A 72,089-nucleotide genomic window follows, 5' to 3' on the forward strand; every position below is an offset into this window, starting at 1 on the left:
GAACTTTACTTTGTGCACTTCCTCTGTAATCCCTCCTGGAAATGTAAGAACGTTGTGCATTTCCTCTGTAATTCCTCCTGGAAATGTAAGAATTTTACATTATGCACTTCCTCTGTAATCCCCCCTGGAAATGTAAGAACTTTACTTTATGCACTTCCTCTCTAATCCCTCCTGGAAATGTAAGAACTTTACTTTTTGCACTTCCTCTGTAAATACTCCTGGAAATGTAAGGACTCTACTTTGTGCACTTCCTCTTTAATTCCTCATGGAAATGTAAGAACTTTACTATACGCACTTCCTCTGTAATCCCTCCTGGAAATGTAAGGACTCTACTTTCTGCACTTCCTCTTTAATTCCTCATGGAAATGTAAGAACTTTACTATATGCACTTCCTCTGTAAATCCTCCTCGAAATGTAAGAACTTTACTTTATGCACTTCCTCTGTAATCCCTCCTGGAAATGTAAGAACTTTACTTTGTGCACTTCCTCTGTAAATCCTCCTGGAAATGTAAGGACTCTACTTTGTGCACTTCCCCTTTAATTACTCCTGGAAATGTAAGAACTTTACTTTATGCACTTCCTCTGTAATTCCTCCTGGAAATGTAAGAACTTTACTTTATGGACATCCTCTGTAATTCCTCCTGGAAATGTAAGAACTTTACTTTTTGCACTTCCTCTGTTAATCCTCCTGGAAATGTAAGAACTCTACTTTGTGCACATCCCCTGTAATACCTCCTGGAAATGTAAGGACTCTACTTTCTGCACTTCCTCTTTAATTCCCCCTGGAAATGTAAGAACTTTACTTTATGCACTTCCTCTGTAATCCCTCCTGGAAATGTAAGAACTTTACTTTTTGCACTTCCACTGTAAATACTCCTGCAAATGTAAGAACTCTACTTTGTGCACATCCCCTGTAATCCCTCCTGGAAATGTAAGAACTCTACTTTGTACACTTCCTCTGTAATCCCTCCTGGAAATGTAAGGACTCTACTTTCTGCACTTCCTTTTTAATTCCTCATGGAAATGTAAGAACTTTACTATATGCACTTCCTCTGTAATCCCTCCTGGAAATGTAAGAACTTTACTTTGTGCACTTCCTCTGTAAATCCTCCTGGAAATGTAAGGACTCTACTTTGTGCACTTCCTCTTTAATTACTCCTGGAAATGTAAGAACTTTACTTTACGCACTTCCTCTGTAATCCCTCCTGGAAATGTAAGAACTTTACTTTATGCACTTCCTCTGTAATCCCTCCTGGAATGTAAGAACTTTACTTTATGCACTTCCACTGTAATCCCTCCTGGAAATGTAAGAAATCTACTTTGTGCACTTCCTCTGTAATCCCTCCTGGAAATGTAAGAACTTTACTTTATGCACTTCCTCTGTAATCCCTCCTGGAAATGTAAGAACTTTACTTTATGCACTTCCTCTGTAATCCCTCCTGGAAATGTAAGAAATCTACTTTGTGCACTTTCTCTGTAATCCCTCCTGGAAATGTAAGAACGTTGTGCATTTCCTCTGTAATTCCTCCTGGAAATGTAAGAATTTTACATTATGCACTTCCTCTGTAATCCCTCCTGGAAATGTAAGAACTTTACTTTATGCACTTCCTCTCTAATCCCTCCTGGAAATGTAAGAACTTTACTTTTTGCACTTCCTCTGTAAATACTCCTGGAAATGTAAGGACTCTACTTTGTGCACTTCCTCTTTAATTCCTCATGGAAATGTAAGAACTTTACTATACGCACTTCCTCTGTAATCCCTCCTGGAAATGTAAGGACTCTACTTTCTGCACTTCCTCTTTAATTCCTCATGGAAATGTAAGAACTTTACTATATGCACTTCCTCTGTAAATCCTCCTCGAAATGTAAGAACTTTACTTTATGCACTTCCTCTGTAATCCCTCCTGGAAATGTAAGAACTTTACTTTATGCACTTCCTCTCTAATCCCTCCTGGAAATGTAAGAACTTTACGTTTTGCACTTCCTCTGTAAATACTCCTGGAAATGTAAGGACTCTACTTTGTGCACTTCCTCTTTAATTCCTCATGGAAATGTAAGAACTTTACTATACGCACTTCCTCTGTAATCCCTCCTGGAAATGTAAGGACTCTACTTTCTGCACTTCCTCTTTAATTCCTCATGGAAATGTAAGAACTTTACTATATGCACTTCCTCTGTAAATCCTCCTCGAAATGTAAGAACTTTACTTTATGCACTTCCTCTGTAATCCCTCCTGGAAATGTAAGAACTTTACTTTGTGCACTTCCTCTGTAAATCCTCCTGGAAATGTAAGGACTCTACATTGTGCACTTCCCCTTTAATTACTCCTGGAAATGTAAGAACTTTACTTTATGCACTTCCTCTGTAATCCCTCCTGGAAATGTAAGAACTTTACTTTATGCACTTCCTCTGTAATCCCTCCTGGAAATGTAAGAACTTTACTTTATGCACTTCCTCTGTAATCCCTCCTGGAAATGTAAGAACTTTACTTTATGCACTTCCTCTGTAATCCCTCCAGGAAATGCAAGAACTTTACTTCACTTCCTCCGTAATCCCTCATGGAAATGTAAGAAATCTACTTTGTGCACTTCCTCTGTAATTCCTCCTGGAAATGTAAGAATGTTGTGCATTTCCTCTGTAATTCCTCCTGGAAATGTAAGAACTTTACTTCATGTACTTCCTCTGTAATCCCTCCTGGAAATGTAAGAACTTTACTTTTTGCACTTCGCCTGTAATCCCTCCTGGAAATGTAAGAACTTTACTTTATGGACTTCCTCTGTAATTCCTCCTGGAAATGTAAGAACTTTACTTTATGCACTTCCTCTGTAATCCCTCCTGGAAATGTAAGAACTTTGCTTTATGCACTTCCTCTGTAATCCCTCCTGGAAATGTATGAACTTTACTTTATGCACTTCCTCTGTAATCTCTCCTGGAAATGTAAGAACTTTACTTTATGCACTTCCTCTGTAATCCCTCCTGGAAACGTAAGAAATCTACTTTGTGCACTTCCTCTGTAATCCCTCCTGGAAATGTAAGAACGTTGTGCATTTCCTCTGTAATTCCTCCTGGAAATGTAAGAACGTTACTTTCTGCACTTCGCCTGTAATCCCTCCTGGAAATGTAAGAACTTTACTTTATGGACTTCCTCTGTAATTCCTCCTGGAAATGTAAGAACTTTACTTTATGCAGTTCCTCTGTAATCCCTCCTGGAAATGTAAGAACTTTACTTTATGCACTTCCTCTGTAATCCCTCCTGGAAATGTAAGAAATCTACTTTGTGCACTTCCTCTGTAATCCCTCCTGGAAATGTAAGAATTCTACTTTGTGCACTTCCTCTGTAATCCCTCCTGGAAATGTAAGAACGTTGTGGATTTCCTCTGTAATTCCTCCTGGAAATGTAAGAACTTTACTTTCTGCACTTCCCCTGTAATCCCTCCTGGAAATGTAAGGACTCTACTTTGTGCACTTCCTCTGTAATCCCTCCTGGAAATGTAAGAACTTTACTTTGTGCACTTCCTCTGTAAATCCTCCTGGAAATGTAAGGACTCTACTTTTTGCACTTCCTCTTTAATTACTCCTGGAAATGTAAGAACTTTACTTCATGCACTTCCTCTATAATCCCTCCTGGAAATGTAAGAACTTTACTTTATGCACTTCCTCTGTAATCCCACCTGGAAATGTAAGAACTTTACTTTACGCACTTCCTCTGTAATCCCTTCTGGAAATGTAAGAACTTTACTTTATGCAGTTCCTCTGTAATCCCTCCTGGAAATGCAAGAACTTTAATTCACTTCCTCCGTAATCCCTCCTGGAAATGTAAGAAATCGACTTTGTGCGCTTCCTCTGTAATCCCTCCTGGAAATTTAAGAACGTTGTGCATTTCCTCTGTAATTCCTCCTGGAAATGTAAGAACTTTACTTTATGGAATTCCTCTGTAATCCCTCCTGGAAATGTAAGAACTTTACTTTTTGCACTTCCTCTGTAATTCCTCCTGGAAATGTAAGAACTTTACTTTATGGACTTCCTCTGTAATTACTCCTGGAAATGTAAGAACTTTACTTTTTGCACTTCCTCTGTTAATCCTCCTGGAAATGTAAGAACTCTACTTTGTGCACATCCCCTGTAATACCTCCTGGAAATGTAAGGACTCTACTTTCTGCACTTCCTCTTTAATTCCCCCTGGAAATGTAAGAACTTTACTTTATGCACTTCCTCTGTAATCCCTCCTGGAAATGTAAGAACTTTACTTTTTGCACTTCCACTGTAAATACTCCTGCAAATGTAAGAACTCTACTTTGTGCACATCCCCTGCAATCCCTCCTGGAAATGTAAGAACTCTACTTTGTACACTTCCTCTGTAATCCCTCCTGGAAATGTAAGGACTCTACTTTCTGCACTTCCTTTTTAATTCATCATGGAAATGTAAGAACTTTACTATATGCACTTCCTCTGTAATCCCTCCTGGAAATGTAAGAACTTTACTTTGTGCACTTCCTCTGTAAATCCTCCTGGAAATGTAAGGACTCTGCTTTGTGCACTTCCTCTTTAATTACTCCTGGAAATGTAAGAACTTTACTTTACGCACTTCCTCTGTAATCCCTCCTGGAAATGTAAGAACTTTACTTTATGCACTTCCTCTGTAATCCCTCCTGGAAATGTAAGAACTTTACTTTATGCACTTCCACTGTAATCCCTCCTGGAAATGTAAGAAATCTACTTTGTGCACTTCCTCTGTAATCCCTCCTGGAAATGTAAGAACTTTACTTTATGCACTTCCTCTGTAATCCCTCCTGGAAATGTAAGAACTTTACTTTATGCACTTCCTCTGTAATCCCTCCTGGAAATGTAAGAAATCTACTTTGTGCACTTTCTCTGTAATCCCTCCTGGAAATGTAAGGACTCTACTTTCTGCACTTCCTTTTTAATTCCTCATGGAAATGTAAGAACTTTACTATATGCACTTCCTCTGTAATCCCTCCTGGAAATGTAAGAACTTTACTTTATGCACTTCCTCTGTAAATCCTCCTGGAAATGTAAGGACTCTACTTTGTGCACTTCCTCTTTAATTACTCCTGGAAATGTAAGAACTTTACTTTACGCACTTCCTCTGTAATCCCTCCTGGAAATGTAAGAACTTTACTTTATGCACTTCCTCTGTAATCCCTCCTGGAAATGTAAGAACTTTACTTTATGCACTTCCACTGTAATCCCTCCTGGAAATGTAAGAAATCTACTTTGTGCACTTCCTCTGTAATCCCTCCTGGAAATGTAAGAACTTTACTTTATGCACTTCCTCTGTAATCCCTCCTGGAAATGTAAGAACTTTACTTTATGCACTTCCTCTGTAATCCCTCCTGGAAATGTAAGAAATCTACTTTGTGCACTTTCTCTGTAATCCCTCCTGGAAATGTAAGAACGTTGTGCATTTCCTCTGTAATTCCTCCTGGAAATGTAAGAATTTTACATTATGCACTTCCTCTGTAATCCCTCCTGGAAATGTAAGAACTTTACTTTATGCACTTCCTCTGTAATCCCTCCTGGAAATGTAAGAACTTTACTTTTTGCACTTCCTCTGTAAATACTCCTGGAAATGTAAGGACTCTACTTTGTGCACTTCCTCTTTAATTCCTCATGGAAATGTAAGAACTTTACTATACGCACTTCCTCTGTAATCCCTCCTGGAAATGTAAGGACTCTACTTTCTGCACTTCCTCTTTAATTCCTCATGGAAATGTAAGAACTTTACTATATGCACTTCCCCTGTAAATACTCCTGGAAATGTAAGAACTTTACTTTATGCACTTCCTCTGTAATCCCTCCTGGAAATGTAAGAACTTTACTTTGTGCACTTCCTCTGTAAATCATCCTGGAAATGTAAGGACTCTACTTTGTGCACTTCCCCTTTAATTACTCCTGGAAATGTAAGAACTTTACTTTATGCACTTCCTCTGTAATCCCTCCTGGAAATGTAAGAACTTTACTTTATGCACTTCCTCTGTAATTCCTCCTGGAAATGTAAGAACTTTACTTTATGCACTTCCTCTGTAATCCCTCCTGGAAATGTAAGAACTTTACTTTGTGCACTTCCTCTGTAATCCCTCCTGGAAATGCAAGAACTTTACTTCACTTCCTCCGTAAACCCTCCTGGAAATGTAAGAAATCTACTTTGTGCACTTCCTCTGTAATTCCTTCTGGAAATGTAAGAACGTTGTGCATTTCCTCTGTAATTCCTCCTGGAAATGTAAGAACTTTACTTTATGGAATTCCTCTGTAATCCCTCCTGGAAATGTAAGAACTTTACTTTTTGCACTTCCTCTGTAATTCCTCCTGGAAATGTAAGAACTTTACTTTATGGACTTCCTCTGTAATTACTCCTGGAAATGTAAGAACTTTACTTTTTGCACTTCCTCTGTTAATCCTCCTGGAAATGTAAGAACTCTACTTTGTGCACATCCCCTGTAATACCTCCTGGAAATGTAAGGACTCTACTTTCTGCACTTCCTCTTTAATTCCCCCTGGAAATGTAAGAACTTTACTTTATGCACTTCCTCTGTAATCCCTCCTGGAAATGTAAGAACTTTACTTTTTGCACTTCCACTGTAAATACTCCTGCAAATGTAAGAACTCTACTTTGTGCACATCCCCTGCAATCCCTCCTGGAAATGTAAGAACTCTACTTTGTACACTTCCTCTGTAATCCCTCCTGGAAATGTAAGGACTCTACTTTCTGCACTTCCTTTTTAATTCATCATGGAAATGTAAGAACTTTACTATATGCACTTCCTCTGTAATCCCTCCTGGAAATGTAAGAACTTTACTTTGTGCACTTCCTCTGTAAATCCTCCTGGAAATGTAAGGACTCTGCTTTGTGCACTTCCTCTTTAATTACTCCTGGAAATGTAAGAACTTTACTTTACGCACTTCCTCTGTAATCCCTCCTGGAAATGTAAGAACTTTACTTTATGCACTTCCTCTGTAATCCCTCCTGGAAATGTAAGAACTTTACTTTATGCACTTCCACTGTAATCCCTCCTGGAAATGTAAGAAATCTACTTTGTGCACTTCCTCTGTAATCCCTCCTGGAAATGTAAGAACTTTACTTTATGCACTTCCTCTGTAATCCCTCCTGGAAATGTAAGAACTTTACTTTATGCACTTCCTCTGTAATCCCTCCTGGAAATGTAAGAAATCTACTTTGTGCACTTTCTCTGTAATCCCTCCTGGAAATGTAAGGACTCTACTTTCTGCACTTCCTTTTTAATTCCTCATGGAAATGTAAGAACTTTACTATATGCACTTCCTCTGTAATCCCTCCTGGAAATGTAAGAACTTTAATTTATGCACTTCCTCTGTAAATCCTCCTGGAAATGTAAGGGCTCTACTTTGTGCACTTCCTCTTTAATTACTCCTGGAAATGTAAGAACTTTACTTTACGCACTTCCTCTGTAATCCCTCCTGGAAATGTAAGAACTTTACTTTATGCACTTCCTCTGTAATCCCTCCTGGAAATGTAAGAAATTTACTTTATGCACTTCCACTGTAATCCCTCCTGGAAATGTAAGAAATCTACTTTGTGCACTTCCTCTGTAATCCCTCCTGGAAATGTAAGAACTTTACTTTATGCACTTCCTCTGTAATCCCTCCTGGAAATGTAAGAACTTTACTTTATGCACTTCCTCTGTAATCCCTCCTGGAAATGTAAGAAATCTACTTTGTGCACTTTCTCTGTAATCCCTCCTGGAAATGTAAGAACGTTGTGCATTTCCTCTGTAATTCCTCCTGGAAATGTAAGAATTTTACATTATGCACTTCCTCTGTAATCCCTCCTGGAAATGTAAGAACTTTACTTTATGCACTTCCTCTGTAATCCCTCCTGGAAATGTAAGAACTTTACTTTTTGCACTTCCTCTGTAAATACTCCTGGAAATGTAAGGACTCTACTTTGTGCACTTCCTCTTTAATTCCTCATGGAAATGTAAGAACTTTACTATACGCACTTCCTCTGTAATCCCTCCTGGAAATGTAAGGACTCTACTTTCTGCACTTCCTCTTTAATTCCTCATGGAAATGTAAGAACTTTACTATATGCACTTCCCCTGTAAATACTCCTGGAAATGTAAGAACTTTACTTTATGCACTTCCTCTGTAATCCCTCCTGGAAATGTAAGAACTTTACTTTGTGCACTTCCTCTGTAAATCATCCTGGAAATGTAAGGACTCTACTTTGTGCACTTCCCCTTTAATTACTCCTGGAAATGTAAGAACTTTACTTTATGCACTTCCTCTGTAATCCCTCCTGGAAATGTAAGAACTTTACTTTATGCACTTCCTCTGTAATTCCTCCTGGAAATGTAAGAACTTTACTTTATGCACTTCCTCTGTAATCCCTCCTGGAAATGTAAGAACTTTACTTTGTGCACTTCCTCTGTAATCCCTCCTGGAAATGCAAGAACTTTACTTCACTTCCTCCGTAAACCCTCCTGGAAATGTAAGAAATCTACTTTGTGCACTTCCTCTGTAATTCCTTCTGGAAATGTAAGAACGTTGTGCATTTCCTCTGTAATTCCTCCTGGAAATGTAAGAACTTTACTTTATGGAATTCCTCTGTAATCCCTCCTGGAAATGTAAGAACTTTACTTTTTGCACTTCCTCTGTAATTCCTCCTGGAAATGTAAGAACTTTACTTTATGGACTTCCTCTGTAATTACTCCTGGAAATGTAAGAACTTTACTTTTTGCACTTCCTCTGTTAATCCTCCTGGAAATGTAAGAACTCTACTTTGTGCACATCCCCTGTAATACCTCCTGGAAATGTAAGGACTCTACTTTCTGCACTTCCTCTTTAATTCCCCCTGGAAATGTAAGAACTTTACTTTATGCACTTCCTCTGTAATCCCTCCTGGAAATGTAAGAACTTTACTTTTTGCACTTCCACTGTAAATACTCCTGCAAATGTAAGAACTCTACTTTGTGCACATCCCCTGCAATCCCTCCTGGAAATGTAAGAACTCTACTTTGTACACTTCCTCTGTAATCCCTCCTGGAAATGTAAGGACTCTACTTTCTGCACTTCCTTTTTAATTCATCATGGAAATGTAAGAACTTTACTATATGCACTTCCTCTGTAATCCCTCCTGGAAATGTAAGAACTTTACTTTGTGCACTTCCTCTGTAAATCCTCCTGGAAATGTAAGGACTCTGCTTTGTGCACTTCCTCTTTAATTACTCCTGGAAATGTAAGAACTTTACTTTACGCACTTCCTCTGTAATCCCTCCTGGAAATGTAAGAACTTTACTTTATGCACTTCCTCTGTAATCCCTCCTGGAAATGTAAGAACTTTACTTTATGCACTTCCACTGTAATCCCTCCTGGAAATGTAAGAAATCTACTTTGTGCACTTCCTCTGTAATCCCTCCTGGAAATGTAAGAACTTTACTTTATGCACTTCCTCTGTAATCCCTCCTGGAAATGTAAGAACTTTACTTTATGCACTTCCTCTGTAATCCCTCCTGGAAATGTAAGAAATCTACTTTGTGCACTTTCTCTGTAATCCCTCCTGGAAATGTAAGGACTCTACTTTCTGCACTTCCTTTTTAATTCCTCATGGAAATGTAAGAACTTTACTATATGCACTTCCTCTGTAATCCCTCCTGGAAATGTAAGAACTTTACTTTATGCACTTCCTCTGTAAATCCTCCTGGAAATGTAAGGGCTCTACTTTGTGCACTTCCTCTTTAATTACTCCTGGAAATGTAAGAACTTTACTTTACGCACTTCCTCTGTAATCCCTCCTGGAAATGTAAGAACTTTACTTTATGCACTTCCTCTGTAATCCCTCCTGGAAATGTAAGAACTTTACTTTATGCACTTCCACTGTAATCCCTCCTGGAAATGTAAGAAATCTACTTTGTGCACTTCCTCTGTAATCCCTCCTGGAAATGTAAGAACTTTACTTTATGCACTTCCTCTGTAATCCCTCCTGGAAATGTAAGAACTTTACTTTATGCACTTCCTCTGTAATCCCTCCTGGAAATGTAAGAAATCTACTTTGTGCACTTTCTCTGTAATCCCTCCTGGAAATGTAAGAACGTTGTGCATTTCCTCTGTAATTCCTCCTGGAAATGTAAGAATTTTACATTATGCACTTCCTCTGTAATTCCTCCTGGAAATGTAAGAACTTTACTTTATGCACTTCCTCTGTAATCCCTCCTGGAAATGTAAGAACTTTACTTTTTGCACTTCCTCTGTAAATACTCCTGGAAATGTAAGGACTCTACTTTGTGCACTTCCTCTTTAATTCCTCATGGAAATGTAAGAACTTTACTATACGCACTTCCTCTGTAATCCCTCCTGGAAATGTAAGGACTCTACTTTCTGCACTTCCTCTTTAATTCCTCATGGAAATGTAAGAACTTTACTATATGCACTTCCCCTGTAAATACTCCTGGAAATGTAAGAACTTTACTTTATGCACTTCCTCTGTAATCCCTCCTGGAAATGTAAGAACTTTACTTTGTGCACTTCCTCTGTAAATCATCCTGGAAATGTAAGGACTCTACTTTGTGCACTTCCCCTTTAATTACTCCTGGAAATGTAGGAACTTTACTTTATGCACTTCCTCTGTAATCCCTCCTGGAAATGTAAGAACTTTACTTTATGCACTTCCTCTGTAATTCCTCCTGGAAATGTAAGAACTTTACTTTATGCACTTCCTCTGTAATCCCTCCTGGAAATGTAAGAACTTTACTTTGTGCACTTCCTCTGTAATCCCTCCTGGAAATGCAAGAACTTTACTTCACTTCCTCCGTAAACCCTCCTGGAAATGTAAGAAATCTACTTTGTGCACTTCCTCAGTAATTCCTTCTGGAAATGTAAGAACGTTGTGCATTTCCTCTGTAATTCCTCCTGGAAATGTAAGAACTTTACTTTATGGACTTCCTCTGTAATCACTCCTGGAAATGTAAGAACTTTCCTTTTTGCACTTCCTCTGTAATTCCTCCTAGAAATGTAAGAACTTTACTTTATGGACTTCCTCTGTAAGTCCTCCTGGAAATGTAAGAACTTTACTTTATGCACTTCCTCTGTAATCCCTCCTGGAAATGTAAGAACTTTGCTTTATGCACTTCCTCTGTAATCCCTCCTGGAAATGTAAGAACTTTACTTTATGCACTTCCTCTGTAATCCCTCCTGGAAATGTAAGAACTTTACTTTATGCACTTCCTCTGTAATCCCTCGTGGAAATTTAAGAACGTTGTGCATTTCCTCTGTAATTCCTCCTGGAAATGTAAGAACTTTACTTTATGGACTTCCTCTGTAATCCCTCCTGGAAATGTAAGAACTTTACTTTTTGCACTTCCTCTGTAATTCCTCCTGGAAATGTAAGAACTTTACTTTATGGACTTCCTCTGTAATTCCTCCTGGATATGTAAGAACTTTACTTTTTGCACTTCCTCTGTTAATCCTCCTAGAAATGTAAGAACTCTACTTTGTGCACATCCCCTGTAATACCTCCTGGAAATGTAAGGATTCTACTTTCTGCACTTCCTCTTTAATTCCCCCTGGAAATGTAAGAACTTTACTTTATGCACTTCCTCTGTAATCCCTCCTGGAAATGTAAGAACTTTACTTTTTGCACTTCCACTGTAAATACTCCTGCAAATGTAAGAACTCTACTTTGTGCACATCCCCTGTAATCCCTCCTGGAAATGTAAGAACTCTACTTTGTACACTTCCTCTGTAATCCCTCCTGGAAATGTAAGGACTCTACTTTCTGCACTTCCTTTTTAATTCCTCATGGAAATGTAAGAACTTTACTATATGCACTTCCTCTGTAATCCCTCCTGGAAATGTAAGAACTTTACTTTGTGCACTTCCTCTGTAAATCCTCCTGGAAATGTAAGGACTCTACTTTGTGCACTTCCTCTTTAATTACTCCTGGAAATGTAAGAACTTTACTTTACGCACTTCCTCTGTAATCCCTCCTGGAAATGTAAGAACTTTACTTTATGCACTTCCTCTGTAATCCCTCCTGGAAATGTAAGAACTTTACTTTATGCACTTCCACTGTAATCCCTCCTGGAAATGTAAGAAATCTACTTTGTGCACTTCCTCTGTAATCCCTCCTGGAAATGTAAGAACTTTACTTTATGCACTTCCTCTGTAATCCCTCCTGGAAATGTAAGAACTTTACTTTATGCACTTCCTCTGTAATCCCTCCTGGAAATGTAAGAAATCTACTTTGTGCACTTTCTCTGTAATCCCTCCTGGAAATGTAAGAACATTGTGCATTTCCTCTGTAATTCCTCCTGGAAATGTAAGAATTTTACATTATGCACTTCCTCTGTAATCCCTCCTGGAAATGTAAGAACTTTACCTTATGCACTTCCTCTCTAATCCCTCCTGGAAATGTAAGAACTTTACTTTTTGCACTTCATCTGTAAATACTCCTGGAAATGTAAGGACTCTACTTTGTGCACTTCCTCTTTAATTCCTCATGGAAATTTAAGAACTTTACTATACGCACTTCCTCTGTAATCCCTCCTGGAAATGTAAGGACTCTACTTTCTGCACTTCCTCTTTAATTCCTCATGGAAATGTAAGAACTTTACTATATGCACTTCCTCTGTAAATCCTCCTGGAAATGTAAGAACTTTACTTTATGCACTTCCTCTGTAATCCCTCCTGGAAATGTAAGAACTTTACTATATGCACTTCCTCTGTAAATACTCCTGGAAATGTAAGAACTTTACTTTATGCACTTCCTCTGTAATCCCTCCTGGAAATGTAAGAACTTTACTTTGTGCACTTCCTCTGTAAATCATCCTGGAAATGTAAGGACTCTACTTTGTGCACTTCCCCTTTAATTACTCCTGGAAATGTAAGAACTTTACTTTATGCACTTCCTCTGTAATCCCTCCTGGAAATGTAAGAACTTTACTTTATGCACTTCCTCTGTAATTCCTCCTGGAAATGTAAGAACTTTACTTTATGCACTTCCTCTGTAATCCCTCCTGGAAATGTAAGAACTTTACTTTGTGCACTTCCTCTGTAATCCCTCCTGGAAATGCAAGAACTTTACTTCACTTCCTCCGTAAACCCTCCTGGAAATGTAAGAAATCTACTTTGTGCACTTCCTCTGTAATTCCTTCTGGAGATGTAAGAACGTTGTGCATTTCCTCTGTAATTCCTCCTGGAAATGTAAGAACTTTACTTTATGGACTTCCTCTGTAAGTCCTCCTGGAAATGTAAAAACTTTACTTTATGCACTTCCTCTGTAATCCCTCCTGGAAATGTAAGAACTTTGCTTTATGCACTTCCTCTGTAATCCCTCCTGGAAATGTAAGAACTTTACTTTATGCACTTCCTCTATAATCCCTCCTGGAAATGTAAGAACTTTACTTTATGCACTTCCTCTGTAATCCCTCCTGGAAATTTAAGAACGTTGTGCATTTCCTCTGTAATTCCTCCTGGAAATGTAAGAACTTTACTTTATGGACTTCCTCTGTAATCCCTCCTGGAAATGTAAGAACTTTACTTTTTGCACTTCCTCTGTAATTCCTCCTGGAAATGTAAGAACTTTACTTTATGGACTTCCTCTGTAATTCCTCCTGGAAATGTAAGAACTTTACTTTTTGCACTTCCTCTGTTAATCCTCCTGGAAATGTAAGAACTCTACTTTGTGCACATCCCCTGTAATACCTCCTGGAAATGTAAGGACTCTACTTTCTGCACTTCCTCTTTAATTCCCCCTGGAAATGTAAGAACTTTACTTTATGCACTTCCTCTGTAATCCCTCCTGGAAATGTAAGAACTTTACTTTATGCACTTCCTCTGTAATCCCTCCTGGAAATGTAAGAACTTTACTTTATGCACTTCCTCTGTAATCCCTCCTGGAAATGTAAGAAATCTACTTTGTGCACTTTCTCTGTAATCCCTCCTGGAAATGTAAGAACGTTGTGCATTTCCTCTGTAATTCCTCCTGGAAATGTAAGAATTTTACATTATGCACTTCCTCTGTAATCCCTCCTGGAAATGTAAGAACTTTACTTTATGCACTTCCTCTCTAATCCCTCCTGGAAATGTAAGAACTTTACTTTTTGCACTTCCTCTGTAAATACTCCTGGAAATGTAAGGACTCTACTTTGTGCACTTCCTCTTTAATTCCTCATGGAAATGTAAGAACTTTACTATACGCACTTCCTCTGTAATCCCTCCTGGAAATGTAAGGACTCTACTTTCTGCACTTCCTCTTTAATTCCTCATGGAAATGTAAGAACTTTACTATATGCACTTCCTCTGTAAATCCTCCTCGAAATGTAAGAACTTTACTTTATGCACTTCCTCTGTAATCCCTCCTGGAAATGTAAGAACTTTACTTTGTGCACTTCCTCTGTAAATCCTCCTGGAAATGTAAGGACTCTACTTTGTGCACTTCCCCTTTAATTACTCCTGGAAATGTAAGAACTTTACTTTATGCACTTCCTCTGTAATTCCTCCTGGAAATGTAAGAACTTTACTTTATGGACATCCTCTGTAATTCCTCCTGGAAATGTAAGAACTTTACTTTTTGCACTTCCTCTGTTAATCCTCCTGGAAATGTAAGAACTCTACCTTGTGCACATCCCCTGTAATACCTCCTGGAAATGTAAGGACTCTACTTTCTGCACTTCCTCTTTAATTCCCCCTGGAAATGTAAGAACTTTACTTTATGCACTTCCTCTGTAATCCCTCCTGGAAATGTAAGAACTTTACTTTTTGCACTTCCACTGTAAATACTCCTGCAAATGTAAGAACTCTACTTTGTGCACATCCCCTGTAATCCCTCCTGGAAATGTAAGAACTCTACTTTGTACACTTCCTCTGTAATCCCTCCTGGAAATGTAAGGACTCTACTTTCTGCACTTCCTTTTTAATTCCTCATGGAAATGTAAGAACTTTACTATATGCACTTCCTCTGTAATCCCTCCTGGAAATGTAAGAACTTTACTTTGTGCACTTCCTCTGTAAATTCTCCTGGAAATGTAAGGACTCTGCTTTGTGCACTTCCTCTTTAATTACTCCTGGAAATGTAAGAACTTTACTTTACGCACTTCCTCTGTAATCTCTCCTGGAAATGTAAGAACTTTACTTTATGCACTTCCTCTGTAATCCCTCCTGGAATGTAAGAACTTTACTTTATGCACTTCCACTGTAATCCCTCCTGGAAATGTAAGAAATCTACTTTGTGCACTTCCTCTGTAATCCCTCCTGGAAATGTAAGAACTTTACTTTATGCACTTCCTCTGTAATCCCTCCTGGAAATGTAAGAACTTTACTTTATGCACTTCCTCTGTAATCCCTCCTGGAAATGTAAGAAATCTACTTTGTGCACTTTCTCTGTAATCCCTCCTGGAAATGTAAGAACGTTGTGCATTTCCTCTGTAATTCCTCCTGGAAATGTAAGAATTTTACATTATGCACTTCCTCTGTAATCCCTCCTGGAAATGTAAGAACTTTACTTTATGCACTTCCTCTCTAATCCCTCCTGGAAATGTAAGAACTTTACTTTTTGCACTTCCTCTGTAAATACTCCTGGAAATGTAAGGACTCTACTTTGTGCACTTCCTCTTTAATTCCTCATGGAAATGTAAGAACTTTACTATACGCACTTCCTCTGTAATCCCTCCTGGAAATGTAAGGACTCTACTTTCTGCACTTCCTCTTTAATTCCTCATGGAAATGTAAGAACTTTACTATATGCACTTCCTCTGTAAATCCTCCTCGAAATGTAAGAACTTTACTTTGTGCACTTCCTCTGTAAATCCTCCTGGAAATGTAAAGACTCTACTTTGTGCACTTCCCCTTTAATTACTCCTGGAAATGTAAGAACTTTACTTTATGCACTTCCTCTGTAATCCCTCCTGGAAATGTAAGAACTTTACTTTATGCACTTCCTCTGTAATCCCTCCTGGAAATGTAAGAACTTTACTTTATGCACTTCCTCTGTAATCCCTCCTGGAAATGTAAGATCTTTACTTTATGCACTTCCTCTGTAATCCCTCCTGGAGATGCAAGAACTTTACTTCACTTCCTCCGTAATCCCTCCTGGAAATGTAAGAAATCTACTTTGTGCACTTCCTCTGTAATTCCTCCTGGAAATGTAAGAACGTTGTGCATTTCCTCTGTAATTCCTCCTGGAAATGTAAGAACTTTACTTTATGTACTTCCTCTGTAATCCCTCCTGGAAATGTAAGAACTTTACTTTTTGCACTTCGCCTGTAATCCCTCCTGGAAATGTAAGAACTTTACTTTATGGACTTCCTCTGTAATTCCTCCTGGAAATGTAAGAACTTTACTTTATGCACTTCCTCTGTAATCCCTCCTGGAAATGTAAGAACTTTGCTTTATGCACTTCCTCTGTAATCCCTCCTGGAAATGTATGAACTTTACTTTATGCACTTCCTCTGTAATCTCTCCTGGAAATGTAAGAACTTTACTTTATGCACTTCCTCTGTAATCCCTCCTGGAAACGTAAGAAATCTACTTTGTGCACTTCCTCTGTAATCCCTCCTGGAAATGTAAGAACGTTGTGCATTTCCGCTGTAATTCCTCCTGGAAATATAAGAACGTTACTTTCTGCACTTCGCCTGTAATCCCTCCTGGAAATGTAAGAACTTTACTTTATGGACTTCCTCTGTAATTCCTCCTGGAAATGTAAGAACTTTACTTTATGCACTTCCTCTGTAATCCCTCCTGGAAATGTAAGAACTTTACTTTATGCACTTCCTCTGTAATCCCTCCTGGAAATGTAAGAAATCTACTTTGTGCACTTCCTCTGTAATCCCTCCTGGAAATGTAAGAATTCTACTTTGTGCACTTCCTCTGTAATCCCTCCTGGAAACGTAAGAACGTTGTGGATTTCCTCTGTAATTCCTCCTGGAAATGTAAGAACTTTACTTTCTGCACTTCCCCTGTAATCCCTCCTGGAAATGTAAGGACTCTACTTTGTGCACTTCCTCTGTAATCCCTCCTGGAAATGTAAGAACTTTACTTTGTGCACTTCCTCTGTAAATCCTCCTGGAAATGTAAGGACTCTACTTTTTGCACTTCCTCTTTAATTACTCCTGGAAATGTAAGAACTTTACTTCATGCACTTCCTCTGTAATCCCTCCTGGAAATGTAAGAACTTTACTTTATGCACTTCCTCTGTAATCCCACCTGGAAATGTAAGAACTTTACTTTACGCACTTCCTCTGTAATCCCTCCTGGAAATGTAAGAACTTTAGTTTATGCACTTCCTCTGTAATCCCTCCTGGAAATGCAAGAACTTTAATTCACTTCCTCCGTAATCCCTCCTGGAAATGTAAGAAATCTACTTTGTGCGCTTCCTCTGTAATCCCTCCTGGAAATTTAAGAACGTTGTGCATTTCCTCTGTAATTCCTCCTGGAAATGTAAGAACTTTACTTTATGGAATTCCTCTGTAATCCCTCCTGGAAATGTAAGAACTTTACTTTTTGCACTTCCTCTGTAATTCCTCCTGGAAATGTAAGAACTTTACTTTATGGACTTCCTCTGTAATTACTCCTGGAAATGTAAGAACTTTACTTTTTGCACTTCCTCTGTTAATCCTCCTGGAAATGTAAGAACTCTACTTTGTGCACATCCCCTGTAATACCTCCTGGAAATGTAAGGACTCTACTTTCTGCACGTCCTCTTTAATTCCCCCTGGAAATGTAAGAACTTTACTTTATGCACTTCCTCTCTAATCCCTCCTGGAAATGTAAGAACTTTACTTTTTGCACTTCCACTGTAAATACTCCTGCAAATGTAAGAACTCTACTTTGTGCACATCCCCTGCAATCCCTCCTGAAAATGTAAGAACTCTACTTTGTACACTTCCTCTGTAATCCCTCCTGCAAATGTAAGGACTCTACTTTCTGCACTTCCTTTTTAATTCATCATGGAAATGTAAGAACTTTACTATATGCACTTCCTCTGTAATCCCTCCTGGAAATGTAAGAACTTTACTTTGTGCACTTCCTCTGTAAATCCTCCTGGAAATGTAAGGACTCTACTTTGTGCACTTCCTCTTTAATTACTCCTGGAAATGTAAGAATTTTACTTTACGCACTTCCTCTGTAATCCCTCCTGGAAATGTAAGAACTTTACTTTATGCACTTCCTCTGTAATCCCTCCTGGAAATGTAAGAACTTTACTTTATGCACTTCCACTGTAATCCCTCCTGGAAATGTAAGAAATCTACTTTGTGCACTTCCTCTGTAATCCCTCCTGGAAATGTAAGAACTTTACTTTATGCACTTCCTCTGTAATCCCTCCTGGAAATGTAAGAACTTTACTTTATGCACTTCCTCTGTAATCCCTCCTGGAAATGTAAGAAATCTACTTTGTGCACTTTCTCTGTAATCCCTCCTGGAAATGTAAGGACTCTACTTTCTGCACTTCCTTTTTAATTCCTCATGGAAATGTAAGAACTTTACTATATGCACTTCCTCTGTAATCCCTCCTGGAAATGTAAGAACTTTACTTTATGCACTTCCTCTGTAAATCCTCCTGGAAATGTAAGGACTCTACTTTGTGCACTTCCTCTTTAATTACTCCTGGAAATGTAAGAACTTTACTTTACGCACTTCCTCTGTAATCCCTCCTGGAAATGTAAGAACTTTACTTTATGCACTTCCTCTGTAATCCCTCCTGGAAATGTAAGAACTTTACTTTATGCACTTCCACTGTAATCCCTCCTGGAAATGTAAGAAATCTACTTTGTGCACTTCCTCTGTAATCCCTCCTGGAAATGTAAGAACTTTACTTTATGCACTTCCTCTGTAATCCCTCCTGGAAATGTAAGAACTTTACTTTATGCACTTCCTCTGTAATCCCTCCTGGAAATGTAAGAAATCTACTTTGTGCACTTTCTCTGTAATCCCTCCTGGAAATGTAAGAACGTTGTGCATTTCCTCTGTAATTCCTCCTGGAAATGTAAGAATTTTACATTATGCACTTCCTCTGTAATCCCTCCTGGAAATGTAAGAACTTTACTTTATGCACTTCCTCTGTAATCCCTCCTGGAAATGTAAGAACTTTACTTTTTGCACTTCCTCTGTAAATACTCCTGGAAATGTAAGGACTCTACTTTGTGCACTTCCTCTTTAATTCCTCATGGAAATGTAAGAACTTTACTATATGCACTTCCCCTGTAAATACTCCTGGAAATGTAAGAACTTTACTTTATGCACTTCCTCTGTAATCCCTCCTGGAAATGTAAGAACTTTACTTTGTGCACTTCCTCTGTAAATCATCCTGGAAATGTAAGGACTCTACTTTGTGCACTTCCCCTTTAATTACTCCTGGAAATGTAAGAACTTTACTTTATGCACTTCCTCTGTAATCCCTCCTGGAAATGTAAGAACTTTACTTTATGCACTTCCTCTGTAATTCCTCCTGGAAATGTAAGAACTTTACTTTGTGCACTTCCTCTGTAATCCCTCCTGGAAATGCAAGAACTTTACTTCACTTCCTCCGTAAACCCTCCTGGAAATGTAAGAAATCTACTTTGTGCACTTCCTCTGTAATTCCTTCTGGAAATGTAAGAACGTTGTGCATTTCCTCTGTAATTCCTCCTGGAAATGTAAGAACTTTACTTTATGGACTTCCTCTGTAATCACTCCTGGAAATGTAAGAACTTTCCTTTTTGCACTTCCTCTGTAATTCCTCCTGGAAATGTAAGAACTTTACTTTATGGACTTCCTCTGTAAGTCCTCCTGGAAATGTAAGAACTTTACTTTATGCACTTCCTCTGTAATCCCTCCTGGAAATGTAAGAACTTTGCTTTATGCACTTCCTCTGTAATCCCTCCTGGAAATGTAAGAACTTTACTTTATGCACTTCCTCTGTAATCCCTCCTGGAAATGTAAGAACTTTACTTTATGCACTTCCTCTGTAATCCCTCCTGGAAATTTAAGAACGTTGTGCATTTCCTCTGTAATTCCTCCTGGAAATGTAAGAACTTTACTTTATGGACTTCCTCTGTAATCCCTCCTGGAAATGTAAGAACTTTACTTTTTGCACTTCCTCTGTAATTCCTCCTGGAAATGTAAGAACTTTACTTTATGGACTTCCTCTGTAATTCCTCCTGGAAATGTAAGAACTTTACTTTTTGCACTTCCTCTGTTAATCCTCCTGGAAATGTAAGAACTCTACTTTGTGCACATCCCCTGTAATACCTCCTGGAAATGTAAGGACTCTACTTTCTGCACTTCCTCTTTAATTCCCCCTGGAAATGTAAGAACTTTACTTTATGCACTTCCTCTGTAATCCCTCCTGGAAATGTAATAACTTTACTTTTTGCACTTCCACTGTAAATACTCCTGCAAATGTAAGAACTCTACTTTGTGCACATCCCCTGTAATCCCTCCTGGAAATGTAAGAACTCTACTTTGTACACTTTCTCTGTAATCCCTCCTGGAAATGTAAGAAATCTACTTTGTGCACTTTCTCTGTAATCCCTCCTGGAAATGTAAGGACTCTACTTTGTGCACTTCCTCTTTAATTCCTCATGGAAATGTAAGAACTTTACTATACGCACTTCCTCTGTAATCCCTCCTGGAAATGTAAGGACTCTACTTTCTGCACTTCCTCTTTAATTCCTCATGGAAATGTAAGAACTTTACTATATGCACTTCCTCTGTAAATCCTCCTGGAAATGTAAGAACTTTACTTTATGCACTTCCTCTGTAATCCCTCCTGGAAATGTAAGAACTTTACTTTGTGCACTTCCTCTGTAAATCCTCCTGGAAATATAAGGACTCTACTTTGTGCACTTCCCCTTTAATTACTCCTGGAAATGTAAGAACTTTACTTTATGCACTTCCTCTGTAATCCCTCCTGGAAATGTAAGAACTTTACTTTATGCACTTCCTCTGTAATCCCTCCTGGAAATGTAAGAACTTTACTTTATGCACTTCCTCTGTAATCCCTCCTGGAAATGTAAGAACTTTACTATATGCACTTCCTCTGTAATCCCTCCTGGAAATGCAAGAACTTTACTTCACTTCCTCCGTAATCCCTCCTGGAAATGTAAGAAATCTACTTTGTGCACTTCCTCTGTAATTCCTCCTGGAAATGTAAGAACGTTGTGCATTTCCTCTGTAATTCCTCCTGGAAATGTAAGAACTTTACTTTATGGACTTCCTCTGTAATCCCTCCTGGAAATGTAAGAACTTTACTTTTTGCACTTCTTCTGTAATTCCTCCTGGAAATGTAAGATCTTTACTTTATGGACTTCCTCTGTAATTCCTCCTGGAAATGTAAGAACTTTACTTTATGCACTTCCTCTGTAATCCCTCCTTGAAATGTAAAAACTTTGCTTTATGCACTTCCTCTGTAATCCCTCCTGGAAATGTATGAACTTTACTTTATGCACTTCCTCTGTAATCCCTCCTGGAAATGTAAGAACTTTACTTTATGCACTTCCTCTGTAATCCCTCCTGGAAACGTAAGAAATCTACTTTGTGCACTTCCTCTGTAATCCCTCCTGGAAATGTAAGAACGTTGTGCATTTCCTCTGTAATTCCTCCTGGAAATGTAAGAAAGTTACTTTCTGCACTTCGCCTGTAATCCCTCCTGGAAATGTAAGAACTTTACTTTATGGACTTCCTCTGTAATTCCTCCTGGAAATGTAAGAACTTTACTTTATGCACTTCCTCTGTAATCCCTCCTGGAAATGTAAGAACTTTACTTTATGCACTTCCTCTGTAATCCCTCCTGGAAATGTAAGAAATCTACTTTGTGCACTTCCTCTGTACTCCCTCCTGGAAATGTAAGAATTCTACTTTGTGCACTTCCTCTGTAATCCCTCCTGGAAATGTAAGAACGTTGTGGATTTCCTCTGTAATTCCTCCTGGAAATGTAAGAACTTTACTTTCTGCACTTCCCCTGTAATCCCTCCTGGAAATGTAAGGACTCTACTTTGTGCACTTCCTCTGTAATCCCTCCTGGAAATGTAAGAACTTTACTTTGTGCACTTCCTCTGTAAATCCTCCTGGAAATGTAAGGACTCTACTTTTTGCACTTCCTCTTTAATTACTCCTGGAAATGTAAGAACTTTACTTCATGCACTTCCTCTGTAATCCCTCCTGGAAATGTAAGAACTTTACTTTATGCACTTCCTCTGTAATCCCACCTGGAAATGTAAGAACTTTACTTTACGCACTTCCTCTGTAATCCCTCCTGGAAATGAAAGAACTTTACTTTATGCACTTCCTCTGTAATCCCTCCTGGAAATGCAAGAAATCTACTTTGTGCGCTTCCTCTGTAATCCCTCCTGGAAATTTAAGAACGTTGTGCATTTCCTCTGTAATTCCTCCTGGAAATGTAAGAACTTTACTTTATGGAATTCTTCTGTAATCCCTCCTGGAAATGTAAGAACTTTACTTTTTGCATTTCCTCTGTAATTCCTCCTGGAAATGTAAGAACTTTACTTTATGGACTTCCTCTGTAATTACTCCTGGAAATGTAAGAACTTTACTTTTTGCACTTCCTCTGTTAATCCTCCTGGAAATGTAAGAACTCTACTTTGTGCACATCCCCTGTAATACCTCCTGGAAATGTAAGGACTCTACTTTCTGCACTTCCTCTTTAATTCCCCCTGGAAATGTAAGAACTTTACTTTATGCACTTCCTCTGTAATCCCTCCTGGAAATGTAAGAACTTTACTTTTTGCACTTCCACTGTAAATACTCCTGCAAATGTAAGAACTCTACTTTGTGCACATCCCCTGCAATCCCTCCTGGAAATGTAAGAACTTTACTTTATGCACTTCCTCTGTAATTCCTCCTGGAAATGTAAGAACTTTACTTTATGCACTTCCTCTGTAATCCCTCCTGGAAATGTAAGAACTTTACTTTGTGCACTTCCTCTGTAATCCCTCCTGGAAATGCAAGAACTTTACTTCACTTCCTCCATAATCCCTCCTGGAAATGTAAGAAATCTACTTTGTGCACTTCCTCTGTAATCACTCCTGGAAATGTAAGAACGTTGTGCATTTCCTCTGTAATTCCTCCTGGAAATGTAAGAACTTTACTTTATGGACTTCCTCTGTAATCCCCCCTGGAAATGTAAGAACTTTACTTTTTGCACTTCCTCTGTAATTCCTCCTGGAAATGTAAGAACTTTACTTTATGGACTTCCTCTGTAATTCCTCCTGGAAATGTAAGAACTTTACTTTATGCACTTCCTCTGTAATCCCTCCTGGAAATGTATGAACTTTACTTTATGCACTTCCTCTGTAATCTCTCCTGGAAATGTAAGAACTTTACTTCATGCACTTCCTCTGTAATCCCTCCTGGAAACGTAAGAAATCTACTTTGTGCACTTCCTCTGTAATCCCTCCTGGAAATGTAAGAACGTTGTGCATTTCCTCTGTAATTCCTCCTGGAAATGTAAGAACGTTACTTTCTGCACTTCGCCTGTAATCCCTCCTGGAAATGTAAGAACTTTACTTTATGGACTTCCTCTGTAATTCCTCCTGGAAATGTAAGAACTTTACTTTATGCACTTCCTCTGTAATCCCTCCTGGAAATGTAAGAACTTTACTTTATGCACTTCCTCTGTAATCCCTCCTGGAAATGTAAGAAATCTACTTTGTGCACTTCCTCTGTAATCCCTCCTGGAAATGTAAGAATTCTACTTTGTGCACTTCCTCTGTAATCCCTCCTGGAAATGTAAGAACGTTGTGCATTTCCTCTGTAATTCCTCCTGGAAATGTAAGAACTTTACTTTCTGCACTTCCCCTGTAATCCCTCCTGGAAATGTAAGGACTCTACTTTGTGCACTTCCTCTGTAATCCCTCCTGGAAATGTAAGAACTTTACTTTGTGCACTTCCTCTGTAAATCCTCCTGGAAATGTAAGGACTCTACTTTTTGCACTTCCTCTTTAATTACTCCTGGAAATGTAAGAACTTTACTTTATGCACTTCCTCTGTAATCCCTCCTGGAAATGTAAGAACTTTACTTTATGCACTTCCTCTGTAATCACACCTGGAAATGTAAGAACTTTACTTTATGCACTTCCTCTGTAATCCCTCCTGGAAATGTAAGAACTTTACTTTATGCACTTCCTCTGTAATCCCTCCTGGAAATGTAAGAAATCTACTTTGTGCGCTTCCTCTGTAATCCCTCCTGGAAATTTAAGAACGTTGTGCATTTCCTCTGTAATTCCTCCTGGAAATGTAAGAACTTTACTTTATGGACTTCCTCTGTAATCCCTCCTGGAAATGCAAGAACTTTAATTCACTTCCTCCGTAATCCCTCCTGGAAATGTAAGAAATCTACTTTGTGCGCTTCCTCTGTAATCCCTCCTGGAAATTTAAGAACGTTGTGCATTTCCTCTGTAATTCCTCCTGGAAATGTAAGAACTTTACTTTATGGACTTCCTCTGTAATCCCTCCTGGAAATGTAAGAACTTTACTTTTTGCACTTCCTCTGTAATTCCTCCTGGAAATGTAAGAACTTTACTTTATGGACTTCCTCTGTAATTCCTCCTGGAAATGTAAGAACTTTACTTTTTGCACTTCCTCTGTTAATCCTCCTGGAAATGTAAGAACTCTAATTTGTGCACATCCCCTGTAATACCTCCTGGAAATGTAAGGACTCTACTTTCTGCACTTCCTCTTTAATTCCCCCTGGAAATGTAAGAACTTTACTTTATGCACTTCCTCTGTAATCCCTCCTGGAAATGTAAGAACTTTACTTTTTGCACTTCCACTGTAAATACTCCTGCAAATGTAAGAACTCTACTTTGTGCACATCCCCTGTAATCCCTCCTGGAAATGTAAGAACTCTACTTTGTGCACTTCCTATGTAATCCCTCCTGGAAATGTAAGGACTCTACTTTCTGCACTTCCTTTTTAATTCCTCATGGAAATGTAAGAACTTTACTATATGCACTTCCTCTGTAATCCCTCCTGGAAATGTAAGTACTTTACTTTGTGCACTTCCTCTGTAAATCCTCCTGGAAATGTAAGGACTCTACTTTGTGCACTTCCTCTTTAATTACTCCTGGAAATGTAAGAACTTTACTTTACGCACTTCCTCTGTAATCCCTCCTGGAAATGTAAGAACTTTACTTTATGCACTTCCTCTGTAATCCCTCCTGGAAATGTAAGAACTTTATTTTATGCACTTCCACTGTAATCCCTCCTGGAAATGTAAGAAATCTACTTTGTGCACTTCCTCTGTAATCCCTCCTGGAAATGTAAGAACTTTACTTTATGCACTTCCTCTGTAATCCCTCCTGGAAATGTAAGAACTTTACTTTATGCACTTCCTCTGTAATCCCTCCTGGAAATGTAAGAAATCTACTTTGTGCACTTACTCTGTAATCCCTCCTGGAAATGTAAGAACGTTGTGCATTTCCTCTGTAATTCCTCCTGGAAATGTAAGAATTTTACATTATGCACTTCCTCTGTAATCCCTCCTGGAAATATAAGAACTTTACTTTATGCTCTTCCTCTGTAATCCCTCCTGGAAATGTAAGAAATCTACTTTGTGCACTTTCTCTGTAATCCCTCCTGGAAATGTAAGAATGTTGTGCATTTCCTCTGTAATTCCTCCTGGAAATGTAAGAATTTTACATTATGCACTTCCTCTGTAATCCCTCCTGGAAATGTAAGAACTTTACTTTATGCACTTCCTCTCTAATCCCTCCTGGAAATGTAAGAACTTTACTTTTTGCACTTCCTCTGTAAATACTCCTGGAAATGTAAGGACTCTACTTTGTGCACTTCCTCTTTAATTCCTCATGGAAATGTAAGAACTTTACTATACGCACTTCCTCTGTAATCCCTCCTGGAAATGTAAGGACTCTACTTTCTGCACTTCCTCTTTAATTCCTCATGGAAATGTAAGAACTTTACTATATGCACTTCCTCTGTAAATACTCCTGGAAATGTAAGAACTTTACTTAATGCACTTCCTCTGTAATCCCTCCTGGAAATGTAAGAACTTTATTTTGTGCACTTCCTCTGTAAATCCTCCTGGAAATGTAAGGACTCTACTTTGTGCACTTCCCCTTTAATTACTCCTGGAAATGTAAGAACTTTACTTTATGCACTTCCTCTGTAATCCCTCCTGGAAATGTAAGAACTTTACTTTATGCACTTCCTCTGTAACCCTCCTGGAAATGTAAGAACTTTACTTTATGCACTTCCTCTGTAATCCCTCCTGGAAATGTAAGAACTTTACTTTGTGCACTTCCTCTGTAATCCCTCCTGGAAATGCAAGAACTTTACTTCACTTCCTCCGTAAACCCTCCTGGAAATGTAAGAAATCTACTTTGTGCACATCCTCTGTAATTCCTCCTGGAAATGTAAGAACGTTGTGCATTTCCTCTGTAATTCCTCCTGGAAATGTAAGAACTTTACTTTATGGACTTCCTCTGTAATCCCTCCTGGAAATGTAAGAACTTTACTTTTTGAACTTCCTCTGTAATTCCTCCTGGAAATGTAAGAACTTTACTTTATGGACTTCCTCTGTAATTCCTCCTGGAAATGTAAGAACTTTACTTTATGCACTTCCTCTGTAATCCCTCCTGGAAATGTAAGAACTTTGCTTTATGCACTTCCTCTGTAATCCCTCCTGGAAATGTAAGAACTTTACTTTATGCACTTCCTCTGTAATCCCTCGTGGAAATGTAAGAACTTTACTTTATGCACTTCCTCTGTAATCCCTCCTGGAAATGTAAGAAATATACTTTGTGCACTTCCTCTGTAATCCCTCCTGGAAATGTAAGAACGTTGTGCATTTCCTCTGTAATTCCTCCTGGAAATGTAAGAACTTTACTTTCTGCACTTCCGCTGTAATCCCTCCTGGAAATGTAAGGACTCTACTTTCTGCATTTCCTCTGTAATCCCTCCTGGAAATGTAAGAACTTTACTTTGTGCACTTCCTCTGTAAATCCTCCTGGAAATGTAAGGACTCTACTTTGTGCACTTCTTCTTTAATTACTCCTGGAAATGTAAGAACTTTACTTTATGCACTTCCTCTGTAATCCCTCCTGGAAATGTATGAACTTTACTTTATGCACTTCCTCTGTAATCCCTCCTGGAAATGTAAGAACTTTACTTTATGCACTTCCTCTCTAATCCCTCCTGGAAATGTAAGAACTTTACTTTATGCACTTCCTCTTTAATCCCTCCTGGAAATGCAAGAACTTTACTTCACTTCCTCCGTAATCCCTCCTGGAAATGTAAGAAATCTACTTTGTGCACTTCCTCTGTAATCCCTCCTGGAAATGTAAGAACGTTGTGCATTTCCTCTGTAATTCCTCCTGGAAATGTAAGAACTTTACTTTATGGACTTCCTCTGTAATCCCTCCTGGAAATGTAAGAACTTTACTTTTTGCACTTCCTCTGTAATTCCTCCTGGAAATGTAAGAACTTTACTTTATGGACTTCCTCTGTAATTCCTCCTGGAAATGTAAGAACTTTACTTTATGCACTTCCTCTGTAATCCCTCCTGGAAATGTAAGAACTTTGCTTTATGGACTTCTTCTGTAATCCCTCCTGGAAATGTATGAACTTTACTTTATGCACTTCCTCTGTAATCCCTCCTGGAAATGTAAGAACTTTACTTTTCGCACTTCCTCTGTAATCCCTCCTGGAAACGTAAGAAATCTACTTTGTGCACTTCCTCTGTAATCCCTCCTGGAAATGTAAGAACGTTGTGCATTTCCTCTGTAATTCCTCCTGGAAATATAAGAACTTTACTTTCTGCACTTCCCCTGTAATCCCTCCTGGAAATGTAAGAACTTTACTTTATGGACTTCCTCTGTAATTCCTCCTGGAAATGTAAGAACTTTACTTTATGCACTTCCTCTGTAATCCCTCCTGGAAATGTAAGAACTTTACTTTATGCACTTCCTCTGTAATCCCTCCTGGAAATGTAAGAACTTTACTTTATGCACTTCCTCTGTAATCCCTCCTGGAAATGTAAGAAATCTACTTTGTGCACTTCCTCTGTAATCCCTCCTGGAAATGTAAGAACGTTGTGCATTTCCTCTGAAATTCCTCCTGGAAATGTAAGAACTTTACTTTCTGCACTTCCCCTGTAATCCCTCCTGGAAATGTAAGGACTCTACTTTGTGCACTTCCTCTGTAATCCCTCCTGGAAATGTCAGAAATTTACTTTGTGCACTTCCTCTGTAAATCCTCCTGGAAATGTAAGGACTCTACTTTGTGCACTTCCTCTTTTATTACTCCTGGAAATGTAAGAACTTTACTTTATGCACTTCCTCTGTAATCCCTCCTGGAAATGTAAGAACTTTACTTTAAGCACTTCCTCTGTAATCCCTCCTGGAAATGTAAGAACTTTACTTTATGCACTTCCTCTCTAATCCCTCCTGGAAATGTAAGAACTTTACTTTTTGCACTTCCTCTGTAAATACTCCTGGAAATGTAAGGACTCTACTTTGTGCACTTCCTCTTTAATTCCTCATGGAAATGTAAGAACTTTACTATACGCACTTCCTCTGTAATCCCTCCTGGAAATGTAAGGACTCTACTTTCTGCACTTCCTCTTTAATTCCTCATGGAAATGTAAGAACTTTACTATATGCACTTCCTCTGTAAATACTCCTGGAAATGTAAGAACTTTACTTAATGCACTTCCTCTGTAATCCCTCCTGGAAATGTAAGAACTTTATTTTGTGCACTTCCTCTGTAAATCCTCCTGGAAATGTAAGGACTCTACTTTGTGCACTTCCCCTTTAATTACTCCTGGAAATGTAAGAACTTTACTTTATGCACTTCCTCTGTAATCCCTCCTGGAAATGTAAGAACTTTACTTTATGCACTTCCTCTGTAACCCTCCTGGAAATGTAAGAACTTTACTTTATGCACTTCCTCTGTAATCCCTCCTGGAAATGTAAGAACTTTACTTTGTGCACTTCCTCTGTAATCCCTCCTGGAAATGCAAGAACTTTACTTCACTTCCTCCGTAAACCCTCCTGGAAATGTAAGAAATCTACTTTGTGCACATCCTCTGTAATTCCTCCTGGAAATGTAAGAACGTTGTGCATTTCCTCTGTAATTCCTCCTGGAAATGTAAGAACTTTACTTTATGGACTTCCTCTGTAATCCCTCCTGGAAATGTAAGAACTTTACTTTTTGAACTTCCTCTGTAATTCCTCCTGGAAATGTAAGAACTTTACTTTATGGACTTCCTCTGTAATTCCTCCTGGAAATGTAAGAACTTTACTTTATGCACTTCCTCTGTAATCCCTCCTGGAAATGTAAGAACTTTGCTTTATGCACTTCCTCTGTAATCCCTCCTGGAAATGTAAGAACTTTACTTTATGCACTTCCTCTGTAATCCCTCGTGGAAATGTAAGAACTTTACTTTATGCACTTCCTCTGTAATCCCTCCTGGAAATGTAAGAAATATACTTTGTGCACTTCCTCTGTAATCCCTCCTGGAAATGTAAGAACGTTGTGCATTTCCTCTGTAATTCCTCCTGGAAATGTAAGAACTTTACTTTCTGCACTTCCGCTGTAATCCCTCCTGGAAATGTAAGGACTCTACTTTCTGCATTTCCTCTGTAATCCCTCCTGGAAATGTAAGAACTTTACTTTGTGCACTTCCTCTGTAAATCCTCCTGGAAATGTAAGGACTCTACTTTGTGCACTTCTTCTTTAATTACTCCTGGAAATGTAAGAACTTTACTTTATGCACTTCCTCTGTAATCCCTCCTGGAAATGTATGAACTTTACTTTATGCACTTCCTCTGTAATCCCTCCTGGAAATGTAAGAACTTTACTTTATGCACTTCCTCTCTAATCCCTCCTGGAAATGTAAGAACTTTACTTTATGCACTTCCTCTTTAATCCCTCCTGGAAATGCAAGAACTTTACTTCACTTCCTCCGTAATCCCTCCTGGAAATGTAAGAAATCTACTTTGTGCACTTCCTCTGTAATCCCTCCTGGAAATGTAAGAACGTTGTGCATTTCCTCTGTAATTCCTCCTGGAAATGTAAGAACTTTACTTTATGGACTTCCTCTGTAATCCCTCCTGGAAATGTAAGAACTTTACTTTTTGCACTTCCTCTGTAATTCCTCCTGGAAATGTAAGAACTTTACTTTATGGACTTCCTCTGTAATTCCTCCTGGAAATGTAAGAACTTTACTTTATGCACTTCCTCTGTAATCCCTCCTGGAAATGTAAGAACTTTGCTTTATGGACTTCTTCTGTAATCCCTCCTGGAAATGTATGAACTTTACTTTATGCACTTCCTCTGTAATCCCTCCTGGAAATGTAAGAACTTTACTTTTCGCACTTCCTCTGTAATCCCTCCTGGAAACGTAAGAAATCTACTTTGTGCACTTCCTCTGTAATCCCTCCTGGAAATGTAAGAACGTTGTGCATTTCCTCTGTAATTCCTCCTGGAAATATAAGAACTTTACTTTCTGCACTTCCCCTGTAATCCCTCCTGGAAATGTAAGAACTTTACTTTATGGACTTCCTCTGTAATTCCTCCTGGAAATGTAAGAACTTTACTTTATGCACTTCCTCTGTAATCCCTCCTGGAAATGTAAGAACTTTACTTTATGCACTTCCTCTGTAATCCCTCCTGGAAATGTAAGAACTTTACTTTATGCACTTCCTCTGTAATCCCTCCTGGAAATGTAAGAAATCTACTTTGTGCACTTCCTCTGTAATCCCTCCTGGAAATGTAAGAACGTTGTGCATTTCCTCTGAAATTCCTCCTGGAAATGTAAGAACTTTACTTTCTGCACTTCCCCTGTAATCCCTCCTGGAAATGTAAGGACTCTACTTTGTGCACTTCCTCTGTAATCCCTCCTGGAAATGTCAGAAATTTACTTTGTGCACTTCCTCTGTAAATCCTCCTGGAAATGTAAGGACTCTACTTTGTGCACTTCCTCTTTTATTACTCCTGGAAATGTAAGAACTTTACTTTATGCACTTCCTCTGTAATCCCTCCTGGAAATGTAAGAACTTTACTTTAAGCACTTCCTCTGTAATCCCTCCTGGAAATGTAAGAACTTTACTTTATGCACTTCCTCTGTAATCCCTCCTGGAAATGTAAGAACTTTACTTTATGCACTTCCTCTGTAATCCCTCCTGGAAATGCAAGAACTTTACTTCACTTCCTCGGTAATCCCTCCTGGAAATGTAAGAAATCTACTTTGTGCACTTCCTCTGTAATCCCTCCTGGAAATGTAAGAACGTTGTGCATTTCCTCTGTAATTCCTCCTGGAAATGTAAGAACTTTACTTTCTGCACTTCCGCTGTAATCCCTCCTGGAAATGTAAGGACTCTACTTTGTGCATTTCCTCTGTAATCCCTCCTGGAAATGTAAGAACTTTACTTTGTGCACTTCCTCTGTAAATCCTCCTGGAAATGTAAGGACTCTACTTTGTGCACTTCTTCTTTAATTACTCCTGGAAATGTAAGAACTTTACTTTATGCACTTCCTCTGTAATCCCTCCTGGAAATGTATGAACTTTACTTTATGCACTTCCTCTGTAATCCCTCTTGGAAATGTAAGAACTTTACTTTATGCACTTCCTCTCTAATCCCTCCTGGAAATGTAAGAACTTTACTTTATGCACTTCCTCTTTAATCCCTCCTGGAAATGCAAGAACTTTACTTCACTTCCTCCGTAATCCCTCCTGGAAATGTAAGAAATCTACTTTGTGCACTTCCTCTGTAATCCCTCCTGGAAATGTAAGAACGTTGTGCATTTACTCTGTAATTCCTCCAGGAAATGTAAGAACTTTACTTTATGGACTTCCTCTGTAATCCCTCCTGGAAATGTAAGAACTTTACTTTTTGCACTTCCTCTGTAATTCCTCCTGGAAATGTAAGAACTTTACTTTATGGACTTCCTCTGTAATTCCTTCCTGGAAATGTAAGAACTTTACTTTATGCACTTCCTCTGTAATCCCTCCTGGAAATGTAAGAACTTTACTTTATGCACTTCCTCTGTAATCCATCCTGGAAATGTAAGAAATCTACTTTGTGCACTTCCTCTGTAATCCCTCATGGAAATGTAAGAACGTTGTGCATTTCCTCTGTAATTCCTCCTGGAAATGTAAGAACTTTACTTTCTGCACTTCCCCTGTAATCCCTCCTGGAAATGTAAGAACTTTACTTTATGGACTTCCTCTGTAATTCCTCCTGGAAATTTAAGAACTTTATGCACTTCCTCTATAATCCCTCCTGGAAAAGTAAGAACTTTGCTTTATGCACTTCCTCTGTAATCCCTCCTGGAAATGTAAGAACTTTACTTTATGCACTTCCTCTGTAATCCCTCCTGGAAATGTAAGAACTTTACTTTATGCACTTCCTCTGTAATCCCTCCTGGAAATGTAAGAAATCTACTTTGTGCCCTTCCTCTGTAATCCCTCCTGGAAATGTAAGAACGTTGTGCATTTCCTCTGTAATTCCTCCTGGAAATGTAAGAACTTTACTTTCTGCACTTCCACTGTAATCCCTACTGGAAATGTAAGGACTCTACTTTGTGCACTTCCTCTGTAATCCCTCCTGGAAATGTAAGAACTTTACTTTGTGCACTTCCTCTGTAAATCCTCCTGGAAATGTAAGGACTCTACTTTGTGCACTTCCTCTTTTATTACTCCTGGAAATGTAAGAACTTTACTTTATGCACTTCCTCTGTAATCCCTCCTGGAAATGTAAGAACTTTACTTTATGCACTTCCTCTGTAATCCCTCCTGGAAATGTAAGAACTTTACTTTATGCACTTCCTCTGTAATCCCTCCTGGAAATGTAAGAACTTTACTTTATGCACTTCCTCTGTAATCCCTCCTGGAAATGCAAGAACTTTACTTCAGTTCCTCCGTAATCCCTCCTGGAAATGTAAGAAATCTACTTTGTGCACTTCCTCTGTAATCCCTCCTGGAAATGTAAGAACGTTGTGCATTTACTCTGTAATTACTCCTGAAAATGTAAGAACTTTACTTTATGGACTTCCTCTGTAATCCCTCCTGGAAATGTAAGAACTTTACTTTTTGCACTTCCTCTGTAATTCCTCCTGGAAATGTAAGAACTTTACTTTATGGACTTCCTCTGTAATTCCTCCTGGAAATGTAAGAACTTTACTTTATGCACTTCCTCTGTAATCCCTCCTGGAAATGTAAGAACTTTGCTTTATGGACTTCTTCTGTAATCCCTCCTGGAAATGTATGAACTTTACTTTATGCACTTCCTCTGTAATCCCTCCTGGAAATGTAAGAACTTTACTTTATGCACTTCCTCTGTAATCCCTCCTGGAAACGTAAGAAATCTACTTTGTGCACTGCCTCTGTAATCCCTCCTGGAAATGTAAGAACGTTGTGCATTTCCTCTGTAATTCCTCCTGGAAATGTAAGAACTTTACTTTCTACACTTCCCCTGTAATCCCTCCTGGAAATGTAAGAACTTTACTTTATGGACTTCCTCTGTAATTCCTCCTGGAAATGTAAGAACTTTACTTTATGCACTTCCTCTATAATCCCTCCTGGAAAAGTAAGAACTTTGCTTTATGCACTTCCTCTGTAATCCCTCCTGGAAATGTAAGAACGTTGTGCATTTCCTCTGTAATTCCTCCTGGAAATGTAAGAACTTTACTTTCTGCACTTCCCCTGTAATCCCTCCTGGAAATGTAAGGACTCTACTTTGTGCACTTCCTCAGTAATCCTTCCTGGAAATGTAAGAACTTTACTTTGTGCACTTCCTCTGTAATCCCTCCTGGAAATGTAAGAACTTTACTTTGTGCACTTCCTCTGTAAATCCTCCTGCAAATGTAAGGACTCTACGTTGTGCACTTCCTCTTTTATTACTCCTGGAAATGTAAGAACTTTACTTTATGCACTTCCTCTGTAATCCCTCCTGGAAATGTAAGAACTTTACTTTATGCACTTCCTCTGTAATCCCTCCTGGAAATGTAAGAACTTTACTTTATGCACTTCCTCTGTAATCCCTCCTGGAAATGAAAGAACTTTACTTCAGTTCCTCCGTAATCCCTCCTGGAAATGTAAGAAATCTACTTTGTGCACTTCCTCTGTAATCCCTCCTGGAAATGTAAGAACGTTGTGCATTTCCTCTGTAATTCCTCCTGGAAATGTAAGAACTTTACTTTCTGCACTTCCCCTGTAATCCCTCCTGGAAATGTAAGGACTCTACTTTGTGCACTTCCTCAGTAATCCTTCCTGGAAATGTAAGAACTTTACTTTGTGCACTTCCTCTGTAAATCCTCCTGGAAATGTAAGGACTCTACTTTGTGCACTTCATCTTTTATTACTCCTGAAAATGTAAAAACTTTACTTTATGCACTTCCTCTGTAATCCCTCCTGGAAATGTAAGAACTTTACTTTATGCACTTCCTCTGTAATCCCTCCTGGAAATGTAAGAACTTTACTTTATGCACTTCCTATGTAATCCCTCCTGGAAATGTAAGAACTTTATGCACTTCCTCTGTAATCCCTCCTGGAAATGCAAGAACTTTACTTCACTTCCTCCGTAATCCCTCCTGGAAATGTAAGAAATCTACTTTGTGCACTTCCTCTGTAATCCCTCCTGGAAATGTAAGAACGTTGTGCTTTTCCTCTGTAATTCCTCCTGGAAATGTAAGAACTTTAATTTATGGACTTCTTCTGTAATCCCTCCTGGAAATGTAAGAACTTTACTTTTTGCACTTCCTCTGTAATTCCTCCTGGAAATGTAAGAACTTTACTTTATGGACTTCCTCTGTAATTCCTCCTGGAAATGTAAGAACTTTACTTTATGCACTTCCTCTGTAATCCCTCCTGGAAATGTAAGAACTTTGCTTTATGCACTTCCTCTGTAATCCCTCCTGGAAATGTATGAACTTTACTTTATGCACTTCCTCTGTAATCCCTCCTGGAAATGTAAGAACTTTACTTCATGCACTTCCTCTGTAATCCCTCCTGGAAACGTAAGAAATCTACTTTGTGCACTTCCTCTGTAATCCCTCCTGAAAATGTAAGAACGTTGTGCATTTCCTCTCTAATTCCTCCTGGAAATGTAAGAACTTTACTTTCTGCACTTCCCCTGTAATCCCTCCTGGAAATGTAAGAACTTTACTTCATGGACTTCCTCTGTAATTCCTCCTGGAAATGTAAGAACTTTACTTTATGCACTTCCTCTGTAATCCCTCCTGGAAAAGTAAGAACTTTGCTTAATGCACTTCCTCTGTAATCCCTCCTGGAAATGTAAGAACTTTACTTTATGCACTTCCTCTGTAATCCCTCCTGGAAATGTAAGAACTTTACTTTATGCACTTCCTCTGTAATCCCTCCTGGAAATGTAAGAAATCTACTTTGTGCACTTCCTCTGTAATCCCTCCTGGAAATATAAGAACGTTGTGCATTTCCTCTGTAATTCCTCCTGGAAATGTAAGAACTTTACTTTCTGCACTTCCCCTGTAATCCCTCCTGCAAATGTAAGAACTTTACTTTGTGCACCTCCTCTGTAATCCCTCCTGGAAATGTAAGAAATCTACTTTGTGCACTTCCTCTGTAATCCCTCCTGGAAATGTAAGAACGTTGTGCACTTCCTCTGTAGTCCCTCCTGGAAATGTAAGAACTTTACTTTCTGCACTTCCCCTGTAATCCCTCCTGGAAATGTAAGGACTCTAATTTGTGCACTTCCTCTGTAGTCCCTCCTGGAAATGTAAGAACTTTACTTTGTGCACTTCCTCTGTAAATCCTCCTGGAAATGTAAGAACTCTACTTTGTGCACTTCCTCTTTTATTACTCCTGGAAATGTAAGAACTTTACTTTATGCACTTCCTCTGTAATCCCTCCTGGAAATGTAAGAACTTTACTTTATGCACTTCCTCTGTAATCCCTCCTGGAAATGTAAGAACTTTACTTTATGCACTTCCTCTGTAATCCCTCCTGGAAATGTAAGAACTTTATGCACTTCCTCTGTAATCCCTCCTGGAAATGCAAGAACTTTACTTCACTTCCTCCGTAATCCCTCCTGGAAATGTAAGAAATCTACTTTGTGCACTTCCTCTGTAATCCCTCCTGGAAATGTAAGAACGTTGTGCATTTCCTCTGTAATTCCTCCTGGAAATGTAAGAACTTTACTTTATGGACTTCCTCTGTAATCCCTCCTGGAAATGTAAGAACTTTACTTTTTGCACTTCCTCTGTAATTCCTCCTGGAAATGTAAGAACTTTACTTTATGGACTTCCTCTGTAATTCCTCCTGGAAATGTAAGAACTTTACTTTATGCACTTCCTCTGTAATCCCTCCTGGAAATGTAAGAACTTTGCTTTATGCACTTCCTCTGTAATCCCTCCTGGAAATATATGAACTTTACTTTATGCACTTCCTCTGTAATCCCTCCTGGAAATGTAAGAACTTTACTTTATGCACTTCCTCTGTAATCCCTCCTGGAAACGTAAGAAATCTACTTTGTGCACTTCCTCTGTAATCCCTCCTGGAAATGTAAGAATGTTGTGCATTTCCTCTGTAATTCCTCCTGGAAATGTAAGAACTTTACTTTCTGCACTTCCCCTGTAATCCCTCCTGGAAATGTAAGAACTTTACTTTATGGACTTCCTCTGTATTTCCTCCTGGAAATGTAAGAACTTTACTTTATGCACTTCCTCTGTAATCCCTCCTGGAAAAGTAAGAACTTTGCTTCATGCACTTCCTCTGTAATCCCTCCTGGAAATGTAAGAACTTTACTTTATGCACTTCCTCTGTAATCCCTCCTGGAAATGTAAGAACTTTACTTTATGCACTTCCTCTGTAATCCCTCCTGGAAATGTAAGAAATATACTTTGTGCACTTCCTCTGTAATCCCTCCTGGAAATGTAAGAACGTTGTGCATTTCATCTGTAATTCCTCCTGGAAATGTAAGAACTTTACTTTCTGCACTTCCCCTGTAATCCCTCCTGGAAATGTAAGGACTTTACTTTCTGCACTTCCTCTGTAATTCCTCATGGAAATGTAAGAACTTTACTATATGCACTTCCTCTGTAAATACTCCTGGAAATGTAAGAACTTTACTTTATGCACTTCCTCTGTAATCCCTCCTGGAAATGTAAGAACTTTACTTTGTGCACTTCCTCTGTAAATCCTCCTGGAAATGTAAGGACTCTACTTTGTGCACTTCCCCTTTAATTACTCCTGGAAATGTAAGAACTTTACTTTATGCACTTCCTCTGTAATCCCTCCTGGAAATGTAAGAACTTTACTTTATGCACTTCCTCTGTAATCCCTCCTGGAAATGTAAGAACTTTACTTTATGCACTTCCTCTGTAATCCCTCCTGGAAATGTAAGAACTTTACTTTATGCACTTCCTCTGTAATCCCTCCTGGAAATGCAAGAACTTTACTTCACTTCCTCCGTAAACCCTCCTGGAAATGTAAGAAATCTACTTTGTGCACTTCCTCTGTAATTCCTCCTGGAAATGTAAGAACGTTGTGCATTTCCTCTGTAATTCCTCCTGGAAATGTAAGAACTTTACTTTATGGACTTCCTCTGTAATCCCTCCTGGAAATGTAAGAACTTTACTTTTTGCACTTCCTCTGTAATTCCTCCTGGAAATGTAAGAACTTTACTTTATGGACTTCCTCTGTAATTCCTCCTGGAAATGTAAGAACTTTACTTTATGCACTTCTTTTGTAATCCCTCCTGGAAATGTAAGAACTTTGCTTTATGCACTTCCTCTGTAATCCTTCCTGGAAATGTAAGAACTTTACTTTATGCACTTCCTCTGTAATCCCTCCTGGAAATGTAAGAACTTTACTTTATGCACTTCCTCTGTAATCCATCCTGGAAATGTAAGAAATCTACTTTGTGCACTTCCTCTGTAATCCCTCATGGAAATGTAAGAACGTTGTGCATTTCCTCTGTAATTCCTCCTGGAAATGTAAGAACTTTACTTTCTGCACTTCCCCTGTAATCCCTCCTGGAAATGTAAGAACTTTACTTTATGGACTTCCTCTGTAATTCCTCCTGGAAATGTAAGAACTTTATGCACTTCCTCTATAATCCCTCCTGGAAAAGTAAGAACTTTGCTTTATGCACTTCCTCTGTAATCCCTCCTGGAAATGTAAGAACTTTACTTTATGCACTTCCTCTGTAATCCCTCCTGGAAATGTAAGAACTTTACTTTATGCACTTCCTCTGTAATCCCTCCTGGAAATGTAAGAAATCTACTTTGTGCACTTCCTCTGTAATCCCTCCTGGAAATGTAAGAACGTTGTGCATTTCCTCTGTAATTCCTCCTGGAAATGTAAGAACTTTACTTTATGCACTTCCACTGTAATCCCTACTGGAAATGTAAGGACTCTACTTTGTGCACTTCCTCTGTAATCCCTCCTGGAAATGTAAGAACTTTACTTTGTGCACTTCCTCTGTAAATCCTCCTGGAAATGTAAGGACTCTACTTTGTGCACTTCCTCTTTTATTACTCCTGGAAATGTAAGAACTTTACTTTATGCACTTCCTCTGTAATCCCTCCTGGAAATGTAAGAACTTTACTTTATGCACTTCCTCTGTAATCCCTCCTGGAAATGTAAGAACTTTACTTTATGCACTTCCTCTGTAATCCCTCCTGGAAATGTAAGAACTTTACTTTACGCACTTCCTCTGTAATCCCTCCTGGAAATGCAAGAACTTTACTTCAGTTCCTCCGTAATCCCTCCTGGAAATGTAAGAAATCTACTTTGTGCACTTCCTCTGTAATCCCTCCTGGAAATGTAAGAACGTTGTGCATTTACTCTGTAATTACTCCTGAAAATGTAAGAACTTTACTTTATGGACTTCCTCTGTAATCCCTCCTGGAAATGTAAGAACTTTACTTTTTGCACTTCCTCTGTAATTCCTCCTGGAAATGTAAGAACTTTACTTTATGGACTTCCTCTGTAATTCCTCCTGGAAATGTAAGAACTTTACTTTATGCACTTCCTCTGTAATCCCTCCTGGAAATGTAAGAACTTTGCTTTATGGACTTCTTCTGTAATCCCTCCTGGAAATGTATGAACTTTACTTTATGCACTTCCTCTGTAATCCCTCCTGGAAATGTAAGAACTTTACTTTATGCACTTCCTCTGTAATCCCTCCTGGAAACGTAAGAAATCTACTTTGTGCACTGCCTCTGTAATCCCTCCTGGAAATGTAAGAACGTTGTGCATTTCCTCTGTAATTCCTCCTGGAAATGTAAGAACTTTACTTTCTGCACTTCCCCTGTAATCCCTCCTGGAAATGTAAGAACTTTACTTTATGGACTTCCTCTGTAATTCCTCCTGGAAATGTAAGAACTTTACTTTATGCACTTCCTCTATAATCCCTCCTGGAAAAGTAAGAACTTTGCTTTATGCACTTCCTCTGTAATCCCTCCTGGAAATGTAAGAACTTTACTTTATGCACTTCCTCTGTAATCCCTCCTGGAAATGTAAGAAATCTACTTTGTGCACTTCCTCTGTAATCCCTCCTGGAAATGTAAGAACGTTGTGCATTTCCTCTGTAATTCCTCCTGGAAATGTAAGAACTTTACTTTCTGCACTTCCCCTGCAATCCCTCCTGGAAATGTAAGGACTCTACTTTGTGCACATCCTCTGTAATCCCTCCTGGAAATGTAAGAACTTTACTTTGTGCACTTCCTCTGTAAATCCTCCTGCAAATGTAAGGACTCTACGTTGTGCACTTCCTCTTTTATTACTCCTGGAAATGTAAGAACTTTACTTTATGCACTTCCTCTGTAATCCCTCCTGGAAATGTAAGAACTTTACTTTATGCACTTCCTCTGTAATCCCTCCTGGAAATGTAAGAACTTTACTTTATGCACTTCCTCTGTAATCCCTCCTGGAAATGAAAGAACTTTACTTCACTTCCTCCGTAATCCCTCCTGGAAATGTAAGAAATCTACTTTGTGCACTTCCTCTGTAATCCCTCCTGGAAATGTAAGAACGTTGTGCATTTCCTCTGTAATTCCTCCTGGAAATGTAAGAACTTTACTTTCTGCACTTCCCCTGTAATCCCTCCTGGAAATGTAAGGACTCTACTTTGTGCACTTCCTCAGTAATCCTTCCTGGAAATGTAAGAACTTTACTTTGTGCACTTCCTCTGTAAATCCTCCTGGAAATGTAAGGACTCTACTTTGTGCACTTCATCTTTTATTACTCCTGAAAATGTAAGAACTTTACTTTATGCACTTCCTCTGTAATCCCTCCTGGAAATGTAAGAACTTTACTTTATGCACTTCCTCTGTAATCCCTTCTGGAAATGTAAGAACTTTACTTTATGCACTTCCTATGTAATCCCTCCTGGAAATGTAAGAACTTTATGCACTTCCTCTGTAATCCCTCCTGGAAATGCAAGAACTTTACTTCACTTCCTCCGTAATCCCTCCTGGAAATGTAAGAAATCTACTTTGTGCACTTCCTCTGTAATCCCTCCTGGAAATGTAAGAACGTTGTGCATTTCCTCTGTAATTCCTCCTGGAAATGTAAGAACTTTAATTTATGGACTTCCTCTGTAATCCCTCCTGGAAATGTAAGAACTTTACTTTTTGCACTTCCTCTGTAATTCCTCCTGGAAATGTAAGAACTTTACTTTATGGACTTCCTCTGTAATTCCTCCTGGAAATGTAAGAACTTTACTTTATGCACTTCCTCTGTAATCCCTCCTGGAAATGTAAGAACTTTGCTTTATGCACTTCCTCTGTAATCCCTCCTGGAAATGTATGAACTTTACTTTATGCACTTCCTCTGTAATCCCTCCTGGAAATGTAAGAACTTTACTTCATGCACTTCCTCTGTAATCCCTCCTGGAAACGTAAGAAATCTACTTTGTGCACTTCCTCTGTAATCCCTCCTGGAAATGTAAGAACGTTGTGCATTTCCTCTCTAATTCCTCCTGGAAATGTAAGAACTTTACTTTCTGCACTTCCCCTGTAATCCCTCCTGGAAATGTAAGAACTTTACTTTATGGACTTCCTCTGTAATTCCTCCTGGAAATGTAAGAACTTTAGTTCATGCACTTCCTCTGTAATCCCTCCTGGAAAAGTAAGAACTTTGCTTAATGCACTTCCTCTGTAATCCCTCCTGGAAATGTAAGAACTTTACTTTATGCACTTCCTCTGTAATCCCTCCTGGAAATGTAAGAACTTTACTTTATGCACTTCCTCTGTAAACCCTCCTGGAAATGTAAGAAATCTACTTTGTGCACTTCCTCTGTAATCCCTCCTGGAAATATAAGAACGTTGTGCATTTCCTCTGTAATTCCTCCTGGAAATGTAAGAACTTTACTTTCTGCACTTCCCCTGTAATCCCTCCTGCAAATGTAAGAACTTTACTTTGTGCACTTCCTCTGTAATCCCTCCTGGAAATGTAAGAAATCTACTTTGTGCACTTCCTCTGTAATCCCTCCTGGAAATGTAAGAACGTTGTGCACTTCCTCTGTAGTCCCTCCTGGAAATGTAAGAACTTTACTTTCTGCACTTCCCCTGTAATCCCTCCTGGAAATGTAAGGACTCTAATTTGTGCACTTCCTCTGTAGTCCCTCCTGGAAATGTAAGAACTTTACTTTGTGCACTTCCTCTGTAAATCCTCCTGGAAATGTAAGAACTCTACTTTGTGCACTTCCTCTTTTATTACTCCTGGAAATGTAAGAACTTTACTTTATGCACTTCCTCTGTAATCCCTCCTGGAAATGTAAGAACTTTACTTTATGCACTTCCTCTGTAATCCCTCCTGGAAATGTAAGAACTTTACTTTATGCACTTCCTCTGTAATCCCTCCTGGAAATGTAAGAACTTTATGCACTTCCTCTGTAATCCCTCCTGGAAATGCAAGAACTTTACTTCACTTCCTCCGTAATCCCTCCTGGAAATGTAAGAAATCTACTTTGTGCACTTCCTCTGTAATCCCTCCTGGAAATGTAAGAACGTTGTGCATTTCCTCTGTAATTCCTCCTGGAAATGTAAGAACTTTACTTTATGGACTTCCTCTGTAATCCCTCCTGGAAATGTAAGAACTTTACTTTTTGCACTTCCTCTGTAATTCCTCCTGGAAATGTAAGAACTTTACTTTATGGACTTCCTCTGTAATTCCTCCTCGAAATGTAAGAACTTTACTTTATGCACTTCCTCTGTAATCCCTCCTGGAAATGTAAGAACTTTGCTTTATGCACTTCCTCTGTAATCCCTCCTGGAAATATATGAACTTTACTTTATGCACTTCCTCTGTAATCCCTCCTGGAAATGTAAGAACTTTACTTTATGCACTTCCTCTGTAATCCCTCCTGGAAACGTAAGAAATCTACTTTGTGCACTTCCTCTGTAATCCCTCCTGGAAATGTAAGAATGTTGTGCATTTCCTCTGTAATTCCTCCTGGAAATGTAAGAACTTTACTTTCTGCACTTTCCCTGTAATCCCTCCTGGAAATGTAAGAACTTTACTTTATGGACTTCCTCTGTATTTCCTCCTGGAAATGTAAGAACTTTACTTTATGCACTTCCTCTGTAATCCCTCCTGGAAAAGTAAGAACTTTGCTTCATGCACTTCCTCTGTAATCCCTCCTGGAAATGTAAGAACTTTACTTTATGCACTTCCTCTGTAATCCCTCCTGGAAAAGTAAGAACTTTGCTTCATGCACTTCCTCTGTAATCCCTCCTGGAAATGTAAGAACTTTACTTTATGCACTTCCTCTGTAATCCCTCCTGGAAATGTAAGAAATCTACTTTGTGCACTTCCTCTGTAATCCCTCCTGGAAATGTAAGAACGTTGTGCATTTCATCTGTAATTCCTCCTGGAAATGTAAGAACTTTACTTTCTGCACTTCCCCTGTAATCCCTCCTGGAAATGTAAGGACTCTACTTTGTGCACTTCCTCTGTAGTCCCTCCTGGAAATGTAAGAACTTTACTTTGTGCACTTCCTCTGTAAATCCTCCTGGAAATGTAAGGACTCTACTTTGTGCACTTCCTCTTTAATTACTCCTGGAAATGTAAGAACTTTACTTTATGCGCTTCCTCTATAATCCCTCCTGGAAATGTAAGAACTTTACTATATGCACTTCCTCTGTAATCCCTCCTGGAAATGTAAGAACTTTACTTTATGCACTTCCACTGTAATCCCTCCTGGAAATGTAAGAAATCTACTTTGTGCACTTCCTCTGTAATCCCTCCTGGAAATGTAAGAACTTTACTTTATGCACTTCCTCTGTAATCCCTCCTGGAAATGTAAGAATTTTACTTTTTGCACTTCCTCTGTAAATCCTCCTGGAAATGTAAGAACTCTACTTTGTGCACATCCCCTGTAATCCCTCCTGGAAATGTAAGGACTCCACTTTCTGCACTTCCTCGTTAATTCCCCCTGGAAATGTAAGAACTTTACTTTATGCACTTCCTCTGTAATCCCTCCTGGAAATGTAAGAACTTTACTTTTTGCACTTCCTCTGTAATCCCTCCTGGAAATGTAAGAACTCTACTTTATGCACTTCCTCTGTAATCTCTCCTGGAAATGTAAGAACTTTACTTTATGCACTTCCTCTGTAATCCCTCCTGGAAATATAAGACCTTTACTTTATGCACTTCCTCTGTAATCTCTCCTGGAAATGTAAGAAATCTACTTTGTGCTCTTCCTCTGTAATCCCTCCTGGAAATGTAAGAACATTGTGCATTTCCTCTGTAATTCCTCCTGGAAATGTAAGAACTTTACTTTCTGCACTTCCCCTGTAATCCCTCCTGGAAATGTAAGGACTCTACTTTGTGCACTTCCTCTGTAATCCCTCCTGGAAATGTAAGAACTTTACTTTGTGCACTTCCTCTGTAAATCCTCCTGTAAATGTAAGGACTCTACTTTGTGCACTTCCTCTTTAATTACTCCTGGAAATGTAAGAACTTTAATTTATGCACTTCCTCTGTAATCCCTCCTGGAAATGTAAGAACTCTACTTTCTGCACTTCCCCTGTAATCCCTCCTGGAAATGTAAGAATTTTACTTTATGCACTTCCTCTGTAATCCCTCCTGGAAATGTAAGAACTTTACTTTATGCACTTCCTCTGTAATCCCTCCTGAAATTTAAGAACTCTACTTTGTGCACATCCCCTGTAATACCTCCTGGAAATGTAAGAACTTTACTTTATGCATTTCCTCTGTAATCCCTCCTGGAAATGTAAGAACTTTACTTTATGCACTTCCTCTGTAATCCCTCCTGGAAATGTAAGAACTTTACTTTATGCACTTCCTCTGTAATCCCTCCTGAAATTTAAGAACTCTACTTTGTGCACATCCCCTGTAATCCCTCCTGGAAATGTAAGAACTTTACTTTATGCATTTCCTCTGTAATCCCTCCTGGAAATGTAAGAACTTTATTTTATGCACTTCCTCTGTAATCCGTCCTGGAAATGTAAGAACTTTACTTTATGCACTTCCTCTGTAATCCCTCCTGGAAATGTAAGAACTTTACTTTATGCACTTCCTCTGTAATCCCTCCTGGAAATGTAAGAACTCTACTTTGTGCACATCCCCTGTAATCCCTCCTGGAAATGTAAGAATTTTACTTTATGCACTTCCTCTGTAAATCCTCCTGGAAAAGTAAGAACTCTACTTTGTGCATATCCCCTGTAATCCCTCCTGGAAATGTAAGAACTTTACTTTATGCACTTCCTCTGTAATCCCTCCTGGAAATGTAAGAATTTTACTTCATGCACTTCCTCTGTAATCCCTCCTGGAAATGTAAGAATTTTACTTTTTGCACTTCCTCTGTAAATCCTCCTGGAAATGTAAGAACTCTACTTTGTGCACATCCCCTGTAATCCCTCCTGGAAATGTAAGGACTCCACTTTCTGCACTTCCTCTTTAATTCCCCCTGGAAATGTAAGAACTTTACTTTATGCACTTCCTCTGTAATCCCTCCTGGAAATGTAAGAACTTTACTTTTTGCACTTCCTCTGTAATCCCTCCTGGAAATGTAAGAACTCTACTTTATGCACTTCCTCTGTAATCCCTCCTGGAAATGTAAGAACTCTACTTTGTGCATTTCCTCTTTAATTCCTCATGGAAATGTGAGAACTTTACTTTATGCATTTCCTCTGTAATCCCTCCTGGAAATGTAAGAACTTTACTTTTTGCACTACCTCTGTAAATACTCCTGGAAATGTAAGATCTCTACTTTGTGCACATCCCCTGTAATCCCTCCTGGAAATGTAAGGACTCTACTTTGTGCACTTCCTCTGTAATCCCTCCTGGAAATGCAAGAACTTTACTTCACTTCCTCCGTAATCCCTCTTGGAAATGTAAGAAATCTACTTTGTGCACTTCCTCTGTAATCCCTCCTGGAAATGTAAGAACGTTGTGCATTTCCTCTGTAATTCCTCCTGGAAATGTAAGAACTTTAATTTATGGACTTCCTCTGTAATCCCTCCTGGAAATGTAAGAACTTTACTTTTTGCACTTCCTCTGTAATTCCTCCTGGAAATGTAAGAACTTTACTTTATGGACTTCCTCTGTAATTCCTCCTGGAAATGTAAGAACTTTACTTTATGCACTTCCTCTGTAATCCCTCCTGGAAATGTAAGAACTTTGCTTTATGCACTTCCTCTGTAATCCCTCCTGGAAATGTATGAACTTTACTTTATGCACTTCCTCTGTAATCCCTCCTGGAAATGTAAGAACTTTACTTCATGCACTTCCTCTGTAATCCCTCCTGGAAACGTAAGAAATCTACTTTGTGCACTTCCTCTGTAATCCCTCCTGGAAATGTAAGAACGTTGTGCATTTCCTCTCTAATTCCTCCTGGAAATGTAAGAACTTTACTTTCTGCACTTCCCCTGTAATCCCTCCTGGAAATGTAAGAACTTTACTTTATGGACTTCCTCTGTAATTCCTCCTGGAAATGTAAGAACTTTAGTTTATGCACTTCCTCTGTAATCCCTCCTGGAAAAGTAAGAACTTTGCTTAATGCACTTCCTCTGTAATCCCTCCTGGAAATGTAAGAACTTTACTTTATGCACTTCCTCTGTAATCCCTCCTGGAAATGTAAGAACTTTACTTTATGCACTTCCTCTGTAATCCCTCCTGGAAATGTAAGAAATCTACTTTGTGCACTTCCTCTGTAATCCCTCCTGGAAATATAAGAACGTTGTGCATTTCCTCTGTAATTCCTCCTGGAAATGTAAGAACTTTACTTTCTGCACTTCCCCTGTAATCCCTCCTGCAAATGTAAGAACTTTACTTTGTGCACTTCCTCTGTAATCCCTCCTGGAAATGTAAGAAATCTACTTTGTGCACTTCCTCTGTAATCCCTCCTGGAAATGTAAGAACGTTGTGCACTTCCTCTGTAGTCACTCCTGGAAATGTAAGAACTTTACTTTCTGCACTTCCCCTGTAATCCCTCCTGGAAATGTAAGGACTCTAATTTGTGCACTTCCTCTGTAGTCCCTCCTGGAAATGTAAGAACTTTACTTTGTGCACTTCCTCTGTAAATCCTCCTGGAAATGTAAGAACTCTACTTTGTGCACTTCCTCTTTTATTACTCCTGGAAATGTAAGAACTTTACTTTATGCACTTCCTCTGTAATCCCTCCTGGAAATGTAAGAACTTTACTTTATGCACTTCCTCTGTAATCCCTCCTGGAAATGTAAGAACTTTACTTTATGCACTTCCTCTGTAATCCCTCCTGGAAATGTAAGAACTTTATGCACTTCCTCTGTAATCCCTCCTGGAAATGCAAGAACTTTACTTCACTTCCTCCGTAATCCCTCCTGGAAATGTAAGAAATCTACTTTGTGCACTTCCTCTGTAATCCCTCCTGGAAATGTAAGAACGTTGTGCATTTCCTCTGTAATTCCTCCTGGAAATGTAAGAACTTTACTTTATGGACTTCCTCTGTAATCCCTCCTGGAAATGTAAGAACTTTACTTTTTGCACTTCCTCTGTAATTCCTCCTGGAAATGTAAGAACTTTACTTTATGGACTTCCTCTGTAATTCCTCCTGGAAATGTAAGAACTTTACTTTATGCACTTCCTCTGTAATCCCTCCTGGAAATGTAAGAACTTTGCTTTATGCACTTCCTCTGTAATCCCTCCTGGAAATATATGAACTTTACTTTATGCACTTCCTCTGTAATCCCTCCTGGAAATGTAAGAACTTTACTTTATGCACTTCCTCTGTAATCCCTCCTGGAAACGTAAGAAATCTACTTTGTGCACTTCCTCTGTAATCCCTCCTGGAAATGTAAGAATGTTGTGCATTTCCTCTGTAATTCCTCCTGGAAATGTAAGAACTTTACTTTCTGCACTTTCCCTGTAATCCCTCCTGGAAATGTAAGAACTTTACTTTATGGACTTCCTCTGTATTTCCTCCTGGAAATGTAAGAACTTTACTTTATGCACTTCCTCTGTAATCCCTCCTGGAAAAGTAAGAACTTTGCTTCATGCACTTCCTCTGTAATCCCTCCTGGAAATGTAAGAACTTTACTTTATGCACTTCCTCTGTAATCCCTCCTGGAAATGTAAGAACTTTACTTTATGCACTTCCTCTGTAATCCCTCCTGGAAATGTAAGAAATCTACTTTGTGCACTTCCTCTGTAATCCCTCCTGGAAATGTAAGAACGTTGTGCATTTCATCTGTAATTCCTCCTGGAAATGTAAGAACTTTACTTTCTGCACTTCCCCTGTAATCCCTCCTGGAAATGTAAGGACTCTACTTTGTGCACTTCCTCTGTAGTCCCTCCTGGAAATGTAAGAACTTTACTTTGTGCACTTCCTCTGTAAATCCTCCTGGAAATGTAAGGACTCTACTTTGTGCACTTCCTCTTTAATTACTCCTGGAAATGTAAGAACTTTACTTTATGCGCTTCCTCTATAATCCCTCCTGGAAATGTAAGAACTTTACTATATGCACTTCCTCTGTAATCCCTCCTGGAAATGTAAGAACTTTACTTTATGCACTTCCACTGTAATCCCTCCTGGAAATGTAAGAAATCTACTTTGTGCACTTCCTCTGTAATCCCTCCTGGAAATGTAAGAACTTTACTTTATGCACTTCCTCTGTAATCCCTCCTGGAAATGTAAGAATTTTACTTTTTGCACTTCCTCTGTAAATCCTCCTGGAAATGTAAGAACTCTACTTTGTACACATCCCCTGTAATCCCTCCTGGAAATGTAAGGACTCCACTTTCTGCACTTCCTCGTTAATTCCCCCTGGAAATGTAAGAACTTTACTTTATGCACTTCCTCTGTAATCCCTCCTGGAAATGTAAGAACTTTACTTTTTGCACTTCCTCTGTAATCCCTCCTGGAAATGTAAGAACTCTACTTTATGCACTTCCTCTGTAATCTCTCCTGGAAATGTAAGAACTTTACTTTATGCACTTCCTCTGTAATCCCTCCTGGAAATATAAGACCTTTACTTTATGCACTTCCTCTGTAATCTCTCCTGGAAATGTAAGAAATCTACTTTGTGCTCTTCCTCTGTAATCCCTCCTGGAAATGTAAGAACATTGTGCATTTCCTCTGTAATTCCTCCTGGAAATGTAAGAACTTTACTTTCTGCACTTCCCCTGTAATCCCTCCTGGAAATGTAAGGACTCTACTTTGTGCACTTCCTCTGTAATCCCTCCTGGAAATGTAAGAACTTTACTTTGTGCACTTCCTCTGTAAATCCTCCTGTAAATGTAAGGACTCTACTTTGTGCACTTCCTCTTTAATTACTCCTGGAAATGTAAGAACTTTAATTTATGCACTTCCTCTGTAATCCCTCCTGGAAATGTAAGAACTCTACTTTCTGCACTTCCCCTGTAATCCCTCCTGGAAATGTAAGAATTTTACTTTATGCACTTCCTCTGTAATCCCTCCTGGAAATGTAAGAACTTTACTTTATGCACTTCCTCTGTAATCCCTCCTGAAATTTAAGAACTCTACTTTGTGCACATCCCCTGTAATCCCTCCTGGAAATGTAAGAACTTTACTTTATGCATTTCCTCTGTAATCCCTCCTGGAAATGTAAGAACTTTACTTTATGCACTTCCTCTGTAATCCCTCCTGGAAATGTAAGAACTTTACTTTATGCACTTCCTCTGTAATCCCTCCTGAAATTTAAGAACTCTACTTTGTGCACATCCCCTGTAATCCCTCCTGGAAATGTAAGAACTTTACTTTATGCATTTCCTCTGTAATCCCTCCTGGAAATGTAAGAACTTTATTTTATGCACTTCCTCTGTAATCCGTCCTGGAAATGTAAGAACTTTACTTTATGCACTTCCTCTGTAATCCCTCCTGGAAATGTAAGAACTTTACTTTATGCACTTCCTCTGTAATCCCTCCTGGAAATGTAAGAACTCTACTTTGTGCACATCCCCTGTAATCCCTCCTGGAAATGTAAGAATTTTACTTTATGCACTTCCTCTGTAAATCCTCCTGGAAAAGTAAGAACTCTACTTTGTGCATATCCCCTGTAATCCCTCCTGGAAATGTAAGAACTTTACTTTATGCACTTCCTCTGTAATCCCTCCTGGAAATGTAAGAATTTTACTTCATGCACTTCCTCTGTAATCCCTCCTGGAAATGTAAGAATTTTACTTTTTGCACTTCCTCTGTAAATCCTCCTGGAAATGTAAGAACTCTACTTTGTGCACATCCCCTGTAATCCCTCCTGGAAATGTAAGGACTCCACTTTCTGCACTTCCTCTTTAATTCCCCCTGGAAATGTAAGAACTTTACTTTATGCACTTCCTCTGTAATCCCTCCTGGAAATGTAAGAACTTTACTTTTTGCACTTCCTCTGTAATCCCTCCTGGAAATGTAAGAACTCTACTTTATGCACTTCCTCTGTAATCCCTCCTGGAAATGTAAGAACTCTACTTTGTGCATTTCCTCTTTAATTCCTCATGGAAATGTGAGAACTTTACTTTATGCATTTCCTCTGTAATCCCTCCTGGAAATGTAAGAACTTTACTTTTTGCACTACCTCTGTAAATACTCCTGGAAATGTAAGATCTCTACTTTGTGCACATCCCCTGTAATCCCTCCTGGAAATGTAAGGACTCTACTTTGTGCACTTCCTCTGTAATCCCTCCTGGAAATGTAAGGACTCTACTTTCTGCACTTCCTCTTTAATTCCTCATGGAAATGTAAGAACTTTACTATATGCACTTCCTCTGTAATCCCTCCTGGAAATGTAAGAACTTTACTTTGTGCACTTCCTCTGTAAATCCTCTTGGAAATGTAAGGACTCTACTTTGTGCACTTCCTCTTTAATTACTCCTGGAAATGTAAGAACTTTACTTTATGCACTTCCTCTGTAATCCCCCCTGGAAATGTAAGAACTTTACTTTATGCACTTCCTCTGTAATCCCTCCTGGAATTGTAAGAACTTTACTTTACGCACTTACACTGTAATCCCTCCTGGAAATGTAAGAAATCTACTTTGTGCACTTCCTCTGTAATCCCTCCTGGAAATGTAAGAACTTTACTTTATGCCCTTCCTCTGTAATCCCTCCTGGAAATGTAAGAACTTTACTATATGCACTTCCTCTGTAATCCCTCCTGGAAATGTAAGAAATCTACTTTGTGCACTTCCTCTGTAATCCCTCCTGGAAATGTAAGAACGTTGTGCATTTCCTCTGTAATTCCTCCTGGAAATGTAAGAACTTTACTTTCTGCACTTCCCCTGTAATCCCTCCTGGAAATGTAAGGACTCTACTTTGTGCACTTCCTCAGTAATCCTTCCTGGAAATGTAAGAACTTTACTTTGTGCACTTCCTCTGTAAATCCTCCTGGAAATGTAAGGACTCTACTTTGTGCACTTCATCTTTTATTACTCCTGAAAATGTAAGAACTTTACTTTATGCACTTCCTCTGTAATCCCTCCTGGAAATGTAAGAACTTTACTTTATGCACTTCCTCTGTAATCCCTCCTGGAAATGTAAGAACTTTACTTTATGCACTTCCTATGTATTCCCTCCTGGAAATGTAAGAACTTTATGCACTTCCTCTGTAATCCCTCCTGGAAATGCAAGAACTTTACTTCACTTCCTCCGTAATCCCTCCTGGAAATGTAAGAAATCTACTTTGTGCACTTCCTCTGTAATCCCTCCTGGAAATGTAAGAACGTTGTGCATTTCCTCTGTAATTCCTCCTGGAAATGTAAGAACTTTAATTTATGGACTTCCTCTGTAATCCCTCCTGGAAATGTAAGAACTTTACTTTTTGCACTTCCTCTGTAATTCCTCCTGGAAATGTAAGAACTTTACTTTATGGACTTCCTCTGTAATTCCTCCTGGAAATGTAAGAACTTTACTTTATGCACTTCCTCTGTAATCCCTCCTGGAAATGTAAGAACTTTGCTTTATGCACTTCCTCTGTAATCCCTCCTGGAAATGTATGAACTTTACTTTATGCACTTCCTCTGTAATCCCTCCTGGAAATGTAAGAACTTTACTTCATGCACTTCCTCTGTAATCCCTCCTGGAAACGTAAGAAATCTACTTTGTGCACTTCCTCTGTAATCCCTCCTGGAAATGTAAGAACGTTGTGCATTTCCTCTCTAATTCCTCCTGGAAATGTAAGAACTTTACTTTCTGCACTTCCCCTGTAATCCCTCCTGGAAATGTAAGAACTTTACTTTATGGACTTCCTCTGTAATTCCTCCTGGAAATGTAAGAACTTTACTTTATGCACTTCCTCTGTAATCCCTCCTGGAAAAGTAAGAACTTTGCTTAATGCACTTCCTCTGTAATCCCTCCTGGAAATGTAAGAACTTTACTTTATGCACTTCCTCTGTAATCCCTCCTGGAAATGTAAGAACTTTACTTTATGCACTTCCTCTGTAATCCCTCCTGGAAATGTAAGAAATCTACTTTGTGCACTTCCTCTGTAATCCCTCCTGGAAATATAAGAACGTTGTGCATTTCCTCTGTAATTCCTCCTGGAAATGTAAGAACTTTACTTTCTGCACTTCCCCTGTAATCCCTCCTGCAAATGTAAGAACTTTACTTTGTGCACTTCCTCTGTAATCCCTCCTGGAAATGTAAGAAATCTACTTTGTGCACTTCCTCTGTAATCCCTCCTGGAAATGTAAGAACGTTGTGCACTTCCTCTGTAGTCCCTCCTGGAAATGTAAGAACTTTACTTTCTGCACTTCCCCTGTAATCCCTCCTGGAAATGTAAGGACTCTAATTTGTGCACTTCCTCTGTAGTCCCTCCTGGAAATGTAAGAACTTTACTTTGTGCACTTCCTCTGTAAATCCTCCTGGAAATGTAAGGACTCTACTTTGTGCACTTCCTCTTTTATTACTCCTGGAAATGTAAGAACTTTACTTTATGCACTTCCTCTGTAATCCCTCCTGGAAATGTAAGAACTTTACTTTATGCACTTCCTCTGTAATCCCTCCTGGAAATGTAAGAACTTTACTTTATGCACTTCCTCTGTAATCCCTCCTGGAAATGTAAGAACTTTATGCACTTCCTCTGTAATCCCTCCTGGAAATGCAAGAACTTTACTTCACTTCCTCCGTAATCCCTCCTGGAAATGTAAGAAATCTACTTTGTGCACTTCCTCTGTAATCCCTCCTGGAAATGTAAGAACGTTGTGCATTTCCTCTGTAATTCCTCCTGGAAATGTAAGAACTTTACTTTATGGACTTCCTCTGTAATCCCTCCTGGAAATGTAAGAACTTTACTTTTTGCACTTCCTCTGTAATTCCTCCTGGAAATGTAAGAACTTTACTTTATGGACTTCCTCTGTAATTCCTCCTGGAAATGTAAGAACTTTACTTTATGCACTTCCTCTGTAATCCCTCCTGGAAATGTAAGAACTTTGCTTTATGCACTTCCTCTGTAATCCCTCCTGGAAAAATATGAACTTTACTTTATGCACTTCCTCTGTAATCCCTCCTGGAAATGTAAGAACTTTACTTTATGCACTTCCTCTGTAATCCCTCCTGGAAACATAAGAAATCTACTTTGTGCACTTCCTCTGTAATCCCTCCTGGAAATGTAAGAATGTTGTGCATTTCCTCTGTAATTCCTCCTGGAAATGTAAGAACTTTACTTTCTGCACTTCCCCTGTAATCCCTCCTGGAAATGTAAGAACTTTACTTTATGGACTTCCTCTGTATTTCCTCCTGGAAATGTAAGAACTTTACTTTATGCACTTCCTCTGTAATCCCTCCTGGAAAAGTAAGAACTTTGCTTCATGCACTTCCTCTGTAATCCCTCCTGGAAATGTAAGAACTTTACTTTATGCACTTCCTCTGTAATCCCTCCTGGAAATGTAAGAACTTTACTTTATGCACTTCCTCTGTAATCCCTCCTGGAAATGTAAGAAATCTACTTTGTGCACTTCCTCTGTAATCCCTCCTGGAAATGTAAGAACGTTGTGCATTTCATCTGTAATTCCTCCTGGAAATGTAAGAACTTTACTTTCTGCACTTCCCCTGTAATCCCTCCTGGAAATGTAAGGACTCTACTTTGTGCACTTCCTCTGTAGTCCCTCCTGGAAATGTAAGAACTTTACTTTGTGCACTTCCTCTGTAAATCCTCCTGGAAATGTAAGGACTCTACTTTGTGCACTTCCTCTTTAATTACTCCTGGAAATGTAAGAACTTTACTTTATGCGCTTCCTCTATAATCCCTCCTGGAAATGTAAGAACTTTACTATATGCACTTCCTCTGTAATCCCTCCTGGAAATGTAAGAACTTTACTTTATGCACTTCCACTGTAATCCCTCCTGGAAATGTAAGAAATCTACTTTGTGCACTTCCTCTGTAATCCCTCCTGGAAATGTAAGAACTTTACTTTATGCACTTCCTCTGTAATCCCTCCTGGAAATGTAAGAATTTTACTTTTTGCACTTCGCCTGTAAATCCTCCTGGAAATGTAAGAACTCTACTTTGTGCACATCCCCTGTAATCCCTCCTGGAAATGTAAGGACTCCACTTTCTGCACTTCCTCGTTAATTCCCCCTGGAAATGTAAGAACTTTACTTTATGCACTTCCTCTGTAATCCCTCCTGGAAATGTAAGAACTTTACTTTTTGCACTTCCTCTGTAATCCCTCCTGGAAATGTAAGAACTCTACTTTATGCACTTCCTCTGTAATCTCTCCTGGAAATGTAAGAACTTTACTTTATGCACTTCCTCTGTAATCCCTCCTGGAAATATAAGACCTTTACTTTATGCACTTCCTCTGTAATCTCTCCTGGAAATGTAAGAAATCTACTTTGTGCTCTTCCTCTGTAATCCCTCCTGGAAATGTAAGAACATTGTGCATTTCCTCTGTAATTCCTCCTGGAAATGTAAGAACTTTACTTTCTGCACTTCCCCTGTAATCCCTCCTGGAAATGTAAGGACTCTACTTTGTGCACTTCCTCAGTAATCCTTCCTGGAAATGTAAGAACTTTACTTTGTGCACTTCCTCTGTAAATCCTCCTGGAAATGTAAGGACTCTACTTTGTGCACTTCATCTTTTATTACTCCTGAAAATGTAAGAACTTTACTTTATGCACTTCCTCTGTAATCCCTCCTGGAAATGTAAGAACTTTACTTTATGCACTTCCTCTGTAATCCCTCCTGGAAATGTAAGAACTTTACTTTATGCACTTCCTATGTATTCCCTCCTGGAAATGTAAGAACTTTATGCACTTCCTCTGTAATCCCTCCTGGAAATGCAAGAACTTTACTTCACTTCCTCCGTAATCCCTCCTGGAAATGTAAGAAATCTACTTTGTGCACTTCCTCTGTAATCCCTCCTGGAAATGTAAGAACGTTGTGCATTTCCTCTGTAATTCCTCCTGGAAATGTAAGAACTTTAATTTATGGACTTCCTCTGTAATCCCTCCTGGAAATGTAAGAACTTTACTTTTTGCACTTCCTCTGTAATTCCTCCTGGAAATGTAAGAACTTTACTTTATGGACTTCCTCTGTAATTCCTCCTGGAAATGTAAGAACTTTACTTTATGCACTTCCTCTGTAATCCCTCCTGGAAATGTAAGAACTTTGCTTTATGCACTTCCTCTGTAATCCCTCCTGGAAATGTATGAACTTTACTTTATGCACTTCCTCTGTAATCCCTCCTGGAAATGTAAGAACTTTACTTCATGCACTTCCTCTGTAATCCCTCCTGGAAACGTAAGAAATCTACTTTGTGCACTTCCTCTGTAATCCCTCCTGGAAATGTAAGAACGTTGTGCATTTCCTCTCTAATTCCTCCTGGAAATGTAAGAACTTTACTTTCTGCACTTCCCCTGTAATCCCTCCTGGAAATGTAAGAACTTTACTTTATGGACTTCCTCTGTAATTCCTCCTGGAAATGTAAGAACTTTATTTTATGCACTTCCTCTGTAATCCCTCCTGGAAAAGTAAGAACTTTGCTTAATGCACTTCCTCTGTAATCCCTCCTGGAAATGTAAGAACTTTACTTTATGCACTTCCTCTGTAATCCCTCCTGGAAATGTAAGAACTTTACTTTATGCACTTCCTCTGTAATCCCTCCTGGAAATGTAAGAAATCTACTTTGTGCACTTCCTCTGTAATCCCTCCTGGAAATATAAGAACGTTGTGCATTTCCTCTGTAATTCCTCCTGGAAATGTAAGAACTTTACTTTCTGCACTTCCCCTGTAATCCCTCCTGCAAATGTAAGAACTTTACTTTGTGCACTTCCTCTGTAATCCCTCCTGGAAATGTAAGAAATCTACTTTGTGCACTTCCTCTGTAATCCCTCCTGGAAATGTAAGAACGTTGTGCACTTCCTCTGTAGTCCCTCCTGGAAATGTAAGAACTTTACTTTCTGCACTTCCCCTGTAATCCCTCCTGGAAATGTAAGGACTCTAATTTGTGCACTTCCTCTGTAGTCCCTCCTGGAAATGTAAGAACTTTACTTTGTGCACTTCCTCTGTAAATCCTCCTGGAAATGTAAGGACTCTACTTTGTGCACTTCCTCTTTTATTACTCCTGGAAATGTAAGAACTTTACTTTATGCACTTCCTCTGTAATCCCTCCTGGAAATGTAAGAACTTTACTTTATGCACTTCCTCTGTAATCCCTCCTGGAAATGTAAGAACTTTACTTTATGCACTTCCTCTGTAATCCCTCCTGGAAATGTAAGAACTTTATGCACTTCCTCTGTAATCCCTCCTGGAAATGCAAGAACTTTACTTCACTTCCTCCGTAATCCCTCCTGGAAATGTAAGAAATCTACTTTGTGCACTTCCTCTGTAATCCCTCCTGGAAATGTAAGAACGTTGTGCATTTCCTCTGTAATTCCTCCTGGAAATGTAAGAACTTTACTTTATGGACTTCCTCTGTAATCCCTCCTGGAAATGTAAGAACTTTACTTTTTGCACTTCCTCTGTAATTCCTCCTGGAAATGTAAGAACTTTACTTTATGGACTTCCTCTGTAATTCCTCCTGGAAATGTAAGAACTTTACTTTATGCACTTCCTCTGTAATCCCTCCTGGAAATGTAAGAACTTTGCTTTATGCACTTCCTCTGTAATCCCTCCTGGAAAAATATGAACTTTACTTTATGCACTTCCTCTGTAATCCCTCCTGGAAATGTAAGAACTTTACTTTATGCACTTCCTCTGTAATCCCTCCTGGAAACATAAGAAATCTACTTTGTGCACTTCCTCTGTAATCCCTCCTGGAAATGTAAGAATGTTGTGCATTTCCTCTGTAATTCCTCCTGGAAATGTAAGAACTTTACTTTCTGCACTTCCCCTGTAATCCCTCCTGGAAATGTAAGAACTTTACTTTATGGACTTCCTCTGTATTTCCTCCTGGAAATGTAAGAACTTTACTTTATGCACTTCCTCTGTAATCCCTCCTGGAAAAGTAAGAACTTTGCTTCATGCACTTCCTCTGTAATCCCTCCTGGAAATGTAAGAACTTTACTTTATGCACTTCCTCTGTAATCCCTCCTGGAAATGTAAGAACTTTACTTTATGCACTTCCTCTGTAATCCCTCCTGGAAATGTAAGAAATCTACTTTGTGCACTTCCTCTGTAATCCCTCCTGGAAATGTAAGAACGTTGTGCATTTCATCTGTAATTCCTCCTGGAAATGTAAGAACTTTACTTTCTGCACTTCCCCTGTAATCCCTCCTGGAAATGTAAGGACTCTACTTTGTGCACTTCCTCTGTAGTCCCTCCTGGAAATGTAAGAACTTTACTTTGTGCACTTCCTCTGTAAATCCTCCTGGAAATGTAAGGACTCTACTTTGTGCACTTCCTCTTTAATTACTCCTGGAAATGTAAGAACTTTACTTTATGCGCTTCCTCTATAATCCCTCCTGGAAATGTAAGAACTTTACTATATGCACTTCCTCTGTAATCCCTCCTGGAAATGTAAGAACTTTACTTTATGCACTTCCACTGTAATCCCTCCTGGAAATGTAAGAAATCTACTTTGTGCACTTCCTCTGTAATCCCTCCTGGAAATGTAAGAACTTTACTTTATGCACTTCCTCTGTAATCCCTCCTGGAAATGTAAGAATTTTACTTTTTGCACTTCCTCTGTAAATCCTCCTGGAAATGTAAGAACTCTACTTTGTGCACATCCCCTGTAATCCCTCCTGGAAATGTAAGGACTCCACTTTCTGCACTTCCTCGTTAATTCCCCCTGGAAATGTAAGAACTTTACTTTATGCACTTCCTCTGTAATCCCTCCTGGAAATGTAAGAACTTTACTTTTTGCACTTCCTCTGTAATCCCTCCTGGAAATGTAAGAACTCTACTTTATGCACTTCCTCTGTAATCTCTCCTGGAAATGTAAGAACTTTACTTTATGCACTTCCTCTGTAATCCCTCCTGGAAATATAAGACCTTTACTTTATGCACTTCCTCTGTAATCTCTCCTGGAAATGTAAGAAATCTACTTTGTGCTCTTCCTCTGTAATCCCTCCTGGAAATGTAAGAACATTGTGCATTTCCTCTGTAATTCCTCCTGGAAATGTAAGAACTTTACTTTCTGCACTTCCCCTGTAATCCCTCCTGGAAATGTAAGGACTCTACTTTGTGCACTTCCTCTGTAATCCCTCCTGGAAATGTAAGAACTTTACTTTGTGCACTTCCTCTGTAAATCCTCCTGGAAATGTAAGGACTCTACTTTGTGCACTTCCTCTTTAATTACTCCTGGAAATGTAAGAACTTTAATTTATGCACTTCCTCTGTAATCCCTCCTGAAATTTAAGAACTCTACTTTGTGCACATCCCCTGTAATCCCTCCTGGAAATGTAAGAACTTTACTTTATGCATTTCCTCTGTAATCCCTCCTGGAAATGTAAGAACTTTACTTTATGCACTTCCTCTGTAATCCCTCCTGGAAATGTAAGAACTTTACTTTATGCACTTCCTCTGTAATCCCTCCTGAAATTTAAGAACTCTACTTTGTGCACATCCCCTGTAATCCCTCCTGGAAATGTAAGAACTTTACTTTATGCATTTCCTCTGTAATCCCTCCTGGAAATGTAAGAACTTTACTTTATGCACTTCCTCTGTAATCCGTCCTGGAAATGTAAGAACTTTACTTTATGCACTTCCTCTGTAATCCCTCCTGGAAATGTAAGAACTTTACTTTATGCACTTCCTCTGTAATCCCTCCTGGAAATGTAAGAACTCTACTTTGTGCACATCCCCTGTAATCCCTCCTGGAAATGTAAGAATTTTACTTTATGCACTTCCTCTGTAAATCCTCCTGGAAAAGTAAGAACTCTACTTTGTGCATATCCCCTGTAATCCCTCCTGGAAATGTAAGAACTTTACTTTCTGCACTTCCCCTGTAATCCCTCCTGGAAATGTAAGGACTCTAATTTGTGCACTTCCTCTGTAGTCCCTCCTGGAAATGTAAGAACTTTACTTTGTGCACTTCCTCTGTAAATCCTCCTGGAAATGTAAGGACTCTACTTAGTGCACTTCCTCTTTTATTACTCCTGGAAATGTAAGAACTTTACTTTATGCACTTCCTCTGTAATCCCTCCTGGAAATGTAAGAACTTTACTTTATGCACTTCCTCTGTAATCCCTCCTGGAAATGTAAGAACTTTACTTTATGCACTTCCTCTGTAATCCCTCCTGGAAATGTAAGAACTTTATGCACTTCCTCTGTAATCCCTCCTGGAAATGCAAGAACTTTACTTCACTTCCTCCGTAATCCCTCCTGGAAATGTAAGAAATCTACTTTGTGCACTTCCTCTGTAATCCCTCCTGGAAATGTAAGAACGTTGTGCATTTCCTCTGTAATTCCTCCTGGAAATGTAAGAACTTTACTTTATGGACTTCCTCTGTAATCCCTCCTGGAAATGTAAGAACTTTACTTTTTGCACTTCCTCTGTAATTCCTCCTGGAAATGTAAGAACTTTACTTTATGGACTTCCTCTGTAATTCCTCCTGGAAATGTAAGAACTTTACTTTATGCACTTCCTCTGTAATCCCTCCTGGAAATGTAAGAACTTTGCTTTATGCACTTCCTCTGTAATCCCTCCTGGAAAAATATGAACTTTACTTTATGCACTTCCTCTGTAATCCCTCCTGGAAATGTAAGAACTTTACTTTATGCACTTCCTCTGTAATCCCTCCTGGAAACATAAGAAATCTACTTTGTGCACTTCCTCTGTAATCCCTCCTGGAAATGTAAGAATGTTGTGCATTTCCTCTGTAATTCCTCCTGGAAATGTAAGAACTTTACTTTCTGCACTTCCCCTGTAATCCCTCCTGGAAATGTAAGAACTTTACTTTATGGACTTCCTCTGTATTTCCTCCTGGAAATGTAAGAACTTTACTTTATGCACTTCCTCTGTAATCCCTCCTGGAAAAGTAAGAACTTTGCTTCATGCACTTCCTCTGTAATCCCTCCTGGAAATGTAAGAACTTTACTTTATGCACTTCCTCTGTAATCCCTCCTGGAAATGTAAGAACTTTACTTTATGCACTTCCTCTGTAATCCCTCCTGGAAATGTAAGAAATCTACTTTGTGCACTTCCTCTGTAATCCCTCCTGGAAATGTAAGAACGTTGTGCATTTCATCTGTAATTCCTCCTGGAAATGTAAGAACTTTACTTTCTGCACTTCCCCTGTAATCCCTCCTGGAAATGTAAGGACTCTACTTTGTGCACTTCCTCTGTAGTCCCTCCTGGAAATGTAAGAACTTTACTTTGTGCACTTCCTCTGTAAATCCTCCTGGAAATGTAAGGACTCTACTTTGTGCACTTCCTCTTTAATTACTCCTGGAAATGTAAGAACTTTACTTTATGCGCTTCCTCTATAATCCCTCCTGGAAATGTAAGAACTTTACTATATGCACTTCCTCTGTAATCCCTCCTGGAAATGTAAGAACTTTACTTTATGCACTTCCACTGTAATCCCTCCTGGAAATGTAAGAAATCTACTTTGTGCACTTCCTCTGTAATCCCTCCTGGAAATGTAAGAACTTTACTTTATGCACTTCCTCTGTAATCCCTCCTGGAAATGTAAGAATTTTACTTTTTGCACTTCCTCTGTAAATCCTCCTGGAAATGTAAGAACTCTACTTTGTGCACATCCCCTGTAATCCCTCCTGGAAATGTAAGGACTCCACTTTCTGCACTTCCTCGTTAATTCCCCCTGGAAATGTAAGAACTTTACTTTATGCACTTCCTCTGTAATCCCTCCTGGAAATGTAAGAACTTTACTTTTTGCACTTCCTCTGTAATCCCTCCTGGAAATGTAAGAACTCTACTTTATGCACTTCCTCTGTAATCTCTCCTGGAAATGTAAGAACTTTACTTTATGCACTTCCTCTGTAATCCCTCCTGGAAATATAAGACCTTTACTTTATGCACTTCCTCTGTAATCTCTCCTGGAAATGTAAGAAATCTACTTTGTGCTCTTCCTCTGTAATCCCTCCTGGAAATGTAAGAACATTGTGCATTTCCTCTGTAATTCCTCCTGGAAATGTAAGAACTTTACTTTCTGCACTTCCCCTGTAATCCCTCCTGGAAATGTAAGGACTCTACTTTGTGCACTTCCTCTGTAATCCCTCCTGGAAATGTAAGAACTTTACTTTGTGCACTTCCTCTGTAAATCCTCCTGGAAATGTAAGGACTCTACTTTGTGCACTTCCTCTTTAATTACTCCTGGAAATGTAAGAACTTTAATTTATGCACTTCCTCTGTAATCCCTCCTGAAATTTAAGAACTCTACTTTGTGCACATCCCCTGTAATCCCTCCTGGAAATGTAAGAACTTTACTTTATGCATTTCCTCTGTAATCCCTCCTGGAAATGTAAGAACTTTACTTTATGCACTTCCTCTGTAATCCCTCCTGGAAATGTAAGAACTTTACTTTATGCACTTCCTCTGTAATCCCTCCTGAAATTTAAGAACTCTACTTTGTGCACATCCCCTGTAATCCCTCCTGGAAATGTAAGAACTTTACTTTATGCATTTCCTCTGTAATCCCTCCTGGAAATGTAAGAACTTTACTTTATGCACTTCCTCTGTAATCCGTCCTGGAAATGTAAGAACTTTACTTTATGCACTTCCTCTGTAATCCCTCCTGGAAATGTAAGAACTTTACTTTATGCACTTCCTCTGTAATCCCTCCTGGAAATGTAAGAACTCTACTTTGTGCACATCCCCTGTAATCCCTCCTGGAAATGTAAGAATTTTACTTTATGCACTTCCTCTGTAAATCCTCCTGGAAAAGTAAGAACTCTACTTTGTGCATATCCCCTGTAATCCCTCCTGGAAATGTAAGAACTTTACTTTATGCACTTCCTCTGTAATCCCTCCTGGAAATGTAAGAATTTTACTTCATGCACTTCCTCTGTAATCCCTCCTGGAAATGTAAGAATTTTACTTTTTGCACTTCCTCTGTAAATCCTCCTGGAAATGTAAGAACTCTACTTTGTGCACATCCCCTGTAATCCCTCCTGGAAATGTAAGGACTCCACTTTCTGCACTTACTCTTTAATTCCCCCTGGAAATGTAAGAACTTTACTTTATGCACTTCCTCTGTAATCCCTCCTGGAAATGTAAGAACTTTACTTTTTGCACTTCCTCTGTAATCCCTCCTGGAAATGTAAGAACTCTACTTTATGCACTTCCTCTGTAATCCCTCCTGGAAATGTAAGAACTCTACTTTGTGCATTTCCTCTTTAATTCCTCATGGAAATGTGAGAACTTTACTTTATGCATTTCCTCTGTAATCCCTCCTGGAAATGTAAGAACTTTACTTTTTGCACTACCTCTGTAAATACTCCTGGAAATGTAAGATCTCTACTTTGTGCACATCCCCTGTAATCCCTCCTGGAAATGTAAGGACTCTACTTTGTGCAATTCCTCTGTAATCCCTCCTGGAAATGTAAGGACTCTACTTTCTGCACTTCCTCTTTAATTCCTCATGGAAATGTAAGAACTTTACTATATGCACTTCCTCTGTAATCCCTCCTGGAAATGTAAGAACTTTACTTTGTGCACTTCCTCTGTAAATCCTCTTGGAAATGTAAGGACTCTACTTTGTGCACTTCCTCTTTAATTACTCCTGGAAATGTAAGAACTTTACTTTATGCACTTCCTCTGTAATCCCCCCTGGAAATGTAAGAACTTTACTTTATGCACTTCCTCTGTAATCCCTCCTGGATTTGTAAGAACTTTACTTTACGCACTTACACTGTAATCCCTCCTGGAAATGTAAGAAATCTACTTTGTGCACTTCCTCTGTAATCCCTCCTGGAAATGTAAGAACTTTACTTTATGCCCTTCCTCTGTAATCCCTCCTGGAAATGTAAGAACTTTACTATATGCACTTCCTCTGTAATCCCTCCTGGAAATGTAAGAAATCTACTTTGTGCACTTAATCTGTAATCCCTCCTGGAAATGTAAGAACGTTGTGCATTTCCTCTGTAATTCCTCCTGGAAATGTAAGAACTTTACTTTCTGCACTTCCCCTGTAATCCCTCCTGGAAATGTAAGAACTTTACTTTATGGACTTCCTCTGTAATTCCTCCTGGAAATGTAAGAACTTTACTTTATGCACTTCCTCTGTAATCCCTCCTGGAAATGTAAGAACTTTGCTTTATGCACTTCCTCTGTAATCCCTCCTGGAAATGTAAGAACTTTACTTTATGCACTTCCTCTGTAATCCCTCCTGGAAATGTAAGAACTTTACTTTATGCACTTCCTCTGTAATCCCTCCTGGAAATGTAAGAAATCTACTTTGTGCACTTCCTCTGTAATCGCTCCTGGAAATGTAAGAACGTTGTGCATTTCCTCTGTAATTCCTCCTGGAAATGTAAGAACTTTACTTTATGCACTTCCTCTGTAATCCCTCCTGGAAATGTAAGAACTTTACTTTCTGCACTTCCCCTGTAATCCCTACTGGAAATGTAAGGACTCTACTTTGTGCACTTCCTCTGTAGTCCCTCCTGGAAATGTAAGAACTTTACTTTGTGCACTTCCTCTATAAATCCTCCTGGAAATGTAAGGACTCTACTTTGTGCACTTCCTCTTTTATTACTCCTGGAAATGTAAGAACTTTACTTTATGCACTTCCTCTGTAATCCCTCCTGGAAATGTAAGAACTTTACTTTATGCACTTCCTCTGTAATCCCTCCTGGAAATGTAAGAACTTTACTTTATGCACTTCCTCTGTAATCCCTCCTGGAAATGTAAGAACTTTATGCACTTCCTCTGTAATCCCTCCTGGAAATGCAAGAACTTTACTTCACTTCCTCCGTAATCCCTCCTGGAAATGTAAGAAATCTACTTTGTGCACTTCCTCTGTAATCCCTCCTGGAAATGTAAGAACGTTGTGCATTTCCTCTGTAACTCCTCCTGGAAATGTAAGAACTTTACTTTATGGACTTCCTCTGTAATCCCTCCTGGAAATGTAAGAACTTTACTTTTTGCACTTCCTCTGTAATTCCTCCTGGAAATGTAAGAATTTACTTTATGGACTTCCTCTGTAATTCCTCCTGGAAATGTAAGAACTTTACTTTATGCACTTCCTCTGTAATCCCTCCTGGAAATGTAAGAACTTTGCTTTATGCACTTCCTCTGTAATCCCTCCTGGAAATGTATGAACTTTACTTTATGCACTTCCTCTGTAATCCCTCCTGGAAATGTAAGAACTTTACTTTATGCACTTCCTCTGTAATCCCTCCTGGAAACATAAGAAATCTACTTTGTGCACTTCCTCTGTAATCCCTCCTGGAAATGTAAGAACGTTGTGCATTTCCTCTGTAATTCCTCCTGGAAATGTAATAACTTTACTTTCTCCACTTCCCCTGTAATCCCTCCTGGAAATGTAAGAACTTTACTTTATGGACTTCCTCTGTAATTCCTCCTGGAAATGTAAGAACTTTACTTTATGCACTTCCTCTGTAATCCCTCCTGGAAAAGTAAGAACTTTACTTTATGCACTTCCTCTGTAATCCCTCCTGGAAATGTAAGAATTTTACTTTGTGCACTTCCTATGTAAATCCTCCTGGAAATGTAAGGACTCTACTATGTGCACTTCCTCTGTAGTCCCTCCTGGAAATGTAAGAACTTTACTTTGTGCACTTCCTCTGCAAATCCTCCTGGAAATGTAAGGACTCTACTTTGTGCACTTCCTCTTTAATTACTCCTGGAAATGTAAGAACTTTACTTTATGCACTTCCTCTATAATCCCTCCTGGAAATGTAAGAACTTTACTTTATGCACTTCCTCTGTAATCCCTCCTGGAAATGTAAGAACTTTACCTTATGCACTTCCACTGTAATCCCTCCTGGAAATGTAAGAAATCTACTTTGTGCACTTCCTCTGTAATCCCTCCTGGAAATGTAAGAACTTTACTTTATGCACTTCCTCTGTAATCCCTCCTGGAAATGTAAAAATTTTACTTTTTGCACTTCCTCTGTAAATCCTCCTGGAAATGTAAGAACTCTACTTTGTGCACATCCCCTGTAATCCCTCCTGGAAATGTAAGGACTCCACTTTCTGCACTTCCTCGTTAATTCCCCCTGGAAATGTAAGAACTTTACTTTATGCACTTCCTCTGTAATCCCTCCTGGAAATGTAAGAACTTTACTTTTTGCACTTCCTCTGTAATCCCTCCTGGAAATGTAAGAACTCTACTTTATGCACTTCCTCTGTAATCTCTCCTGGAAATGTAAGAACTTTACTTTATGCACTTCCTCTGTAATCCCTCCTGGAAATGTAAGACCTTTACTTTATGCACTTCCTCTGTAATCTCTCCTGGAAATGTAAGAAATCTACTTTGTGCTCTTCCTCTGTAATCCCTCCTGGAAATGTAAGAACATTGTGCATTTCCTCTGTAATTCCTCCTGGAAATGTAAGAACTTTACTTTCTGCACTTCCCCTGTAATCCCTCCTGGGAATGTAAGGACTCTACTTTGTGCACTTCCTCTGTAATCCCTCCTGGAAATGTAAGAACTTTACTTTGTGCACTTCCTCTGTAAATCCTCCTGGAAATGTAAGGACTCTACTTTGTGCACTTCCTCTTTAATTACTCCTGGAAATGTAAGAACTTTAATTTATGCACTTCCTCTGTAATCCCTCCTGGAAATGTAAGAACTTTACTTTATGCACTTCCTCTGTAATCCCTCCTGGAAATGTAAGAATTTTACTTTATGCACTTCCTCTGTAATCCGTCCTGGAAATGTAAGAACTTTACTTTATGCACTTCCTCTGTAATCCCTCCTGAAATTTAAGAACTCTACTTTGTGCACATCCCCTGTAATCCCTCCTGGAAATGTAAGAACTTTACTTTATGCATTTCCTCTGTAATCCCTCCTGGAAATGTAAGAACTTTACTTTATGCACTTCCTCTGTAATCCCTCCTGGAAATGTAAGAACTTTACTTTATGCACTTCCTCTGTAATCCCTCCTGGAAATGTAAGAACTTTACTTTATGCACTTCCTCTGTAATCCCTCCTGGAAATGTAAGAACTCTACTTTGTGCACATCCCCTGTAATCCCTCCTGGAAATGTAAGAATTTTACTTTATGCACTTCCTCTGTAAATCCTCCTGGAAAAGTAAGAACTATACTTTGTGCATATCCCCTGTAATCCCTCCTGGAAATGTAAGAACTTTACTTTATGCACTTCCTCTGTAATCCCTCCTGGAAATGTAAGAATTTTACTTTATGCACTTCCTCTGTAATTCCTCCTGGAAATGTAAGAACTCTACTTTATGCACTTCCTCTGTAATCTCTCCTGGAAATGTAAGAACTTTACTTTATGCACTTCCTCTGTAATCCCTCCTGGAAATGTAAGACCTTTACTTTATGCACTTCCTCTGTAATCTCTCCTGGAAATGTAAGAAATCTACTTTGTGCTCTTCCTCTGTAATCCCTCCTGGAAATGTAAGAATATTGTGCATTTCCTCTGTAATTCCTCCTGGAAATGTAAGAACTTTACTTTCTCCACTTCCCCTGTAATCCCTCCTGGAAATGTAAGGACTCTACTTTGTGCACTTCCTCTGTAATCCCTCCTGGAAATGTAAGAACTTTACTTTGTGCACTTCCTCTGTAAATCCTCCTGGAAATGTAAGGACTCTACTTTGTGCACTTCCTCTTTAATTACTCCTGGAAATGTAAGAACTTTAATTTATGCACTTCCTCTGTAATCCCTCCTGGAAATGTAAGAACTTTACTTTATGCACTTCCTCTGTAATCCCTCCTGGAAATGTAAGAATTTTACTTTATGCACTTCCTCTGTAATCCCTCCTGGAAATGTAAGAACTTTACTTTATGCACTTCCTCTGTAATCCCTCCTGAAATTTAAGAACTCTACTTTGTGCACATCCCCTGTAATCCCTCCTGGAAATGTAAGAACTTTACTTTATGCATTTCCTCTGTAATCCCTCCTGGAAATGTAAGAACTTTACTTTATGCACTTCCTCTGTAATCCCTCCTGGAAATGTAAGAACTTTACTTTATGCACTTCCTCTGTAATCCCTCCTGAAATTTAAGAACTCTACTTTGTGCACATCCCCTGTAATCCCTCCTGGAAATGTAAGAACTTTACTTTATGCATTTCCTCTGTAATCCCTCCTGGAAATGTAAGAACTTTACTTTATGCACTTCCTCTGTAATCTGTCCTGGAAATGTAAGAACTTTACTTTATGCACTTCCTCTGTAATCCCTCCTGGAAATGTAAGAACTTTACTTTATGCACTTCCTCTGTAATCCCTCCTGGAAATGTAAGAACTCTACTTTGTGCACATCCCCTGTAATCCCTCCTGGAAATGTAAGAATTTTACTTTATGCACTTCCTCTGTAAATCCTCCTGGAAAAGTAAGAACTCTACTTTGTGCATATCCCCTGTAATCCCTCCTGGAAATGTAAGAACTTTACTTTATGCACTTCCTCTGTAATCCCTCCTGGAAATGTAAGAATTTTACTTTATGCACTTCCTCTGTAATCCCTCCTGGAAATGTAAGAATTTTACTTTTTGCACTTCCTCTGTAAATCCTCCTGGAAATGTAAGAACTCTACTTTGTGCACATCCCCTGTAATCCCTCCTGGAAATGTAAGGACTCCACTTTCTGCACTTCCTCTTTAATTCCCCCTGGAAATGTAAGAACTTTACTTTTTGCACTTCCTCTGTAATCCCTCCTGGAAATGTAAGAACTTTACTTTTTACACTTCCTCTGTAATCCCTCCTGGAAATGTAAGAACTCTACTTTATGCACTTCCTCTGTAATCCCTCCTGGAAATGTAAGAACTCTACTTTGTGCATTTCCTCTTTAATTCCTCATGGAAATGTGAGAACTTTACTTTATGCATTTCCTCTGTAATCCCTCCTGGAAATGTAAGAACTTTACTTTTTGCACTTCCTCTGTAAATACTCCTGGAAATGTAAGATCTATACTTTGTGCACATCCCCTGTAATCCCTCCTGGAAATGTAAGGACTCTACTTTGTGCACTTCCTCTGTAATCCCTCCTGGAAATGTAAGGACTCTACTTTCTGCACTTCCTCTTTAATTCCTCATGGAAATGTAAGAACTTTACTATATGCACTTCCTCTGTAATCCCTCCTGGAAATGTAAGAACTTTACTTTGTGCACTTCCTCTGTAAATCCTCCTGGAAATGTAAGGACTCTACTTTGTGCACTTCCTCTTTAATTACTCCTGGAAATGTAAGAACTTTACTTTCTGCACTTCCTCTGTAATCCCCCCTGGAAATGTAAGAACTTTACTTTATGCACTTCCTCTGTAATCCCTCCTGGAATTGTAAGAACTTTACTTTATGCACTTACACTGTAATCCCTCCTGGAAATGTAAGAAATCTACTTTGTGCACTTCCTCTGTAATCCCTTCTGGAAATGTAAGAACTTTACTTTATGCCCTTCCTCTGTAATCCCTCCTGGAAATGTAAGAACTTTACTTTATGCACTTCCTCTGTAATCCCTCCTGGAAATGTAAGAAATCTACTTTGTGCACTTCCTCTGTAATCCCTCCTGGAAATGTAAGAACTTTACTTTATGCCCTTCCTCTGTAATCCCTCCTGGAAATGTAAGAACTTTACTATATGCACTTCCTCTGTAATCCCTCCTGGAAATGTAAGAAATCTACTTTGTGCACTTAATCTGTAATCCCTCCTGGAAATGTAAGAACGTTGTGCATTTCCTCTGTAATTCCTCCTGGAAATGTAAGAACTTTACTTTCTGCACTTCCCCTGTAATCCCTCCTGGAAATGTAAGAACTTTACTTTATGGACTTCCTCTGTAATTCCTCCTGGAAATGTAAGAACTTTACTTTATGCACTTCCTCTGTAATCCCTCCTGGAAATGTAAGAACTTTGCTTTATGCACTTCCTCTGTAATCCCTCCTGGAAATGTAAGAACTTTACTTTATGCACTTCCTCTGTAATCCCTCCTGGAAATGTAAGAACTTTACTTTATGCACTTCCTCTGTAATCCCTCCTGGAAATGTAAGAAATCTACTTTGTGCACTTCCTCTGTAATCGCTCCTGGAAATGTAAGAACGTTGTGCATTTCCTCTGTAATTCCTCCTGGAAATGTAAGAACTTTACTTTATGCACTTCCTCTGTAATCCCTCCTGGAAATGTAAGAACTTTACTTTCTGCACTTCCCCTGTAATCCCTACTGGAAATGTAAGGACTCTACTTTGTGCACTTCCTCTGTAGTCCCTCCTGGAAATGTAAGAACTTTACTTTGTGCACTTCCTCTATAAATCCTCCTGGAAATGTAAGGACTCTACTTTGTGCACTTCCTCTTTTATTACTCCTGGAAATGTAAGAACTTTACTTTATGCACTTCCTCTGTAATCCCTCCTGGAAATGTAAGAACTTTACTTTATGCACTTCCTCTGTAATCCCTCCTGGAAATGTAAGAACTTTACTTTATGCACTTCCTCTGTAATCCCTCCTGGAAATGTAAGAACTTTATGCACTTCCTCTGTAATCCCTCCTGGAAATGCAAGAACTTTACTTCACTTCCTCCGTAATCCCTCCTGGAAATGTAAGAAATCTACTTTGTGCACTTCCTCTGTAATCCCTCCTGGAAATGTAAGAACGTTGTGCATTTCCTCTGTAACTCCTCCTGGAAATGTAAGAACTTTACTTTATGGACTTCCTCTGTAATCCCTCCTGGAAATGTAAGAACTTTACTTTTTGCACTTCCTCTGTAATTCCTCCTGGAAATGTAAGAATTTACTTTATGGACTTCCTCTGTAATTCCTCCTGGAAATGTAAGAACTTTACTTTATGCACTTCCTCTGTAATCCCTCCTGGAAATGTAAGAACTTTGCTTTATGCACTTCCTCTGTAATCCCTCCTGGAAATGTATGAACTTTACTTTATGCACTTCCTCTGTAATCCCTCCTGGAAATGTAAGAACTTTACTTTATGCACTTCCTCTGTAATCCCTCCTGGAAACATAAGAAATCTACTTTGTGCACTTCCTCTGTAATCCCTCCTGGAAATGTAAGAACGTTGTGCATTTCCTCTGTAATTCCTCCTGGAAATGTAATAACTTTACTTTCTCCACTTCCCCTGTAATCCCTCCTGGAAATGTAAGAACTTTACTTTATGGACTTCCTCTGTAATTCCTCCTGGAAATGTAAGAACTTTACTTTATGCACTTCCTCTGTAATCCCTCCTGGAAAAGTAAGAACTTTACTTTATGCACTTCCTCTGTAATCCCTCCTGGAAATGTAAGAATTTTACTTTGTGCACTTCCTATGTAAATCCTCCTGGAAATGTAAGGACTCTACTATGTGCACTTCCTCTGTAGTCCCTCCTGGAAATGTAAGAACTTTACTTTGTGCACTTCCTCTGCAAATCCTCCTGGAAATGTAAGGACTCTACTTTGTGCACTTCCTCTTTAATTACTCCTGGAAATGTAAGAACTTTACTTTATGCACTTCCTCTATAATCCCTCCTGGAAATGTAAGAACTTTACTTTATGCACTTCCTCTGTAATCCCTCCTGGAAATGTAAGAACTTTACCTTATGCACTTCCACTGTAATCCCTCCTGGAAATGTAAGAAATCTACTTTGTGCACTTCCTCTGTAATCCCTCCTGGAAATGTAAGAACTTTACTTTATGCACTTCCTCTGTAATCCCTCCTGGAAATGTAAAAATTTTACTTTTTGCACTTCCTCTGTAAATCCTCCTGGAAATGTAAGAACTCTACTTTGTGCACATCCCCTGTAATCCCTCCTGGAAATGTAAGGACTCCACTTTCTGCACTTCCTCGTTAATTCCCCCTGGAAATGTAAGAACTTTACTTTATGCACTTCCTCTGTAATCCCTCCTGGAAATGTAAGAACTTTACTTTTTGCACTTCCTCTGTAATCCCTCCTGGAAATGTAAGAACTCTACTTTATGCACTTCCTCTGTAATCTCTCCTGGAAATGTAAGAACTTTACTTTATGCACTTCCTCTGTAATCCCTCCTGGAAATGTAAGACCTTTACTTTATGCACTTCCTCTGTAATCTCTCCTGGAAATGTAAGAAATCTACTTTGTGCTCTTCCTCTGTAATCCCTCCTGGAAATGTAAGAACATTGTGCATTTCCTCTGTAATTCCTCCTGGAAATGTAAGAACTTTACTTTCTGCACTTCCCCTGTAATCCCTCCTGGGAATGTAAGGACTCTACTTTGTGCACTTCCTCTGTAATCCCTCCTGGAAATGTAAGAACTTTACTTTGTGCACTTCCTCTGTAAATCCTCCTGGAAATGTAAGGACTCTACTTTGTGCACTTCCTCTTTAATTACTCCTGGAAATGTAAGAACTTTAATTTATGCACTTCCTCTGTAATCCCTCCTGGAAATGTAAGAACTTTACTTTATGCACTTCCTCTGTAATCCCTCCTGGAAATGTAAGAATTTTACTTTATGCACTTCCTCTGTAATCCGTCCTGGAAATGTAAGAACTTTACTTTATGCACTTCCTCTGTAATCCCTCCTGAAATTTAAGAACTCTACTTTGTGCACATCCCCTGTAATCCCTCCTGGAAATGTAAGAACTTTACTTTATGCATTTCCTCTGTAATCCCTCCTGGAAATGTAAGAACTTTACTTTATGCACTTCCTCTGTAATCCCTCCTGGAAATGTAAGAACTTTACTTTATGCACTTCCTCTGTAATCCCTCCTGGAAATGTAAGAACTTTACTTTATGCACTTCCTCTGTAATCCCTCCTGGAAATGTAAGAACTCTACTTTGTGCACATCCCCTGTAATCCCTCCTGGAAATGTAAGAATTTTACTTTATGCACTTCCTCTGTAAATCCTCCTGGAAAAGTAAGAACTATACTTTGTGCATATCCCCTGTAATCCCTCCTGGAAATGTAAGAACTTTACTTTATGCACTTCCTCTGTAATCCCTCCTGGAAATGTAAGAATTTTACTTTATGCACTTCCTCTGTAATTCCTCCTGGAAATGTAAGAACTCTACTTTATGCACTTCCTCTGTAATCTCTCCTGGAAATGTAAGAACTTTACTTTATGCACTTCCTCTGTAATCCCTCCTGGAAATGTAAGACCTTTACTTTATGCACTTCCTCTGTAATCTCTCCTGGAAATGTAAGAAATCTACTTTGTGCTCTTCCTCTGTAATCCCTCCTGGAAATGTAAGAA

Source organism: Phyllobates terribilis, unplaced genomic scaffold, assembly GCF_046119375.1.
Source record: "Phyllobates terribilis strain yellow unplaced genomic scaffold, ASM4611937v1 Scaffold_209__1_contigs__length_3470805, whole genome shotgun sequence".
NCBI classification, from domain to species: domain Eukaryota; kingdom Metazoa; phylum Chordata; class Amphibia; order Anura; family Dendrobatidae; genus Phyllobates; species Phyllobates terribilis.